The sequence below is a fragment of the Pseudorca crassidens genome, chromosome 7, assembly GCF_039906515.1.
Source record: "Pseudorca crassidens isolate mPseCra1 chromosome 7, mPseCra1.hap1, whole genome shotgun sequence".
NCBI classification, from domain to species: Eukaryota; Metazoa; Chordata; class Mammalia; order Artiodactyla; family Delphinidae; genus Pseudorca; species Pseudorca crassidens.
In genome coordinates, this window is record NC_090302.1 from 74,001,341 (window position 1) to 74,073,429 (window position 72,089).

Here is a 72,089-nt window from a genome sequence, read left to right on the forward strand (position 1 = left end):
ATAGAATACTAACAATCAAATAACTGAAAACCAGTGAAAAAGAGAAGCTCTTAAAAGTAGACAGAGAAATACAGGAAAAAAAAAAAAAGACTGACAATTGTATCCATGCAAAGTAATGGAAACTGGATATATAAAATACGTATTGTTTAAATCTGCTAGGATTGTGATAATCATTATGAAAGAACAGAAAACTAAAACATCTCACTATTTGAAAAAAATCTTATAATAACCAACACAGTAGCAATGAGCACCCTAGCACCCAGACTTCAGACTCTTAATTTCTCACTAAAACAAAATAATGTTCCTTAGAAAAGTTACTGATTAAAACTTTGGGACAGGCAAACTTATGTATGTATGACTATAATTCTTTTACTTATTCTAAACTTGCTTTAAAGATAATTGACAGTTTAAATGAAAACTATTAGCACTGTATCATTTTGTGGGTTATATGTAGTAGTAAAATGTATAGTGAAAGCACAAAAGGGAAAAATGGAGAAAGTGGAGTGTTTTAAAGGTCTTATACGTCAAGTGGTATACTATTATTTGAAAGTGGACTGCAATATATTAAATCCTAAAGCAGCAGTTGAAAAGAATAAAGGAAATAAGTGGAATTATTTTAAAAATAATGCACAAGGCTAAAAAAGAGAAAACAGACATAAAGAATAGATGGGAAAAATAGAACACACAAAAGAGGGTAATAAATTATAATTCAACCATATCAATAATTACATTAAATGTAAATGTTTTAAACATTTCAATTAAGAAGCAGAAAGTGTCAAACTGAACATAAACAAGACCCAACTGTAAATTCTCCACAAGAAAACCCCTATAATCTGAAGACAGTTTGCTGAAAATTAAAGAATGGGAAAAGACATATCACACAAAAATAAAGGTAAAAAAACTGGAATAGCTATATAAATATGAGGTAAAATGTATATCAGAAAAAGAATAAAAAATAAATGTATAAATTCCTCAAGAGGACTTGGCAATTTAAAATAGATGTACATAGACTAAAAGAGCTTCATAATACCTGAAGCAATGACTGAAAGAAATAGGGACAAATCCACAAACATAATTGGTTATTTTAAATACTTTACTCTCTCATTAACTGATAGAACAAGTAGAAAGAAAGTCTGTAACAAGGTAGAATAACACTGCAGCATACTAAACCCAGTTAACATTTACCAGCACACACCACAGCAGAATCGATAACCTTTCTAAGTGCCCATGGAACATTCACCAAGATACACTATAGGCTGCCCAATAAAATGAGTCTTAACTAAGTTAAAATAACTGAAATCACAGAAAGCATATTACCTGTTCAAAATAGAATTCAATTAGAAATGTTATGGAAAAATCTCCAAATGTTTGGAAATTAAACTACAAACTTCTAAATAACATACAGGTTAAAGAAAAAAATCAAAGGAAATTAGAAACTATTTTGAACAAAATGAAAATGCAATGTATCAAAGTTTATGGGATGCAACAAAAGTTGTGCTTCGAGGGAAATATATAGTTTTAGAAACTTACATTTGGCAAAAAATATTCAAATCAGTTATCAAAGTTTTACCATAGGAAGCTAGAAAGAGAAGAGAAAATTAAGCTAAAATAAATTTTAAAAAGGAAATATTAAAAGGTAAAAAAAGAAATAGGAAACAATAACTTATAATACAGCAAGCAGATTGGTGTTTTCCAGGAACTGGGGTTTAGTGGAGGAGAAATTGAGAAAGAAATTGAGAAAGAGAACTCGGGATGAAGAAAATATTCTATATCTTGATTTTGGCTGTGGTTACGTGAGTATACATATTTGTTAAAAATCATTTAACTGCATACATAAAACAGGTTATTTTTATTTTATGTAAGCTATACCTTAACGAAGTTGATTTTTTTTAATTCTTAGATATTTTAGGAAATTGAACAATGACTGAATATTTGAATATTAAGGAGTTCTTATGATTTTATGTAAGATAACATTGTGGTTAATTTTAAAATAAACAGTTCTTATCTATCAGAAACACATATTGATATATTTGTGGATGAAATAATATAACCTCTAGGATTTGTTTCATATGATTGTTAGTAGTGGGGAAGGATTTGAGGTATAGATGAAATGATCTGCCATGAGTTGATATTGTTTAAGCTAAGTGATGGGTATATAAGGTACCCTAACATTTTTCTCTTTAATTTTGAATATGTCTGAAGTGTTCCACAATAAAATGTTTAAAAATATGTCTCTTTAATGCATGCTCATTCTGGTATATTAAACAAAATGAGGCATTTTAGTAAAATTTATCAAATAATTAATGGTTCTTTTTCACTGTATTTCTCCAACCAGCTTGTTCAACCATCACGTTAACAACTCTCGTGCCTTATCTCTATGTCTATTAAGAGTTTATCTGTAGTCTCAATAGTTTTTTTTTTTTTTTCCTTCTGAATAATCTTTCTTAGAGTCAGGGTCTTATAGAAGTGATGGGTCAGTCATACCTTAGACTAAATTCTGGCTCAACAATTTTTAGCTATACAGACCTTGAGAAAGGCACCTGACTTTTCTGAGTTTGAGATCCCTCATCTTTAAAATGACCAGTACTAGCCCCACCAAGTTTTTATGAGGAATAAATGATTTCCCGGCACTGTATCCAAGAACAAGTAGTAGCTATTGCAAGCCTTTTATGATGGTACCTTACAGCGCTAGTTAAAATTATCTAGATCCGTAAAACAAGCAGACTCAGTGTAGCTCTCTCATTTTGCCCCCAAGCCTCTTCTGTCATACCTTAACGTCTTCTTATTAAACTCTGCTTTACCATCAATAATAATTACATGACAAGAATTGTACCCCACTTCCAACCATTTCCAAATTAATATCAACACTGGCAACAAATCAATTATGGGCTCTGAGGTACACTGAAATTTATTCATATATTTGGAATATATATTCCATATTCCGTTCCCCTCCAATCTGTCCTAAAGTAATTGCACTCTTTTCCCAGCTGTTTCAGACCTTTTCTTTTTTTGGCTCCCATACCATTCTTGGGATAGGTAAGCGCAAAGTCAGAGCAATGACAATTGGAACTCCATGACTATTCCATTGAAAGTCAATGGAATTTCAATTTCCTTCAATGGAGAAAGCCAGGAGGAACCAATTATTGTTGCTTTAACATTATGCAATTTTACCTCAGGCACCACTTAGGATCCAAATGAAAACATTTCAATTCCTGCTTATTACCTTCTTCCTGATAAAACACTACTTTCCCCTGGCTCCTGAAAATAGTGCTATATCAAGGGAAACCTCTGTTAAATACCTTTTACCGTCTCGGCCATATTAACAACTATTAACAGAAAAGTGATATACAAGGACAAATATTCCACATATAATGCTGCGTTCTGTTTATCTTGCCGGGCATTTCATGGTGTGTTGCTCTTATTTCCACTGGTGACAACTTATTTGAGGATGAAGTCAGTCCAATTCACTTTCTGTTTGGGACATCAATTCTCAATCTGGAAGAAATCTCATCTCCATGCTGAGTTAGGTTGCATCTGCCACAACCAGAGGATTTCTGGGAGGCTACTGGCACAACTCAAACGTTTCCACTGTGAGGCTTGGCTTTGGGAGGGAGTGCAAATGCTGTTCCCCTAGCAGTCATTCAGGGCTACAAACTGTGAAAGCCAGAGCCACCTAACAAGCTGTGAAAATTTCGGCCACCTGAGGAGCTGTGAAAGACAAAGATGGTGCTAGCTGAGGAGACAGGAGCAGGCAGGAGTCTCCAGAGGAGATGCAAATATCCTAGGCCCTTATCTCAGCCAAAAAAAAACCAGGCGTTTTTGAACTAACAAAGTCAGCAGGGACCGAAACACTTAAGACATGAAAATAAACTCAATCATGTACATAAAATGACTATACAAGTGTAGGATATTCACCATCCTAAGCCATTATGCTATGGGTCTCTTGCATCCCTCAAAAAATTATATAAGGAGAATAAAAAGAAACTTAAGCATCAAACGTATCCAGGGCCTAATAATTGCGTCAGTTTCCAAGCCAGACTCTTGATCCTCCAGCTCAGCATGTGAAAAACCTATTAAAAAAAACCCCAAAACTCTGGGGTAGGCCAGACTGCAAGGAAATGTGCTATGTCTTTTTCCCAGTCCCCTCTCGTGTTAGAGTAGCAACCATGAGTTTTTATGGGTCATTACTTCTCCTTATGTTCTGCAAAATAGACTTCATTCTGCCCATGACACATCTGGCATGCTGCCTTTCCCCCCTAAGCCCTCTGAATACTATTATTTCTCTTGTCCCAGTTGGACATGAAATTGTCATGCAGATACAACTTCATCACTACATCACGTTTCATGCTAGTGTTATCCTCATCCCAGTTTTTAAGAATTTAAAGGGCAATATCAATTATACTTTCAAAGCTGCTTCACATCACTGGAGAAGCTTTGAAAATTAGATTTAAGTTCCTGTTGTCAACTTATCTTGGGGTTATGTTAGGTCACAGAAGCTGGTTTTCAGTCAAGGTATGCTGAGGAGCAGAATAACTTTGAACTTTGTTCTTTGAATTGGCACTGCTCAAAAGACCAAGGGCAGGGGCTTCCCTGGTGGCGCAGTGGTTGCGAGTCCACCTGCCGATGCACGGGACACGGGTTCGTGCCTCGGTCCGGGAAGATCCCACATGCTGCGGAGTGGCTGGGCCCGTGAGCCATGGCCGCTGAGCCTGTGTGTCCGGAGCCTGTGCTCCGCAACGGGAGGCCACAACAGTGAGAGGCCAGCATACTGCAAAAAAGGTCATTGTTTTGACTAATTTTCTGGAAAGGGTCTCTCAAGATTTCTTCTATTCTATAAAGTAGATGTGGCACATATATACAAGGGAATATTACTCAGCCATAAAAAGAAACGAAATTGAGCTATTTGTAATGAAGTGGATAGACCTAGAGTCTGTCATACAGAGTGAAGTAAGTCAGAAAGAGAAAGACAAATACCGTATGCTAACACACATATATATGGAATTTAAGAAAAAAAAATGTCATGAAGAACCTAGGGGTAAGACAGGAATAAAGACACAGACCTACTGGAGAACGGACTTGAGGATATGGGGAGGGGGAAGGGTGAGCTGTGACAAAGCGAGAGAGAGGCATGGACATATATACACTACCAAACGTAAAGTAGATAGCTAGTGGGAAGCAGCTGCATAGCACAGGGATATCAGCTCAGTGCTTTGTGACCGCCTGGAGGGGTGGGATAGGGAGGGTGGGAGGGAAGGAGACGCAAGAGGGAAGAGATATGGGAGCATATGTATATGTATAACTGATTCACTTTGTTATAAAGCAGAAACTAACACACCATTGTAAAGCTATTATACCCCAATAAAGATGTTAAAGAAAAAAGATTTCTTCTATTCTTTTTGTCATCTATAATAGATATTAGTTGTTAAAGTACTTAGGAATTTGGAATCTTGTAAAAATGCTTTTGGAAATTCAGAAAGGCTTTCAACATAGGGTAGAAAGAAATGGAAATTTTGTCCTTGTGATTTTTTTCCCCTTAGGTTCTGAAGGAGATTATCAAAATTAAGAATTATATGCTGAATTCAGACTAGATTCTTATTAAAGGATAGACTTTTACAAAGAGTAAAGCCATGACCTTTACGAAAATATAAAATAAGCATATGTCAAAGCTTTTATTTAACTCAGTTAATGAGGAATCAGTAAGATGTTATAACCAGTTCAAAAGAGGATTCAAAGAACCACACCCGTATAGGCAATCAGGAATGCTAAATGAATTTGCAAAGAGATGATGAAAAACTAGAAAACTGCACTTCCCTGAATACAGTTTATATGCACTGCTATGGACAAGAATCATCTACATCAGTATTAATTTTCTACAACTTAGAGTTGGAAAATGAAAGGCAAAGATAACTTAGAAAGGTGCCCTAGATAATGCCTAGTTTTCTACTAAAGAGAGTGTCTTTCTGGTCCTGCTATTTTTCATAATTTTTCTTGTCATTCAAAACAAAATGCTGAAAAGAGGTAAAGAAGACCTGCCCACCTCTTACTTAGAACTGCTGCTTAAGAAAACCCAGAACCTGCCTTGCACACATCTACATTTCGTATTTTTCTGTTGTTTACTGTGTACAAATTCCAAATGTCAATCTGTAAGAAAGTTACGCACACACTTATAACATGGTAGATTAATTTCCTAGGGTGGCTGCAACAAATTGCCAAAACAATGAAAATTTATTATCTCACAGCTCTGGAGACTAGAAATCTGACATCAAGGCGTCAGAGGGGTTGATTTCTCCTGAGGGCTCTGAAGTTTCTCTCCTAGTTTCTGAGGATCGCCTGTACTCCTTGGCATTCCTTCCTTGTCTCACAGACACATCACTTTGATCTCTACCTGTACAGTCACATGGTGCTTTCCCTTGTGTGTCTGTGTCTTTGTGCAAATTTCTCTATTCCTCTAAAGACACCAGTCATATTGGATTTAGGGCGCGAGCTTATCCTGGATGACTTCATCTTAACTTGTTTACATCTACAAAGACTCTGTTTCCAAGTAAGGTCATATGCATAGGTTCTAAGCAGACGTGAACTTTTGGGGAACACTAAGAGGTATCAAACACAGAGGATGTGAAGAGAACAGTGTTTCTTACCAAGAGATTGCCAAGGAACCCTGAGAGGCAGACCGTTTTTAAAGGCAACAGGCTTAAACAAAAACACTCTAATTAAAGAGCAATTCTTGTTTATGAACAGGTCTGGATCATCTCCAATAAGCAAACCAAACAAGTAAATGTGATACCGGACTTCTGGGCCAATGTTCCAAAAGCAGCCGTCCACTCATTTCTTCAGGATTCAGGAGAACCAGCTTCTAATTCTAGCTTTGCAGCTAATGAGCTGTGTAAACTTGGGCATGTCCTCTGTCTAATTGAGCCTTACTTCCCTCTTTTGTCAAATGAGAAATAGACTAGAATATTTTTAAGTCCCCTTCTACCTCTAATGGGCTGTTATTTATGATCTCTATGTTATAAATGCAAAATGTCCAATTTAGTTATTAGGACATAAGCTAGATTGTCTTTTAAAATTGTTCAAACCTATTTATATCTCCCTATGCTCTCTAAAGTTAGAACAGAATCTTTGGGATCTTTTTTTTTCATTGTTTGTGATAGGATACAAATTGGGGTCTCCTGCTATCCCTTTTTTCTATGTCAGAAATGGGTCACCTGTTCCCACATTTCTTCCATGTGACCTTGTGCCCTTGGCCACAGAGGTGAGACTTTCACTTTCCACAACCCAGGAGGCATCACCATTTCAGTCTCCCTTAGCTGTAAGGGCTGCCCTTTACATAGATGACAGTGACAGTTAAAGGGACTCCCCTGGGAACAGTGCTTGATGCAGGAGTCCTGCAGAGCTGACTGGATCAGAGTGGACACTGGACCAGGCTGGAACAACCAGCACTCTTTCTTGAAAATTTAGAAGTGAGAATAAGATAAGATCACTGTATGCTCTTCTCATAAGCTGAGAAATATCAACTGGAAAGCTACTGAGGGTGTACATAAGCTAGTCAAGAGACAGCAAAATGAGAGAGGAGAGTGAAAGGTTTTTGTTTTGTTTTGTTATTTTAAGTGGAGAGAGAGAGTGAGTGAATATTCTACCTGACATCCTCATGGCCTTTACTTCTTAGGGGACCTAGATGCATCCCTGTATTACTGTCCCAGGACTCTCTTAAGCTGCTTTGAAGTGGTTTCACTACTTGCAATTTAAATAAACTTGGCTAGATACTGTTGATTTAATATATTACCAATGAAGAAATTTCCTTATTTTGTTAGATTAAATTCATTGTCAGTGTCCTTTCTCAATAGAATCAAATATATATATGAATTTAATTATCCACAATAGGTCAATACTGTTTTATCAAAGAGGTTAACAAACATAATGATCTTTTTAACAATGACCAAAACGATTATACTACAGTCAGCTGTTATATGACAGAAGTTTTTTTTAAATGAATGTGAATATGTTCTAGATAGTTCCCGCTACAGGTAACATCACTTTTTTGAAGGATTATTAACATCTTTTGTTTAAACTTGTGGATGCCTAAGTTGCAATAAGCAGACCACACTTTGGAATCTCCTCTGCCCTATATCCCTGAAACAGAAACAGGTAGAGGATTTTGACCTAAGTTTCATGAAAGGATAATTTCCACCCGCCATCCCAAGAGCAATGGCAGGCACAAGGGACATACAAGTAACGCTGCTTCTCCACAGATCCCCAGAAGTAAACAAAAGGATCCATGAAGATCTCCTCCCATGACAACTTAGAAAAGAATAACTAGAGAGTCCGAAGTATATCGTGTAGTCAAGTGGTGAAGTCAGTCTAAGAACATTTAATTGGTTAGAATTCTGCTCTTGACCATGCATTATGGAAACCATTTCATGTGGAGTATGTTGAGTTACCAGGGGGCTCAGGCCTGTGCCTAACTATATTCTCCCACAAGATGAACCATGAACAGAACTCAGTGCTCCCACCCATGTTTCCTCCATGGTTAAGACAAAGTCAAGGGGCTGGGGAAGAGCCACACGCCTGTCTCGGTTTCTCAGATAATAACTTTCCAAGGGGTTTCTTGAAGTGATCAATGAGACAAGATATTAGATAAGCATTTCTGAACCTATGTCATTGAGCCTGTCCCAAGCTCAAAAAATATTCCTAGGGTGAAACTTCAGGCACTCTAAACAAAAAGTATTTCTATGGGAAGTGTTCTGTAAACTCTAAAATATTAAATACATGTAAACAGTGTTATTATCCTGGGTTGCAAGAGTTGAGCATGTAGAGGACAGAAATTCAGAGGACCTTGCATGACCAAGGGGAAATAAACTTAAGTATTAGTTAATATCACAAATAAATATAATTTTGTAAGAGTCTAAGTTTCAATTCCCACAGATACATACTGCATGCCTATTATGCATTCATATAACAATAAACAATAGAAGTTAACATCTATTCAGCACATACTACATGTCAGGTACTCTGTTAGGCACTTTATAGATATTAATTCTTTAAGCATCTCACCAAACCAACTGTTCCCCTCTCAATCATTATAAGCACCAAGATGATATAACCGATCTACCTATAGTTTTTCAAAACCAGACACTGGATTTGGAATACTCCTAAATTATTTTACATCTACATTACCTGTAAATATTGTATTTTGTTTTTCTGCCTATAATGCTTATAAATCTATGACACCATCTAAAAGTCACCCACTACATACTCATTACAAACCCATTCCTGTTTCAGACTACGCCACTTTTAAAGGAATCTGGCCCGAAGAGGATTATATGTTCTTCCTAAAACTTCCTCAAACATTTAAAGTGAAACAAAAACAAAGCTAATACAAAAACGACTCACTTGCTGACCACCCCCCCCCAAAAAAAAAAAAACTCCCAAGAGCTTTCCCCTGATCTGCTCTCTTATCCTCCCCGCCTCGGTCCTATGGCCTTCTCTCTTTTCTGGGCCAGCTTGTTTAGTGTTTTATAACCTGCTCCCCACATGTCAACTCTCTTTGCCATGAAAACACTCCTGGGCTTGAAGTTCTTTTTCTGCTCTGATTGCTTTCTGGAGAGTATTTGCCTTCATTGCTTTTATGGTTGTCCTTTGTTGGAGAGAAAATAAGGTAAAGAGAACTGGGCAGAGGAAAAGGAGAACACATGACAATAAACCCTATACTATAGTATGTTCAGTAGGAACATTTCTGGCAATGCCCCTATCAAGTGACCTCTCTCTTGAACTGAGCACAATTACAAGTGGAACATTTTTATTATTTTTTTAATAGCTGTCTCAAGAGCACTTTGTCCTTTTTAGAACGCTTACTTTTGGGAGGTAAAAATAAAAGTGCATGGGTAAGGATGATATTTAACAACACAGATGAACCTGGAAGGTATTATGCTAATTATGAAATGAGTCGGTCACAGAATGACAAATACTGCATGATTCCATTTATATGAGGTATCTAATATAGTCAAACTTACAGAAGCGGAAAATAGAATGGTGGTTCCCAGGGGCCCGGAGACGGGAGTTGTTCAATGGGTATAAAGTTACAGCTATACAAGATGAGTAAGTTCTGCAGATACACTATACCCCATAGTGCTCATAGGTAACGATGCATGGTATGTGCACTTGATAATTTAAGAGGGTAAATCTCATGTTAAGTGACCTTCCACAAAAACAAAACAAAACAAAAAACAATGGACATAAGGAAATTTTTGGAGGTGGTGGATATTTTTATTACCTGGATTGCCGTTTTGGTATCATCAGTGTATGCATATGTCAAACTCATCAAATTGTATACATTAAATATGTGCAGTTTGTGCTATATCAATTATGCATCAATAAAATGGAAAAAAACGGACTTAATGATATTCAAAAATAAATAAAGATTATGTAAAAACAAGGACATCAGAAAATTTCACACATGTAATTTTAACCACCACATTTGTGAAAACACAGGCTCTGAGGTCTGAGTGTGCAGGGTTATTTTTAGCTCACCTCACTAATAGGCATTGCTATATCCTCATCTCTAAAATGGTGTAACAATAATAATTCTTATTGCATAGGGATGACGTCAAATGTGGAAACAATACAGTTGACCTTGAACTACACAGGGGTTAGAAGCATCGACCCCTGCTCAGTCAAAAATCTGCATATACTTTTATAGTCAGCCTTCCATATCTGCAGTTCCTCTATGTATCTGTGGTTCCACGTGTATCGATCCAACCAACCACCTATTGTGTAATCTGTATTTATTTTTAAAAATCTACATATAAGTGGATCTGCACAGTTCCAACCTGTCTTGTTCAACGGTCAACTGTATTAATGATTGTAATTAATAACTTCATAATGATGAGTATAATGATAATTTACAAACCAACTTTTGTAGCATTGCTATATGCATAATATAGAGCTAAAGTACTTTATATATGATATTTTATTTTTAATTTGTATAATTACCTTTGAGGTAGGAATAGTACATGTTAACTACTTATCAGAATACCTGACCTATAATGAGGTTTCAGTAAAGAATAACTAAAACAATAATTATTACCTTAAATGTTGTGTTACAGTTAGTCAATGTTATAATAAAGCTTACCTTGTTGGAAGCATTTTTACCACAGGCAGAAATTATAGAGAGTGGATACAGATGTATTTTAGAACTGCAGTTAATATATATTGTTTTTGCTCCGAGGGAAAGCCTAAGCGATAGGATTAAGAAAGAGAGGGGATGGGTAGGGCCTCAGTTTGCTGACAGGAGAAATGAAGAGTCAGGTCTGTAACTGGCACAACTACTGCTTTATAATGACAAATATTTAGAAAAGGACCAGAGACGGAGAATTTCTGGGTGACGTTCTAAGTCAGTTTTTCCACCTGCCCCAGCACGACCATTACTGTTGAGTCGTCACCCCTGTCCCCAAGGAAGATCAGATCAAGAGACCACAGATCAGCTCCTCTAACTCATTCATCACCACCTAAATAATCCTACAAAGACAATATCAGATGTCTCTGCAGAGCCAGCTGTTGAGTGATTTCAAAGACACCTCTGTACTGTCCCTGAGTGAGGAAAGAAAAATCTGTTTGCTGATGCCTGAAATTCCTTTGACAAGGTGAGGATGGGGCAGCCTGTAGTCCAGAATTAGAGAGAAGAGGCTAAAAAAGAAAATGCCTGTGTCTGGGGTGGGTAAACGTTTCAGTGAGAGTAAGTTTCAGATAAAATGTACTCAATCAAGTATAAATGAATGGTATTATTCATTTGCCAGCTTTGAGGGAAGAGTGGGGAGAGAGGAGAGCAGGAAGATCTTAGAGTAGCAGCTGTCCTAGGCCAACAAAAGTGAGGAGAAGCTCTTTAAAGGGAGGACCACGTTCACATGAGCTGGATCTGTGTGGTTCTAACTACGCTAGCACCTGCAGAGGCCATACACTGGGCTATCGTGAACTATGTCTGGAAAAACCAACAGAGCAGCCTTAAGAAAGCTACTTGGTGGTTCTTTCATCATTTTATTTTAAGGTATAATTACCTTCTCCAAAGAAATATTAATTGAATTATAGTTGCAGTTTGAACTTGAACAGGTAAATATCAATTTATTCTTGGACTCAGAGTTGGAGAATAACCAAGAGTTTAATATCAACTATGCTTTAATAATCCAGGAAGTTATAACCTACCAAGAAACAAACTTTTTCCTCCTCACAACAGACATTTAAGGGGGGAAAAAAAAAAAAAGGTCCAGGAGGGGAGATGAGTCAGAGGGGACCATTTGGGACACTTTGACACAACAGATCTTAATTTAGGAAGGGAAGAAAGCTAAGAGTTACTCAAATTTTTTCTCAGTATCAGAAAGGTAAGAACCAGATGTTCCCAGAGATTTTATCAAATCTCCCTTCAGGTAAAACACATTCCTACTGATACAGGATTTCCAACTAGTCTCTCTAATAGTCATTTCTAAGCTATTTCATATTCATGCGATGTGGGCTGGGATGTTTGCCATAGAACATGCTTCTTTATTATAAGGGGCTTTACTACTCAGAACGTTTGCTAACAGCCTTGACATTTTTATTTGCACCCTGATGACAGGGAAGTATAATAAATTTCCCCCAAAGGTTGGAGAATTGAGAATTAGATGGCAAAGAGAAGAATGAAAAGCAAGACGCATTGCTGATGAGTTGGTGTATCAGGCAAGGACAAAGTATTTGTAACTGAAAAGGGTAAGGAAGAGGACATAAAGAGAAAGGCATATTGGGAATGGTTGTTGGGCTCTCAAAGCAGAGCAAATGGTTTGTGAGGGCAACTGTCACCATTAACACAGCCTGATGGGAGCTAAGAAGGAGAATTTTCCCTCCATCCTCCTTAAAGTCCATCTAAATAGGAGAAGAACTGAAGTGTTATCTATAATTACAGAGTCTGGGTGGAGAATGAGAGAAACGGAAATAGTCCTTTAAGGCATCACAAGATGGCTTGTCTTCTGACTTTTCCCATTTTAGGGCTTTGTAACCACTAGAATGAACACCAGGCAAGATGGTGAAGTGAGAGTAGTTGGTGATGGGTAAAAGAGCTGGCATTATTGACCATAGGATACACATGAAAATTCACTTTCGTTTATTTTAAAATCTACATCATTATGTAGGACGTGAATTCAAATTCTTACTGTAAGGTAAGTGTAAATGCATTACATGCTGTATTTTCCTTTAATTAGAAGAGCAAACAAACAATAAACATAACACAGAGGCATACTCAAAGGCAGTCACTTTTCCCCAGATGAACTGGTTTATCACTTAATTTATATGTTACATTCACTGAGTAACCTCTCTGGATATCACAAGAGTTCAGAATAATATTCACAACGAAAAGGCAGTGTAGAGACTTGGGAAAAGGAGTGGGACATCTCCAGATTATAAGCCTGTGAAGTTTGTTAGCTCTCAGACTTGGGTACCCAAGCCCTCTGCAGTGGATGAGGAATGGACCACTGGTGACCTCAGTCTCCTTGCTGGGGATACAATTATGGGAAGAAGCAGAGCAGATGTCTTTTGCATGATGAGTCCACTGAGAAAGGGAAGTACGTAACTGCTGAACTTGCTGGAGAGAGTATATTGTTTGTAAGTCTGAAAACAGAAAGAAAACAAAGTCCGCTGGGGCATGTAATGCTCCTCGGGAAGCAAAGAAGAGACTTGGAACTCAGGAACAATGTAAACAGCTCAGGCGAGGGTGGCGGTTCCAGCATGCAGCTTGTCAAGTTAATGTATGGCTGTGTATAATTGGGTGGTTGCTTTTCCTCCAGAAAGATGAAACAGTCAGGCCAAGAGAGATGGGTATCTCGCTATTTCTAATATAAAGATCTTATTTTTAGTGCGGAGGGAAAAAGAATGTGGGGGTGTTGGGCAGAGATTAGGCTTTTGCAGTGTTGAAAAGTTTCCAAAAAAAAAGCAAAAAGAATGGAGAAATGTTTCAGAAAATCAGGAGCCTAATTACTCAAACTTTTAAGGGTTAACTCTTGAATTTCCCTGAAATGGGAGGCATTGTTTCTGTTATATTAAGTTAGGTCGAGATAGTTCTCACAACTACAAATCAGGAGCTTTTCATTTAAATATCAGATATGTGAAGGCTTTATTTTTATTATCCCTTTTAAATCTGCCTTATTCCTGCATTATAATAAACAGTCAAAATAATAGCCATGATTAATCAAAGCAGTTGATTATACAATATTAGACTGATTTCAAATTAAGTCTTACCTCAGTGTCCATCAGAGAGGAAATACTTTTGGTTAAATAAAAACTGTGTAGGAATGGGAATCTGGGTTGTGATATTGGAAGGATCAGCTGGTTATACCGATCTCCAAGGCCCAGATCTTCTTCAGAAAAAGCTTCTGTTAATATGGCTGTAAAAGGAGCATCAGTGACTAGAGCACTGCTGGGCCTACCATTACATGTGTTGTTTGAGACACAGCACCTTGGTTTATATAAAACAAAATTAGTTCTCTGCATTGGGAAAGCTGGGACTTTAGTGGCCCCAGAGGTCAGTTGCCTGAGAGAGTTCCTCAAATTAGGTTCTTTATAAATGTGAAAAGCCTTGCTCAAGGACCAAATACAATGCTCTGGGCATTTTAAAGACAATGACTCTGATCCAGTCCCTGGGATTTACTTGGTGCTAGTGGGGAACTCATTCTCCTACAACATGCTGCCTCTCAGGTTTCTCACCAACGATCCAGACTCTATACCCCCAGCAAAATGAACTGTCAGATTAAGCTAGATGTGAGATAGGAGCTTTCTCTCAATACTGGGGATCTCAATGATTTGGGGGAATCCCTTATTTTATGAATGTTTAAACAGAGGCAACAAGAGATCAAATGAATGCCCCAGGCTCATCTGGTCAGTGAAAGGGCATAGCTAAAACTAGAATCTAGGCTAATATTTGACTTTGAAAAGAAGTTTCTTAACAAAATTGTTTAGATGAGCTCACATGAGGCATAGGGAAAGTGAAGATGATGAGAAAGTAAAGAACATTTTATGTTTGGAATGTACTCTTCTGAATAAAAGAGCTACCTAAACTCTCATACTCAATAGGTACTGCTCCATATCTCTTTTTACTTTGCTCATCTTTGATTACCTTAATAGATGAAGCAATTGAACTAATAAAAAAAAAGACCCCTACTACTAACAAGTCATTTTTCGGATTGAGTATGTTTAACTCCACTTCTATCCAGAAGAACCAACGTAAACGAAGCAGGCTAAGACTGTTTCTGGACTAGAAGCATTAAAATATTCTTGCTACTCTTTCAGAAGGTAACCTGAGACCTGATAAACCTCACTGGCTTTTTTTTTTTTCCTTGAATCGTGACTTGCATAAAGATACTCAACAGAAGAAACACTATGATTCAAGTGATGCTATGGTCCAAGGCTTCCCTAGTATATTTCCATCCCTAGCCATGTCCATCCTTATGGACAATGCACACCCCACAATTCCATCCTGGCTTCTGATCATGAAGAGTAACTTAAAAGGGATGTAGAACAAGTGCCAGTTCTTTCTCTTTGTCCACAGGCCCTGTGATAATTATTTTAAAAATAGAAGCTGCTTTAAGACCTTTTGTTTAATGAATACTAAATTTAGTTTAGTGGGATAGGAAGAAAGGTAGAATAAGGTCTTCTTAAAGCTAGAGGAACAAATGTGAGCTCATCACTTGAGCTGTGGGGTGGCATCTTGAAGAGGTCAAGGCACATTGTCTTTAGCTCAACAGAGAGCAGTCAATCACTGTGATTTCCTGTAGCCCCTAGGATGTCAGGATTAGTTTGTAAGACTTAGCTCCCCAACTTGAACTAGATCGTGGCAAAGGCAGCAACCAGACTCTCAAGTTGCTCAAGTGGCTTCTCACAATCTAGGAAAATCTTCCAGACCGTCACTAAATTGTATTTCCTATTACACAAGGATCTCTTATATTATTCCTCTAATCCTTTGGGAGCCATCTAGACAGCAATAAACTCATTATGCAAGGATTACAAAGAATTTTTCTGATCTGGAATACACCAAACACACGCATTTTTCTTTTCTAGTGTTTTCCTATCACATGAGAGGAGAACAACAAATATAACCTTCCCATTAGTGTCACAGTACAAATCTCTAAAACCAGTCTCTGCAATGATTAAATAAAACAAAACTTAGATGTATTTTTTAAGAGAGAAGACATTCCGAATTCCTATGACTTAGATAGGTTTTGCAAACCTTGAGTAAATTAATTAAGGGACCAAGGTAATTGTTTTGACTGATTTCCTATAGGTATCTAAGCAGAACATACTATTTTGGACTCACTTTTAGTGAAATCAGTTTTAAGCACTAGCTCTCTGGTATTCATTCATTTATTCATTCTTTCATTCATTAACTTAAAAAATTTATTGAACTTCTATGGCATGCACTGGGCTAGTACTGTAGACACACTTGAATAATCCATAATTCAGTGAGTACAAAATTTGGTTTGCTGGGTTAAAAACTCAAGGAACTCAAAAGACAGGAAAATCAATTATAGAGAACAAACAATGTTAGAGTTGTACAAGGCAGGAGTGAGAGATGTAAGATTCAGGAAAAGACTCCAACTAAATAGAACAACTGGAGTAAAAGCAGAAGGCGTATGTTAGAATATTATGCAAGATGAGGTTAGGAATGGCAGGGGAGGGGCATATCATGCTGCATCTCTGACATGTTAAGGAACTTGGACTTAATCCTATAGATAATGATGAATGTTTGAGAAGGCGTCTATGAAGGAGAGAATTGTATTTTATAAAACAAGCATTGGGTTTTAGTAATATTGCTGTGGCCTCTGTGCAAAGGATATTTGGAGGTGGGTATGAATGGAAGCTGAAAGTAGATTTAGGAAATGATTGCCATAATCCAGATGAGGAATGATGGAATCTTGAATTAAGGCAGCTCAAGAGCTGTCTGAGAGTTAATTCAGTAAGACAGATTTGGTAGACATTGCTGAGACAGACTGCAGAACCTGACAATTAATTAAATCCAATGGGAGGAAAATCAGATGACTAACATTTTGATCGTGAGTGACTAGCACAATTATGGTACCATTCACTGAAATACGGCAAGTCCCAAGAAATTTTTAACAGAGAGGAAACAGTGGTGATGATAGGCAGATGGACATATAGGTTGGACAAACTGGTTCAGGTTAGGTAATAGAGAATTTTACATCTTTTCAGGGTGGTTTAAATTTTCATGAAAATATTTCCCGTTTCCCCAGGCAATAATGGTCACATCACTAATCCAGACCAAAAATATGAAAGATGATTTTTTCAATTTCTACTTCCAAATTATTACACATTTTCAAAACTGTTGGTTTACTTTTTTATATGTTTTTATAATACAAACTAAGATTTTTAAAAAACTGAATAGGAGAGAGTTTCAGAGAATATTCCTTAACAGATGGATGAACATGTTATGTCGCTATATAGAAAATGTATACATTAAAAAAACTAATACTTTTATCTCTAATCAGTTTTTATTTCTGTTAACTAGCAATTTTGGTTTAGCCATCCCTGTTGAGAGGCACAGATTTGGAATTGGATGTAAATTATCATGTTAGGCACCAACAATGTGCCAGTATTTTTCACTCCTTCTTCTATTCCTATGTGATTAAAAATAATAATAAGTAACTTCGCCAAAGGTCATGGGTCAGTAAGTAACAGATACAATACACAAACCAAGGCTGGCCTGACTCCAAAGACAAACTTCATAATGCTAGTGAATTGGGGACGTATTTTTGGTTCCGCTATATGTATCTGTACGTGGGGTAATGCTTTTTTCCTCTCTGAATTCCAGCTCTCATCTGTAAAAGGACAACCAGAGTTCATACCCAACAGATCATTTATGAAGTTAAAATGATAATATCTATGAAAACACTTTATAAAGTGCTATAAAATAGCATCTAATGCAGAAAAAATGTTGTATTATATACAGTAACAGTAAAAAAATAAATAAACTTCATTCCGTCTCTTGGTAGTAATCCATGATATATTATTTTTCAAAAAATGTGTCCAGAAGTAATTCCTTAATCAAAGTGTGCCTTGTTCTGTACCATATGAGATTACAATCTGGTAACTGGTCTAGGATTAAGAAGGAGGACATCACAATACCACAGAAATGTAATGTAAGTCACACACGCAAGCCATATATGTCATTTTAGAATTTCTAGTAGCTACATTAAAAAAGTAAAAAGAAATAAGTGAAATTAATTTTAATATTATATTTTGTTTCAAAATATAATTTCAAAATATAATTTTATGTAATCAAATTTATGCATTTATGTATTCAATATAAATTTTATTAACGAGATATTTACAGTATTTTTTTCTAAGTCTTAAAAATTATATGTATATTTTACATTTCTAGCACATCTCAGCTCACACTAGCCACATTTCAACTGCTCAGTGATCTCATGTGACTAGTAGCTGCCATATTGAACAGTGTAGCTCTACAATATTGACAATGGTCTATGAAGTACTCTATCACAAGAACTACACTCAAAAAGAATGCTCTGCTCTACGTATATACACTACCGAATGTAAAACAGTTGGCTGGTGGGAAGTAACAGCATAGCACAGGTGCTTTGCGATGACCTAGAGGGGTGGGATAGGGAGGATGGGATGGAGGCTCAAGAGGGAGGGGATGTGGGGATATGTGAATGCATATAGCTGATTTGCTTTGCTGTGCAACAGAAACGAACATGGTATTGTGAAGCAATTATACTCCAATAAAGATCTATTTAAAAAAATCAAATCAGAGGAAAAAAAGAATGCTCTGTGCTCATAAATAAGACCATTAAGGTATCTCTTATGGAGTTTGCACCAAAAAAAAAAAAAAAAAGAGTGGGACATAGGCAGAAAGGTTAATAGAAGTTAGGAGACACACAGGAAGAAGGTAGGGAGTCAAAATTACAAATAAGCAGAAGCCATCAAGTAGACGAACAAATAGAGAAGCTGTCAGTGACTAGTAACAACAGTAGCACCAAATCTGAACAAAGAAGTTGAATCATGGTTAACAACAGACTACTCAAAACATCAATTGGCCACTAAAGATGCAATATGGTCTAAAGTATCTGTTCAGTTATCCATTAGGCCAGGCAATGTAGCTCATGAAAAAGTGTCCTATCTCCCTTCATCACTGTGTTTCCTTTCAATAAACTTCCATCACCTTTTGTGTGCATTATGTCAAATAGAAAGCAACTTTATTTTGCCTTCTACTATGCCTTTGCATTTATCTATAGAATATTCTTTCCCTGGCCCTGAAAAAAAAAAAATTCAACCAGCTCCCTGACTTCCTTAGTCATTCTATGGTCCTTTAGGTTGCAAATTTACCCACACTTCTGCTCTTGAAACACTCAGTCTCAGGTAATGATCAAAACTCCAAAATCTCTTCTTCCTGCTATATGTAGGAAGCCTGCAGTGAAGAAAATGGGTTTTATTGTCTACCAACCCCAACCATTTCAAACACTTATTCCCCATCTTCCTAACCACAGTTTTGTTTTGCTCTGTACCTCCAGGGTAGAAGCAAAGTAGAGAGAGAGATGGGAAGAAGGACAGGAAATATTTACTAGATGTCTGTAATGATAATTCCCTGGGCGGTCAAGTGGTTAGGACTCTGCACTTCCACTGCAGGGGGCCCAGGTTCGATCCCTGGTTGGGAACTAAGATCTTTCCCACGAGTCAAGCCACGGGGCAGCCAAAAAAAAAAAATACACCTCTGGGATTCAAGTATTTAAAATTGGCTCTTCCTCTCTTATCACCTTTGTGGGTTCTTCAGCACTGTATCTGTCCCCCACCATCCAGAGTTGAGGGTCTTCCCTTAGTTGATGGGTTCCTTTCACATGGGTAAATATAGTTGGTTGCATTTAGATCCTTAGCCAGCGCTCTGACATCCTGTTATTTACTTCTAGCTCCTTTCTGCTGAGGTCTGTTTAACACACCGTGATCACTGGTATTAACCTGAGTTAACTAAATCTATCTGCCCCATATTGTAAATGACTTTACTAATGGAACTAGAATATTGCAAATCTCTTGACTGAAGGGTTAGTGGGCATTACCAAGGTTTGCCTTTACTCCCTTAACTACCTTCTTTTCCCACGTTGACTAACCTCTTCTAACTGACTCTCTAATTATACATGTTAATATAGTAAATCTGTGCATTAGTCAGGGTTCTCCAGAGAAAGAGAACCAGCAAAGATACATACATAGAAATTGGTTCACTCCATTATGGAGGCTGAGAAGTCCCATGGTCTGCCATCGGCAAACTGGAGATCAGGAAAGCTGGGGGGTAGGTGTAATTCAGTCCGAGTTCAAAGGTCTGAGAACCAGGGGAGCCAGTGGAGTAATCTGAGTCGAAGTGCCAGAGGAGATGAGATGAGATGGCTCAGTTCAAGCAGTGAGGCAGGAAACTAGGGGCAAATTCCTCCTTCCTCAGCCTTTTGTTCTATTCAGGCCCTCAATGTGTTAGATGATGACCACTTTGAGAAGGGCAATCTACTTTACTGAGTCCAGCAATTGATGCTAATCTCTACCAGAAACACCCTCACAGACACACCCACAAGCAATATCTAATCTGGGCACCCTATGGCCAGTCAAGTTGACACACAAAATTTACCACCACAACCTGAGCCCTTTTATCTACTGCTATTGCAAACTGCACGCCATTTCTCTGTCCCATTAGGCGCTGATTTTTAGTCTCGAAAGGTAATTTTTTTTTTTTAACATCCTAGTTTCTGAAGGAAGCTTTAATGTATCAAAAACATTAACCTTTAAAAGACACTAAGCTTTAGCTCTGAGGTATTTTAAGCGAATTCCATGACAATATGCTTGTTGTTTTTAAACTCCTATTGAGAAGATTTGCTTGGTAAATTCCTTCCTCCTTGAGTCTACCCTAAAATATGCCGTACTTTCAAGCCCTGGCTCACTGCTCACAAGGGTTTGAATGGCCAATTCAATTTCTACTTGAGGTATCACCCAGAAAACATGTAAATAAATATTGCTGCCTGGGTGTAAAGAAAGGGTTTTTTTAATAAATAAAAGTTCAAACTATGAAAGTTACGAAACAGAGTTTGCAGATTAACTCACAATGTTAGCACTGTGAGTATATATTTCTGTGGCTTAGAGGAAGTTTTTCTAAGTAGGTTTAAATAATTGAGTTCCGTCTCTGCAATCACTAATTGTCACATCTCTGAAAAGGCTAGAACCATTTTAGAAATGCACAGTGGGCTTCAAAGGCATCATCTCTCAACAGGCCTTACGTGCCTGGTGGGAAGCTAACTGGGTCACACTTCAAGCTGAAGAAATCCAACTGCACCTTACAGAGGACACAGAGAACGTATGTGCGTGCAGAAATCAAGATAACTGAACTGATAATTCAGATAAAATACATTCCTGTTAGATGAAGCCAGATAATTTAGGCATGAATAACATTTTAGCATTGAATTTTTGGGATAATTGAGTGTCATGAGTTTCCGTTTAAATTTTTCAGAATAGTATTGTAAAAGAACCTTTACTAACATGAATTGACTTACACTCTTTGAATTAAAGCTGCACTGAAGTTTAAAGGCAGTGTTTAGTCTAATAAATGTATTATTATGATAAAATGTCATTCATGATTTAACTTAACACTAAGCGGCAATTAACAAAAAATAATAGCTGCCATTTAGTGAGAAATGACTACTACGTGCCAAGCAGTGTGCTAACAGCTTTATGTGGGTTATTGTGTACGCATAAATCATCACCATAATGGAAATGTTACAGTGAGATCCCTTCATGTCTCAGAAGAGTCTGCATGGAATGCAGCCCTGAGCTTGGTGCTCATCATTCCATGATGGGCCCATAATGGATCCCATGGAAGACTGGTAAAATGGTGCCTTGGAATCATTCTGGAATTAAGCAACGATTATTCTCCTTGGAATATAGATGAAAAGCCATAATATTATTTGAAAATGCTTTCATTAAAAAGACTAAAAATAGTAGTATTGAGTTTCTCTTATCTGCAGACCAGTAGGCTTTGTTTGCATCTCAGATACATTCACTCTACACGGTCTCTATTCATTACTTTTGCTCTTGTGAGTCTTACAAGCATTTTTAATTGGGGGTTTTAAATCTTTTCCTTGAACCATTGGTGAGGTATATTTTCTGAACACAGTGAATAAAATAGCACGCAGCTCTCATAGCTTTTGAGGTTATTGTCATTCTCCACTTCCCATGTATAATAAATAAATTAGAGAGTATTGGAGCCTTTAAATGAACAAAAGGTTACATAAAATTTTATGATCTCCCTTGCTGATATCCTGCTAGCACCACATTTTGAGTAATACATCATTAGAGAAATCACCCTCTAATGCATGATTGTAATATTATGATGGGAGAGTTATTACTTAGAGGCACCTCCTTAAATATACTGTTGGTCCTGAGAGCCTTAAAAAAAGGTTAAGTGAATTTCTTCTTTCCAGAGTTGATGGAAAAGATCTACGAAAGGCCCCAGGAATTGAGACAAAGTTATTGGCTTTAGGGGACACTTTCCCATTAATTTAGTAAGCCTGAGGGGCATCACAGGGAAGGCCTTGGCTTGTCAAATTATACCATTATTATCTCGCCAAACATTTCAATAAATTTAGTTCAGATTAAAGAGCCAAGAAGTACTTATGAGTAGAAAGAAGAGGTTGGAAGCTTAACTTAATCATACATATATATATATATGTATATATATATATAAACTGAATTTAAATTTGAACACTTCCTCCCCAACTCCTTTTCCACCACCAGTGTAAAGATCTTTACCTTAGACTGTTTAAGTGAAAAGGGTTGTTGCATAATAGATGATAAAGATTTTGAAGTTACTAACTGAACTCAGTCAGTGTAAAAGAGTTATCTACCACTGTAACATAGGCAAACTACCACCTTATTTTTCTTTTCATAAATACACTCTTTGGCAATATAGTCTATGTTTCTATTTGACTCTCCACCCACCCACCCACCCTTTGCTCATACAGACAAAGAAAGGAAGATATTTCCTCCATTTTTTCCTAAGATATTCCTACCTGAACATGGGCACCTCTGCCAGGGAAAGCAGAATTCAGACCTGAGGGCATTTATTCCCATCTAAGCATGTCTCTGCCACAAACAGCAAAGCACGAGGCCTATCTTCATTATCAAATACAAATTTTGCACAGAGAGAAGGTATAACTATTCATCATTTAAAAATGCTCTCACACAAAGAATACATATGAAAGTAGCTTGTTTTAAAAGAATCAGGTTCCTCAGAAGGAGAATCATTTGAAATATGCATCCTAGTAGCTTAAATGTATCACTGGGACTAATGAATTTTTATCCCAGAGCAACTGTAAAAGTCAGTGAACTCAATTCTCCTGACTTAAAACACTCATCAAAAATAAGTTGATAACATTCCTTTTAACAACCCTGCGAGCCTTTGTTATTTACTCCCTACTGATGAGGAAAAGTAAAGACAGAACGGTTAAGATGCCTTAGCTAAAGTCAAATGGCAAAACAGGAAAGGGCAGGGCAAACTAAGGATACCGCCAAATCCCTAATCTGTTTTCTGGTCATCCTTCCAAGAGAGCTCAAAATCCTATTATTCTTTGCCATGAAGATCTGACTAATCTTCAGACTATGCAGTGGTAAGCAAAGATACAAGGTAGGGTCTGAAAGAGACAAAGATAATAGATAATTGTCTGCCTGAAGTGACTTTTATTTGGCTAAAGACTTCAGTGGGACTACAAACCATGCCAAAGACAACTGACAAGCAGCAGGAATGGGAGGCAATTTGATTTCCAGATTAAGATCAGTTAGGGTTGTTCAGCCTTGGCAGACAGAACAGAGATTTTCAATGTAATACATACAAACTACACAACTTTTACTGTTTCCTTTGTTAATATCTTTACTGCCAATAAGACAATGATAAATGACATGCCTTTGAAAGAAATAGTTGGTGCAACTAAGAAAAATGAAAAGGGACAGAGAGAAGAAAAAAGAGGCAGAGTAGGGTAACAGAAGAAAGAACTGAGAACACCTATAGGAGGTTGACTACATGTGCAGAGAGATGAAGAAAGAGGAGTCTCATTCTACATTTTGACATTGTTTTACCAACTTTGACTCTGTAATGTACAAATTTCCCTGTCCTTACATATGCCCTTTCAGCTAAGATTTTGACACTATACATCTGTAACGCCATTAAGAGATGAAAGAGGAAATAAAACTACATTTGCAGTATTTCTTTAAAGGAAGAAGAGTGGAAACAAAGAAAAAAGGAAAGAAATAGGGGAGAAAGGAAAGGTGGGAGGGAGGAAAGGCAGGGAGGGTTAGAAAGTGTTAGAATAATTGTTACCATTTATTGAGGGTCTACTATTTGCTACATATTCTAATAAACATTTTCTAAATCTTATTTCCAATTTTAAAAAAGCCCCATATTAATTCTCAATAATATCTCATGAGAAAGATATTCTCCCCTTCCCTCCTTCCTCCTTCTCCCTCTTTTCTTTTTTTTAATTGAAATATAGTCAATTTACAATATTATTCAGGTATATAACATAGTGATTCGATATTTTTATAGATGATACTCTATTTAAAGTTATCACAAAATAATGGGTATATTTCCCTGTACTGTACAATATAACCCTGTCACTTATTTCTTTTATACATAGTAGTTTGTGTCTCTTAATCCCATACCCCTATCTCTCCTTCCCTCTCCCCACTGGGAACCTCTAGTTTGTTCTCTGTATCTGTGTCCTTCTTTCTCTTTTCTGTCTTTCTTTTCTCTATTTTTGTTGAGGAACAAAAGACACTTTTAAATATCTAGTATGATCATCACATGAACACTTTACCAAGATCTAATTCAAATGCTGGAATAGCAATGCCAGGATAATATTAGGGGTACCTGGCCCATGGATGCATATTGCAAATAAGAATTGAGATTTTATTCATAACTTAGTAAGACAACTTTGTGGAGATGGTTGAAACTTAGGTCAATAAATAACCCTACTTGTCTGAAGAACAAAGTGTTCATGAGCATCTGTCATTACCCTTGTTAAAAAGAGTTACAAGTTACCTAGTTAAAGTAGATGTCTAATACAATGCCTGGCACAGAGTAGTCCCTAACAAAATGCTCACTGAATAAAAGAATTAATAACTATAGTGCAGAAAGACCTATTAAGTGGGACTTTGTGACTTTAGCTGCAACCTGGCCAAACACATGATGTCAAAATGTCCTTCTTAACACTTTTACCAAAATTGTAATGACAAGAGATCCAGAAAAAAACTATGTTAGCAATACTAACTTTTCTGGAAACAGTGAAAAATCAGAAATATTTACCAACTCCCCTATTTTTTATTTCCTGTGATGTGTTTTGGCATATTGAATTACATGCTCACAGGTAGTCTTGTGGAAACACTACCTTTTCTGCTAAACTATCCAATACTTGAAAATATGGAGGCCTGCAGGTAAAGCGAGATTGTTGCACAAGGAATCAGTTGAGATGGCAATCATTCATTGTTATGAATCATCTATGTCCTTAATCAAGTCACTGTACCTACCCTGTGGCCTTAGAACCCCCAAGAAAATGAAGTGTTTGGACTAAAGAATCATAATTTTCCATCAGTTTTCTTCTTTCTTGAAGTATATGGTTGAAAGAGAAACTAATGCTATCCGTGTTTACTTTCTCCTTTATTAACAGATCCCCTAAATTGTGGCAAAGTGAAAATAATACTATATACCTTAGCCTCCTTTGAAGATGGGGATGATGAATTAAATCTGAGTAGTTTCAGGGAAGGATTTCCAGAAATATCATTTTGTCCCTCTGCCCTCTCTCTTATTTCTTGCCTGGAAATATGACTGTAATAGTTGGAGCTCCAGAAGCCATATCATGATTTTGAGAATAGGAATCACAAGCTAAGAAATGATTGAAGAATCCTGGATTCTTAATGGCTTCCTGATATTATCATACCTGTGCTGAACTCATGTTGAGTTTTTAATATTCGTGTTTATTAATTTTATCTTGAATGTGAACATGAGATGCTGTGGATCAGACTGATTCCTTATTAATTACCTTGCAGTAGTTAAGTCCATCGCTCTACCTCCTCCTGCCCAGGCCTTAAGCCCTGGAGTGACCAGGTGAAAGTCAGGTCAAATGTCCAATGCTGATAGTTAGATACTCCATAGAGCAGGAACAGATAATAGATTTTCTCCAGTTATATTCAGGAAACAGACAGCCATTACTGATCCAGAAAGGGGAGGAGAAAAATTTTGCTGATAGGATGATAATCCCTTAGAAATGGGATGGCAAGGGTCCTGAGTTCTTACCGTAACCTTTTTGGAAGGTAAATATATCTTTCCAGGGGCCAGATAAACCACTGGGTATCTTTTGTGACTTTTAAGAGAGAGAGATGTCTCCAAGTTCTGAGCTTCATCTCTTTTTAAAATGGAAATGCCTAAGGAGGTATTGCTCCAGTCTTCCTAACACCTTGGCTCTTAACTTAGGGACGTACTCCAGGCTGGAACCATTTGGTTCTCTCGGATCAGAGCAATTAACTAGATAAATGGCACAAATCTAATTCTTATGGTAAGTAAAGAGTAAGATGTTTCTAAGGAACATGAAAGCAAGCATTTTCTGCCTTCATATTATACCAATACCTGTGACTAGGGAGGCTAGGGCTTTTTACAAGAGTACTGGAAACTACAGAAAACTTTTATTTCTCCAAGCAAACTACATCTAGACTTCTACAAAAAAGAAAAAAAACCTTTATGTGTTTAAGCCACTGTAATCACATTTTTATTACTAGCATCAAAACAAACTCCTAGTTGATTCAACGGTTGACTCTGAAGTATCAAGAATTTAGATGAAACCCAGCTTTCAGCTCATAGGGCAAGTGACCATCATAGTGCTAGAAACATATCGAGCACTGATTACAGGATTGTTGAATGCATGAAGAGATAAATGAATTAATTAACAACCAGTAAAAGCCACCCAAACTATCTATATTACACAGCAAACAATGGTAAAAGCACAGGACACAATATGACTGACCTGTTTGGATTTTCCTTGCAGTTCTGGTTTTATTTCAACCCTAATCCGACACACATGCATTTTTCTTTAGAAACATTCAATATTACTACCCCAGTATTCACCTGACTGATTCAACGGTCCATTTAAATGTAGCTTCTTCAGGAACAAGTTGCAAAGGTATCTTGACTTAAGTTATTTTACTATTCATTACTTTAACACTCTTCATTTAATTTGTTGCAGAACTTATCACATTAAAACTGCCTATATCACAGCTAGTTTGAAAGCTCAGTGAGAATCAAGGACATGTTCATATTACAAGTGACTAAATTCCCAGAATCTAGCTCAGTGCCTGGCTTCTCTACGTATTTATAAAGAAATGACTTTCTCTCTCCCTCTCTCTCTCTCAACATGTTAATCATAATTTTCTAACAATAGTCAGCAAATGGTCGGCCACAACTTTGGAGGCATTTTTCAGAGTGCATTATTTTCTGGCCAGGAATCACTGCCCTATAGCTGTCTACTTTGCAACGTGGCAGCGGACAAAATTACACTCTGCAAAGGAGACAGGAGCAGATGATACAGCCCTAGGCTTGCGAACTGATTTCCTGCTTCAAATATGTTTCCTGATTGAAGATTGCACACCTAGGAGGTGAGATGAGAGAGCTATTTTATAAAAGTGTCCAGCAGATATACTGCAGTAATTCCCACTGTATTCATCATTTACTGAATTGCTCACACACCAGAGGTATAATAATCCAATGTAAATGATCTCATCACCCATCAGTATGAGGGCTCACAAATCCAACTTGGCCTCAAGCTAAAACTTGACATTTCAAGGTTCTCAAATCCACAGTAAGTAAGCAGTATATTGATGACTTCCAAACGTCTCTTCTGAAACAGCCCCAGCTTTTGAGAAATGCAGGTGTTTGGGATCTAGAAACAGAAGTGGCCAGCTGCCCTTGACGTACTTGGGGCACAGTTCCATATTTCCTACCCCTGATTTGGCCCTGAGAGGGGAACATTTTGTGCAAAAGATAATGGAATTGGCACCATTTGCATTCTGCTCATACACATACTAAAGAATGAAATTTAAAAGGCTCATTTTAAAGTACCCCTTCTTGCAGTTTCACTGGCATTGCTGTATGTAGGAAGACATAAGGCATTCTCATGCTTTGAAATCAGAACACCACAAAGATTCACCAGAGATTGTCAGGGACCTTGAGGGTCCATCTACGCATGAACCCACTCCAATAAAGTGTTATTGAACTTGAGTTAAGTCCACTAACCTTTCTCAGTCTGTGTTTCTTGATTATGACAAAAGAGGACCAGGCTAAATTGTTATAAATCTCCTTGTGTAATCTTCTGATTACACAACTCTGAACAAGATTACATTTCGAGTAATTTCATTTAGGGCTAATATTGATCATCCGCCCCCTCAATTAATTCCCTGTAAATTGTGTGGTGTAATGGACAGAACTTGGGCTTGTCAAATATACCTACAATCTAGTTCTTGCTCTGCCACAATACTTCCTAGCTATGTGATCTTGGACAAAACAGTTATTCTCCTTTTCAGATTTTATTTTATTTTTTTACTGTTGAGTCTGTTACCATAACAGGCAGGGTAAACTGTGCTGTACAAACAAAACTGTCAGGTGTTCTTGTATATGCTAGAAGTGACTAATTGCAATCCTAGCTGTGGACTGAAGGGAAAATAAGCTTAACTTGAATCAAATAACAGATTTACTTTTAGGAACCATACTCTGCTATCTCCTTATTATAACTTGGTAAATTATAATTGGGGTGAAGCATGGATATAGAATCTTTGTGTTTGTTACTGAATGCTTTTCTGTCTTTTATATGGTAAATGGGAAAAAAAAAGTATAGATGGTTATTTGTAGAAACATACCTAATTTCAAGGGCATAAAGAATTCGATTCTACTTCTCCATGTGTTTTCTTACTAATATCTAAACTCCTTTTAATGGGTACATTCAATAGTCATATACTTTTACAAGAAATAGAGACTATTCTGGAGGAGGCAGCTCACTGAGAAATTCAAATAAAGGTAGAAATGATTGAGTTCAGTTTTCTTACAAAGAATAAGTTTATATAAGAAAAAGAGAAGAGTCTACATAGGTTTCCTGAAAAGGGAGTGATGCAAGTTTACAATTAGAGACATGACTGAAGATTTAAATTGGAATAGAAAAAGACTGTCTTATTAATTGGCTGAAAATAGTTCAGTCCGTTAATAACCAAGGATGCACTGAGGTTTCTAAAACTATTGCTCATTTTCTAATTAAACCTGAAACTATTCTTGTGAAGTGTCCAGGAGCCAGCAGTAATTATCCCCATTTTGTGAATAAAAGAACACAGTGTCTGAGAGGTGAGGCAGTTTAAGTGTATAATCAAATCAGTAACACTTAAAAGAGCAAATGCAGAAGGTGATGAGTAGAGAGTGCCTTCTTCTTTGCATGTAGATAGCAATAAACAGACAAACTGGCTGGAGTATGGTAGATAGAAAGTTGGATTTAAAACTAGAAAACTTAAAGTTAAGTGTTTTCCAACTCATAAAGACCAGATTTGGGGTCAGTTACTTACATTATCTACACTATCTATGAGTTGGAAATAACAGCCATCACTTTCTAGCATTGTGGAAATGAATAAATGGGAATACGTATGTTTGACGTGATGGAGTAGTGATAGGGAACTCACGGTTCCCCCTTTTCTTGCCAACTCTTCCTGCAATGAGGAATGCTTGTCTGAAGTGATCAATACCAGGAAGTCAATTCAGGCTCAATCTCAGCAGGTGGCACTTCCCAAGGATTTATAAGATTAATGCCCATAAATTTATAAGATTAATTCAGCTTCTAATCAGGATCTGAGCACTCACAGTATGGAGTCTCCCTATTAAAATAAGAAGTTGTCTATACCAAGTATCTTTTTCTCACTATATGAGAACTTCTGGGAGAGTTTAAGCCTCCCAGAGTAACTTGAGTAAATTCTAAGTCAACTGTCTTGACTCTTCCATTTTACAGAAAAAGACAATGAGGCCCAGACATACCCAAATTAACAAAAATAAGAAGGCTAAGACTGAATTCTCTATCTCTTTCCTCTAAGATTACAGCCCTATCACATACATACCACTTGACATTTTGAAAGTCAAATACATTCTTCCAAGTACAGAAAAGGAAGATGGACTTGAACCTCCCTTGGCCACCCAAAAAATAAATGTTCAGGATAGGCTGCCTGAGCCAGCAATATTCCTCCTTGGTAAAAGCTAAACTGTCAAGAAGTCTGAAATATAGAATCTACAGCTCCATCCTCTATAGTATAGAAAATATCATGGAATTGTGCCACGATGCCAACAGAAAGTCTCGCATAAATGGCAAATAATGTAAGTCATACACACAGACTTCTACGCATGGTTCAGTCTAGCTCCTTAGAATTCCGCTTGTGGTTTGAGGTCAAAAGCTTTGAGGAATGATATTCATTTGTCTTGATTTCTTTCTTACGTGCATATCTTTCCTTTGGGGCCCATGTAGAAATGGGTCAATATCAAGAATCAGGTAATCCTTGAACCTAGGGTTAATACCAACTTAAAAGTCCTAAACAGAACAAGCATATACAAAATCCCCCTGTGAAATGTAAAGTGCAATCTAAAATTCACTCCTAAACCCACACCTTCCCTTAAGATTTCTCAGTTCTCTTCATAAGGAAGAAAGTGATACATTTTAATTCCCTTTAACATTTTTCACTGAGCCAAGTGCAATTCCACTACTGGCTGGGTGGATATTCTCAGTTATAACAGCACCAAAGATAGAAGGTTGTGAAACCATGTACACTGTTAATAAACCAAATTATCAAATCTAATGATCTAACTCCAAAAGATTTTCCAAATGACGATATGTTTCACAAGATTAATCAAGTGATCCTTTTGCTGGCAGTTTCTGTTACTCTTTGTCTTCCTCCATTCAATCCATGCCACTTGGGAGAGGGATGATTAAACAGAAGAGCACAGAATGAAAAGGTAAATTCTCAGCCATTAAGCTTCAAAATATGCTTTTGAAATACATGACAGAGACAAATTTTTTAGGGGAAAAAACTCTTAAGTTGTAAGAAACTTGGCTTTGAATAACAAGACCAGAATCCTGACAGTTCAAGAAATGAACCCTATACAAAACAATAGACACAGAAGAATAAGTGATCAGTTTAATTTTTTTTTTTTCCAAAAACCCATACTAAATGAAGACCTGAAATTAGAATTGAGATACAGCCAAAGGCAAGAGAATTAGAACTTGGTATATGCCCCAGGAAAGGAACCTATACCACATTCTTCTAATAACTTCTTCCTCAAACTAATTTCCAGGGTCAGGTATATAATGAGATTCTTAAATGAATTTCAGGATGCAAAAATACAAGGAACTTGTATACCTCACCTTGCACAAATTCCTGGGACTTGTGAAGTAGATAAATATCTTTTGCCAGTATGGCATAAGGACCTATATAAGTTTCCTTAGGGGTGCTGTAATACCACCACAAACTTAGTAACCTGAAATAACAGTAATTTATTACCTCACAGTTTTGGAGGCTAGAAATCCCAAATCAAGGTGTCGGCAGGGCTTTTCTCTCTCTGAGATTCTGAGTAGAATCCTTCACTTCCTCTTTCTAGTGTCTGGTGGTGGCCAGCAATCTTTGATGTGCCCTGACTTTGTAGATACATCATTCCAACAACTGCCTCTGTAGTAATATGGCTGTTGCCTCCCTGTCTGTGTCTTTTTTCACATTGTCTTCTTATAAAGACATCAGTCATATTGGATTAGGGCCCACACTAATGAACTCAACTTAATTAGACCTACAAAGGTCCTATTTCTAAATAAGATCACATTCACAGACAGGAGAGTTTGGGACTTCAACACATCTTTTGTGGGGGGACACAAATCAACCCATAAAGGGCCATAGAATAAAAATTGTTGCCTGATATGTTTAAATGAAAGTTCTTAGACAACTGCAGAGAGCTTTTAGTAGCCCGGAGGGGAACTTGAAACCAACCAATTATTTTCATACCCGCAAAGAGTAATATGGAAGTGGTGAGAAAGAGTCTGGAAATATGGAGGATTCATCATCGGGATAACGTACCGCATTTTATGTGCCCAGACACCATTTTAAGACATGAATTTCTCAACAGTTGGAAGGGTATAGGTAATGAAGCCCATGAGCAGATGGGGTGACATAAATTTAAGAGGCTATCAAGAGGGATAGATGACTAAGAATTACAATGTCCTGCTCTACTTCCATTGACGCCTTGACGCTACTTGAGACCTTCTGAAAGTAGATCTTTGATGTACCCTGGAGATAAACTGGAAAAACCCTGAATTGACTGAAAACCACTGAATTGAATGAATGAATTTACCTCAGATCGACAACAATTAAATATTTTCACACTAGAAGAAATGAGAGGCTCAAGAAAAAATTGTCATGTCTTCAAAGAAAGCAACACATGGCACTCTTCATTTGTGATCTGAGATTTATATGTGTTACCTGTATAATAAAGTGGAAAAACTCTCTGAGATGCACTGGGCAAGAATATAGCAATACAGAAACTGTCTTTCATAGGACATGCTGCCAATGTAAAAATAAAAACCATATTAGAGTGAAACACGGAAACATGGAGAACTGTAATTTTGCAGGAATCCTGTAGACTCTAAAGTATGTAGCATAGAGGTAAGAACTATAATCAAACCTGGTTGCTTTTACTCTGGCAGTATCTATCATTTTTATTTCGGTAAGGAAAGATCATTTGCACTACACTGATCAGGGTATAGTTTCTAAAGGCAGATTCATTGTACACACACAGCTCACACTCCATGATATTGTGAACACTATATAAGTGATTTAAAAAAAAAAAGATACCATGTTTGTAAGTGGATTTATTTACCTGAAACATGAAGTAGATAAAACCACAATAGGTTTGCTGATATGGAGACTAGAAAATAAGAGAAATAGCTTTATATATAATAAATTTATGTGCAAGTCTCAGCTCTTACTGATTGATTTGGGGCAAGTCACTTAATATTCACAAACCTTGGTGTCCTGAGGTGCCAAATGGCCATAATAATAGTACTAACCTCAGTCAGGAGGTTTAAATGAGATAACACGCGTGTAGCACTCATCCCAGTGACAGGCACATAGTAGGCATCTAATAAGTGTTTGTTATTCTTTTCATTCATTGTTTTTGCTCATCCAAATTAAGTGCTGTCTTTAAAATGACAACTGAAATAAGAGAGTTGTATTTTTGTCTCAGTTTTAGAATTGTCTAATTATATAATCTTGGATTTCTCAACTGAACTTCCAATCCTGCATATGTAACATGACTAGATTGGCTACTGGATGGCCTATAATGCCATGTCCGAGTCTGAAATTATATTGTTATAGGCATAGACAGTTGATGAGACACAGCTGCCTTAGAACTGTACCATTTTCTAGCTCTACAAGACTTTAACAATTATCTCATATCCAACCAAACCCAAGAATAGGTAAAGAAATAAGGACCTGACCAGCCAAGTGACTTACAAAGGACTTCCTACTATTCATTCACATTTTCCACAATCCTTGACTCACTGGCCTTGATACCTACTTCTAAACATGGAGTATTATCCTTCTTTGTTATTAAAAGCAAAATTAGAGTTTCAAGCTAATCATTTAGTTACCACTTCTAGTTCTGTCAGGATGTCACAGTTTCCCTGTAAGCTCAAATTCAGCAATTAATGACTGCCACTGTTGTTTCTTCATTTCCTTTTTAGACACACAGAGTGCAAGACTCCCAGTCAACCTGTACTCTGAAGTCATCATTGTCTTCTTACACAAACTTTCTTTTCTGTTCCTACTGAATCAATACGGCCATTATCACACTTCTGTTGTCTGTCCATATCCATCTTTTTCTAAGTTTCAGCAACGTGAAGCCAGGGCCCGTGATTTATTTATACTTACGCCAGTATTTAGTATAATGTCTGGAGAATAGTTATTAATAACTATTTATAGTATCACTTAATAAATGAATGAGCCAGTGAATTTTATTAGGTTGAATCATATAAAATTGACATTTTGTAGTTAAAAAATGAACAAAGATAAAAATCTTCAACTTACAGAGCAAATGCCAATTATAGACCTAATTTCTAACTCTTCATTTAACTGGGACAGATTTCAATATTGATGAAAGTATGTTATTTAATTCTCAGCTTTCCTTTTTTCTTCCACGTAAGCCCTGATTTCTACTTTAATCCTATTCTAGGACTATGCGTCAATTAAGTTTTGTTCTTTTATTCAGTGAATCAGTCATTTGAAAAATATTTATTGAGCATATTTGAAACAGGGACTGTTCTAGGCTCTAGGGATACAATTTTGAACAAAACCAAACATGGTTCATGTTCTAATGTAGGTTTTAGCCTACTTAGATAGACAGACATTAATAAAATAATCACAATTACATATAGAATTGTACACGAGAAAAAGGAATATTGTGTTAGGAGAATGCATAATAAAAGAATCAATCATACAATTGAGAGGGCCAGTTATGGCTTCCCTGGGAAAGTGACTCTTAAGTTGAAAATTTAAGGATAAATTGAATAAATCTAGATACTACTTCACTAGATACTACTTCAAGTTTAGCTCCATACAATCTTTTTTTTTTTTCTTTTTTGCGGTATGCGGGCCTCTCACTGTTGTGGCCTCTCCCGTTGCGGAACACAGGCTCTGGACGCGCAGGCCCAGCGGCCATGGCTCACAGGCCCAGCCGCTCCGCGGCATGTGGGATCCTCCCGGACCGGGGCACGAACCCGTGTCCCCTGCATCGGCAGGCGGACTCTCAACTACTGTGCCACCAGGGGAGCCCCATACAATCAATTTTTGACAGTGAACAATGTATACAAAGTAATGGGAAAGAAAATAGTACATGTGAGAAAGTGAGAGAAAGTCAGTAGGACTGAAGGATCTCTGATAAGAAAGGTATGCAGAGACCAGAATATCTGGGGTCTTCTAAGCCATAGTTAATCTTAAGAGTGATGGGAAGGTTTTAAAAGTTTTATAGCAAGTGGATGTCTTAATTATATGTGCATTTTTATTATATCACTCTGTCTGCAGTATATATGATAGTCGAGAGTAAGCAATGTGAAAATCCAGTTAACTGGACTACTGTAATAGTTACTGTGAAAAATGAAGTGGCATTAACTACGATGATAGTAACGGTAGTGATGGAGATTGGTGAATGGCAGTGGTGGTGATAGACTTGAGAAGTATTTAGGTTACACATTTGACAGAAGATAACAATGGATTAACTCTGGACATTAAGGATAAGAAAGAAGTCAGATGTGACTGGAAAATGTTATTTGGAAAATATAAAATCAGTTTTGGACATGAAAAGTTTGAGTTTCATTTCAGACATCTAAATGGAAATGTTGAGTATGCAGTTGGATAACCATATCAGAAAATGAGAGTTAAGGTCTGAGATAGATACAGATATAGATATATAGATGTATGTGGGGCTGGGGGTCATTATGAAGTACATGACAACTGAAGAATATATTGTGCATGAGATGGGCAAAGCACCAGTGAGAACAGGACCTTGAAGAATTCAACATGTGGTGACAGGCAAAAGGAAAGTGAAAAGGAAAGGAAAATAAATGAGAAGCACTCACAGATAAACGTGAAAGAATAGAGGAGTCTGATGCCTTACAAGCTTAAAGAAAACTAAGTTTTCAGAGGGTAGAGTGGTCATTTATGTCAAATTTTGCAGTGAGATCAAATTAGATGAGGATTATAAAAGTTATTGAGTACGGTTCATTTAGGTCATGTGTCAGCATAGAGAGAGTTATTTTAATTTAGTCAATCTAATAAATTGGGTTATGGATGAAGTAAGTTATGAGAAAATAGAGATTTTACGTATAGATAATTCACTGAGGAAATTTCATGGGGAAACAGGGAAGAGAAAGATGGGTGAAATTTGAAGAAATGTATGGTATAGAGAGAAGAAAGTTTTTTGATAGAATAAACCTTATTTAAAAATAGATAGAGATAGATCAATAGATTGAGCTTCAGTACAGAATTTTATTTAACAATCCAATTGAAAAGGAGAAAGAGGACAGGGGTCAAACAATAACATAAGATTTTTGAGAATTCATTAAAGAATATGGTGGGAACGACAAGTGAAGTGATTGAGGAAAACTTCTTATATAACAAGATAAAAAACAGTAATATATACATGACAAAATGCTGACTACTGTAATAATAATGATAAGATGATGGTGATGATGATGATGATTGCTATTGTTTAGTGCTTACTATGTGCCAGTCACTATTCCAATCACTTTACACATTAGATGGGGATATAGGTAGCCTGTAGGCTTGATAACAAAAGGTTGAAAGCATTTCCTTCTGATGGCTTTATTATTCCTTATACAGTAAGAAGGGAGGTCATATGCTAATAGTGGTGGGATAGTGCGCTTGACTAGGAGAGGTTGCCAGAAATCTGAGAAGCATGACAAAGTTTAAAACAGTCATAAAAATGAGAACGACTTGAAAACAGAAATATAGTGGAACTGTGAGGCAATGTTTTGGACCTACCTGAAGTTGGTGATCACGAATTTATAGTGATATCAATCTGCTTTGTGGTGTCACTTTCTCTAATATTGCTCAGTAGCTCAGATTTAAAAGAAAAAGGGAACCCTGGTACAGTGTTCATAGAAATGTAAACTGGTGCAGTCACTATAAAAATAGTATGGAGTTGCCTCAAAAAATTAAAAATAGAACTACCATATGATTCAGCTATTCTACTTCTGGGTGTTTGTTTCCAAAGAAGACAAAAACACTAATTTGAAAAGATATATACACGCCTATGTTCACTGCAGCATTATTTACAATAGTCAAGATATCAAAACAACATAAGTGTCCATCAATGGATGAATGCACAAAAAACATGTGATATAGGACTGAGCCAGAGGAGATTAAGATGGCAGAGTAGGAGGACGCAGCCCTACCTCCCACCACTAACATATCAAAAATACAGGGCTTCCCTGGTGGCACAGTGGTTGAGAGTCCGCCTGCCGATGCAGGGGACACGGGTTCGTGCCCTGGTCCGGGAAGATCCCACATGCCGCGGAGCGGCTGGGCCCGTGAGCCATGGCCACTGAGCCTGTGCGTCCGGAGCCTGTGCACCGCAACGGGAGAGGCCACGACAGTGAGAGGTCCGCGTACAGCAAAAAAAAAAAAAAAAAAAAAAAAGTACAGCTACATGTGGAGAAATTCTCTCAGAAAACACACTGGACACAGGCTGAAAGTCTCCTATACAACCAAGACTGTAAGAAAGACCCACAATGAGTTGGATAGGAGGGAAGAGAAGTGACCAGCTCAGACCTGACCCTCAGGGCTTCTGCTCCAGTGACTTGGGACCTGACCCCATCCCAAATAGTGGGGTGTAGGCCACTGAGCAAAGGAGAAGCCCTGGCTCATAGCTGGCTCTGGCTCTACCCAATCTACCTCCAGTCCTACCTAACACCATGGTGATAGGTGCCAGCCCACCCTGGGGGGGACATGACTCAGGATCACTTCAGATCCAGCCTTCCCACCAAAGCCACTGGACACACACAGATTGTATAGGAACACTCCCACACAAGGACACCCCTTCAAGACTGGGATAAGTAACTGTTTGACCTAATTTCATAGAGACAGAGGAAGGTAAACAAAATGAGAAGACAGAGAAATTGGTTTCAAACAAAAGAACAAGAAAAAAACCTTGGGAAAAAAACACTGAAAAATTTATCTGGTAAATTATGTAACTGAAATAAAAAACACATTAGAAGGAATGTACAGCAGACTAGGTGATATAGAAGAATGCATAAATGATCTGAAAGACAGAATAAGAGAAATCACCCAATCAGAAATGCAAAAAGAAAAACAAATTTAAGAAATAAGAACAGTTTAAGGGACCTCTGGGACAACATCAAACATACCAACATTCACATTCAGGAGCCCCAGAAGGAAAAGAGAGAAAAATGTCAAAAATGTATTTGATGAACTTACGTCAGAAAACTTCCCAAAACTGTGGAAGGAAATAGATATCCAAGTACAGGAAGCACAAGGCCCAAACAAAGTCAACCCAAAGAAGCCTACACTAAGATGTATCTTAGTTAAAATGGCGAAAGTTAAAGGTAAAAAAATAATTCTGAAAGCGGCAAGAGAAAAAGCAGTAAAATCTATTTACATCGATGGACAGATCATCCAGACAGAAAATCAATAAGGAAATAGTAGGCATAAATGACACATTAGACCAATTGGACTTAATAGATATCTACAGGATATTCCATCCAAAAACAGCAGAATGCACATTCTTTTCAAGTGCACGTGGAATGATATCCAGGATAGACCACATGCTAGGTCACAAAACAAGTCTCAACAAATTTAAGAGAACAGAAATTTCATCAAGGATTTTTTCCACCCACAATTGTATGAAACTAGAAATCAATTACAGGAAGACAAAGGGAAAAACACAAATACGGAGAGAGTAAACAACATGTTATGAAAAAAACAATGGGTCAATGAAGAAATCAAAGAGGAAATCAGAAAACACCTCAATACAAATGAAAATTAAAACATAACTTTACAAAATCTATGGGACATATCAGAAGGAATTCTGAGAGAGAAGTTTATAGTGAAACAGGCCTACCTCAAGAAACAAGAAAAATCACAAACATAAAAGCTTTTGTACAGCAAAGGAAACCATTAACAAAATGAAAAGGAAATCTACCAAGCAGGAGAAGATATTTACAAATAATATGCCTGATATGGAGTTAATATTCAAAATGTACAAAAAACACATATAACTCAATGTCTTAAAAACAAACAACCAAATTAAAAAATGAGAAGATTGGAATAGACATTTTTTTGCAAAGAAGATATATAGATGTCCAACAGGCACATGAAAAGATTTTCAACATCACTAATCATCAGACAAATGCGAATCAAAACAACAATGAGATATCACCTCATGCCTATCAGAATGGCTATCACCAAAAAATTTACAAATAACAAGTGTTAGTGAGGATGTGGATAAAAGGGAACCCTAGTACACTGTTGGTGGGAATGTAAATTGTGGCAACCACTATGAAAAATATTATGGTTCCTCAAAAAACTAAAACTAGAACTACCATATGATCCAGCAATTCTGCTCCTGGGTATATACATGAATAAAATGAAAGCACAAATTTCAAAAGATATATAAGCACTCTAATGTTCATACCATCATTATTTAAAATAGCTAAAATATGGAAGCAGTCTAAGTGTCCATCAACAGATGATTGAGTAAAGAAGACACACACGGAGTATTACTCAGGCATCAAAAAAATGAAATTCTGTCATTTTCAAAAACATGGATGGACTTATAGGGCATTATGCTTATTGAAATAAGTCAGCCACAGAAAGGCAAATACTCTACATTATCAGTTATATGTGGAATCTTAAAAGTAAAACAAACGAATGAATATAACAAACAGAAATAGACTCACAGATATAGAGAACAAACTAGTGGTTACCAGTGGGGAGAGGGAAGGTGTACGGGCATGAAGGGACTGAGAGGTACAAACTACTATGTATAAAAAAATTAGCTACGAGGATATACTGTACAGCACAGGGAAACAGCCAATATTTTACAATAACTTTAAATGGAGTATAGTCTATAAAAATACTGAACCACTATGTTGTATACCTGAAAACAATATAATATTGTAAATCAACCATACTACAATTAAAAAAATAAATTTTAAAAAAGTAAGCAAATATCTCTCTTCAAAAGTCTGTAACGGAGTATAGTAGGAAATGAGAGTATTTCAGCTTTTCTCCCACAGTTGATGAAACAAGAAAAGAAGAGAAGGTCTTCTACATGTACTTTGCAGGTAGAAGAAACAACTTGGGTTTTACAAAAGCACAAATCAAGAGGTCCAACATTTGGTCTGATTTTATGGACAACAGGAAGCAAATCCTGGAGTGCCTTGATCAATGACTTAAAAGTTTCTTTTTACAAAGGACCAAATTTTTCACTTAGCAGGCATAATGCAGTATTAAAATGCAAATATTCCTCCGAAGATAACTCTAGGACTTAATTGTCTACCAATATTTAATGCATAAATATACATATGCTATTTGGATGGATTCCAACATGACACTTAAATCTTTCTACAATGTACCCAGTATTGTCCTCATACAGACATTGCTTTAAATCATTAATATCAGATTCATTCTTGAAGCCAGGTTTTAGGGAGGATTTGGGAAAAGGAAAAAACAAAATGACACAAGAAACACGAAAGTATTTACAGAGTGTTTGGATAAGATGAAGAGTAAGAACAGCATACAAAAGGGAAATTAGGAATTTTTTTCTTATTGCCCTCTTTTGCTCTCACTACTGGACCCAATTTAAGGAATTTTAGACTATATTTCAGAAGAATGGAGCAATATTAACTCTTTTAATCTGCTTGGGTGTTGTTTAGTAAATTAAGACCAAAATTACCAAATAGGATGCTATCTCATTACCTCACTAAGGCATAGGTGTCTATTAAAATATACGAGTAAAAGAGTTAAAATAGTTTGAACACCATAGTTACATGCGAAAAACCCGTGTAGAAAATCCCCCCAACACCAGTATGATTATTATGTAAGATTTTATACACATAGAATCAAACCTGTAATTACTCTGTAACTTCACACCGCCCTCAAACCAGTGCTTTAAATTTTTCTTAATTTCTGAAATACCCATTACCACTTCTAGCCTTCTCACTTACCTTTTATTTGTGAAGAACATTTACTCTGAGTCTTACCCTCATATATTTCTTGGTGCTTTTGGGGAAATCAATGTTCAGTACCATTTCAATTACTATAGCACAATATTTAAAGAGGATGAAATTATGCATTGCTGTCGTTTCATGAGTCTTACTAGAATGGCTGTAAGTTTGGGGTCTTTCAATAATTCCCATGGTGTTCCATCTATGGGAAGAATGTGATTCAGGTTTAAGACTTGATTATAGCCCCATAAGATAAATTTACTTTACTTTATTGCTCTTCACTGGATGACTGGTAAGCTCAGACATGCCAATTCCCCTTCTTGAATATGAACAATGAATGTGTATGTGTGTTTGACTACTCAGAAAAAAAGATAATAGTTCTCCAAATTGCCTTTAAAGTCCCTGGGGTATTATATTTCTATTTGAGAATACTTGAAAAGATTGGAAATCATCATGTTTGAATAACTGTTTCTTAATTATGTTACCAATTAAAATATTAGCAGACTTTTTTGAGTTAAACTAATATTTTCTCTATTAAATGCACACTAAAAGTATTCTATATTTACTCTGTTGTTATGATAATGCAATCATTTTATTAATTGCATGACAGTCTAGAGGATATGTAGACATGTTTCTGATTAATCGTCAACATTTTCACATTTCTCCCAAAGCATTTTAACATAATATGATTATGACTGTTTTTTGGACCTCATTACACAGAAAAGTTCCTTCTTCATTTTTTCTTTCCTCAAGTAATGGCTTTCTTTTTTTACAGTGGTTTTAATAATGATCAGTAATTTACTGGACACCAATAACTAGTAACTACACCAAACATATTAGCCCTAATTAGCCCTAAAAACCAGAAATAAGTTGTTTTAGATGATAAAGCCAGCGTTAATATTGATCACCATGCTGATTAGTCCTAGTAGTAAAAGTAGACAGTTTGATCAACAGCAATTAGTTTTGGCTTTTTACCCCCTGTAATCACCCAGATTCATTTCAGCATAGTGTTAAAATCAATGTATTTTCTATGCTTTAGATTGTCAATTATTTCTTTCATCACCCAAATGAATCCTGGCCTCTGGCCTATACATTTATAGCAGTCCAAGCACTACTGACTTCATCTTATAATAATCTACTGGTTTGGTTAGTTTAGGAATTAAGCAATGTAAGGGCAAAGGTCTCATAAAAATATCACTGAATTAATTCCAAAGCTTTAGGAGTTCCCCAAGTCTAAGCCCTCTTCAACGAATCAGCTGTCACAATGCATAACAACCATGATCATCAAAATCATAATGTAACTCTGATTCTACTCCAAATAAACTGTAATCAAATATTCTAAATTCAGTATATAGCTGACCATTGAACAACATGAGGTTTGGGGCGCTGACTCTTGAACAGTGGAAAATCCGCCTATTATTTATAGCCAGCCCTCAGTATCTGCGGTTCCACATCCTCAAATTCAACCAACCGCAGACTGTATAGTACCGTAGAATTTACTTTTGAAAAAAAGTAAATATGTAAGTGGACCAGCACTGTTCAAACCCACGTTGTTGAAGGGTCAGTTCATAAACTGAAAGAGGTTAAAACTCTCCTTTTTGTCTTTTCTCAGTAGACAGTGAACACAAATTTATATACAGTTATGATATTACCATTTCACATAAAAACTTTCATACTTAATAGGCATGTATATCTTATGTATTTACATCAGTAAAATAAAACAGTTGTCAGTTTCCTCCTGCTTGGACCCTTTGATTACTTCTGCCTGAAAAGCCTTCACCCATACTGTCAACCTGGAAAATATCTCCTTGTTTGTCAAGAATCAGCTCATCCATCACATTTTCTGGGGCATGATCCTGAAGTAACAAGTTTGGACCAGCAAGTGCTGTAGGTAATATGTACAAGGTATTCAAAGGTTGGTGAAACTCCAGTCTTGCTCCTAAGAAGATCACCTCACACTGGCTGAGTTTGGGTGAGCTTCAGCAAGTTACTTATATTGTCCATACTTCAGTATCCTCAATTTAGAAGGTGAATAAAATACTACCTATTGTAGAGGATTGTTTTCGACACCACTTAAGAATATACGTAAATCGTTTCAAAGAAGGCCTAATACATAATGGGTGTTCAATAAATGTTTGGTATTAATAATATAATCATAAAATCAATGCATAAATATCTTTAAGGGAAAATATTAAATGTACAAAAAGAAAAGTACAAAGGAATTACAATGAGGATTCAAACATGAGAAAAGACTGTACTAATCAGTAATCAGTAAAGGTTCTATCGCTGCATATAATGTGAGCTACCTGTAATTAGCATTAGTTAATATTAAAAGACCCTATTTCCCTCTTGAATACATTTCTCAAAGTATCTTCGTCAGCTCTTTTACTGAAGCATCCTGGGGTAGGCCAAGTCACTGGCCAGCAACATTTGCTATTCTTTGTAAAATAAGTTATCACATTCATCATTGCAATAAAGAACTATGTCTATTCCAGCACCATTATCTTCCCTCAGCAGCTGATTAAAATGTATTCTATTTTGTCATTCATGAATTTTTCTACATATTAGTGGTCAATTGTGGCAAAGACTGTTGCAAGTAACAAATAATTTATTATCAAACTATGTGTATAGATGAAACCAAAGTCAGACATTTTCTTGAAGCTGCTTGGATTGAATGACTCACCAGGGTTCAAAGTTTACACCCATTTATTCTTAAGGGTTACTCTGTGAAGAAAAATCCAGGCAATATTTTGCAAATCTACTCTAAGATATGTTCACTTTTTGAAAGATAAATTATTTCCCCCATATTTTCTATTATTATCCAGATAGCACTTGGGGAGGGAAGCTTTTAAATAATGATAAAACTAACACTTTAGGGCTTCCCTGGTGGCGTAGTGGTTGGGAGTCCGCCTGCCGATGCAGGGGACGCGGGTTCGTGCCCCGGCCCGGGAGGATCCCACATGCCGCGGATCGGCTGGGACCGTGAGCCATGGCCGCTGGGCCTGCGCGTCCGGAGCCTGTGCTCTGCGACGGGAGAGGCCACAGCAGTGAGAGGCCCGCCTACCGCAAAAAAAAAACTAACACTTTATGATCTATACTTGTGAATTCTTTACCATAGCCCAGTGCAATGCATGCTTTAGGCCCTGAAAGTTTTCTGTTCTGTCCCTGATTCTGATCTTTGCATCCATTTAAATCTTTTTCCAGACTTCACTGAATTAAGGTATTTAAACAGGACTGATGTTAAGTACTAAATGAGAAAAGTACTATAAAGTTAAGGAGCCCAGTCAAATGAGTTTGAAAAATAAAGATAGATGGCAACTATTAGAGAGTCTTCTGCACTTGAACCACACTGTTCATCCTTATGTTTTGTTTGATAACTGGCTCATTTTCAGACGTACATATGCTTTGGGAGGTAAATATAATATGCTAAACATGCTGTATATACTTGGACTATGGACTTATATTGGTTCTAGGCCTTCTCAGCAAAAAAAGCCAGAGTGTGTATGCACCCCACCCCCTGCCCACCAACACACAGGTGAGAATAAACTGATACAGACTTGGAACAATACATTATGTTAGATCTTACATACAGTTTTCCATACTGAGAATTCTCTCTTCTAGGTTAAAAAGTACAATATAATTAAATTTTTGTGATTATTCATTTGATGTATCTATCCCCTGTTGTGTGTTGAATTTGTCTCCCAAAAGATGTTGAAGTCCTAACTTCCAGTACCTATGAATGTGACTTTATTCTGAAATAAGTCTTTGCAGATGATCAAGTTAAGATGAGATCATCAGGGTGGGCCTAATCCAATATGACTGTGTCCTTAAAAAAAAACTGAAATTTAGATACAGAGATAGACACACAAAGAAGGAAGATGATGTGAAGCCACAAGGAGAACCCTACCTACAAGTCAATGAATGCCCGAGGCTACCAGAGTCAGAAAACACAGTCTCCTTCACAGCCCTCAGAAGAAACCTACCATGCTGACATCTTGATTTCAGACTTCTAGTCTCCAGAAATGTGAGACAATAAATTTTTGTCATTTAAGACACCCAGTTTGTGGTACTTTGTTATGGCAGCTCTAGAAAACTAATACATCCCACAATACAAAAAACCACAACGGATTTGAAATTTCTATATTAAGATGACTATCACCCTTATGATTCCTGAAATGGTTACAATTTTTGTACACACTATGCCTATTCTACCCCCACTTCATAATGGCTCATGATTTCTACATCATAACAAACACATAACCATACATACTATACTCTCTCCCGATTTTCATTCAGTCTTAGTTTTATAATTATATGTTTGATATTCATGACCTATACTTAAGTATTTGTCTATCATTTTAGTTGTCTGAAGCTTATTATCTAGTAGATTCTTTAGGAAGAGATTATTAGGAAAATATTTCTTAATTCATTTGATTTAGATAATTCTTTGATCCCCTTGCACTTAAAAACAGGTTTTGCTGGATATGAAATCCTTGGTTCAAATTTTCTTTCCTTGAACCTCATTTCTTCTGGCATAAAGTGTTGCTGTCGACAAGCCTGAATGTTATCTAACTTTTTTCCTTCATAAGTTACTTTCTCTTTTTGCCCAGGTGTCCAAAGGATTTTTTTTTCTATGACTTTAAACTCCATTTATTTTACTGGTTATTTACTAGGACATCTCTTGATGTCGATCATTCTGGGTCAATATTCTCAAGTATGTGGCATGCTTTTTTCTAACATGTGTGTGTGTGTATATTTATACATATTTATATGTTTTGGGAAAATATTCATAAAGGAAACTATTTAGTTTTGGTTATAGTTCCTTGCTTTAGAGTTCTTCTAATATTCCTATTATGTTTATGATGGACCTTCTCAGACTATCTTCAATATTTGTCAAAAAATAAATCAATTGACCTTATACGTGTGAGTCTACTTGAAGTCTATCTGCTCTTGTATCCTTGATCCAATACAAACTGTCTTGATTTTTGTATCTTTACAGTAAGCTTTAAAATCAGTTATGGCAAGTTGGCAACTTTGTTCCCCTTTTTCAGAGGTATTTTGGGTGTTTTAGTTATCTTACTTTTCCAACACATTTCCAAATAAGCTCATCTGTATCTATAAAAAAGCCTCCTCGGATATTTATTGCAATTGTGTTGAATTTGAAGAACAATCTGGAGCTGAATGACACTTTTAACAATTTTGACTCATGAATATGATAACTCTTCAGTTATTTAGACATTCTTCGATTTCTCTGAGCAAAATTTTGTAGTTTTCAGGTCTTGTAAATAATTTGCTAAATTTATTCCTAATTACTTTAGTTTTTATTCTACTGGAATTGATCTCTTAAAATTTTAACTCCAACTATTGCTAGCATAAAGAAATCTAACTGAATTTTCTGTATTGACCTGTATCCTGTGATCTTGATAAATTAACTTTTTAATTATTTAATTTCCAACAAAGGAAACCATAAGCAAAACAAAAAAGCAACCTAAGTGTCTATCAATAGATGGATGGATAAAGAAGATGTGGTATATACACACGATGGACTATTACTCAGCCATAAAAAAGAATTATGGATGGACCTAGAGATTATCATATTAAGTGAAGAAAGCCAGACAGAGAAAGACAAATATTATATGATATCACTTATATGTGGAATCTAAAAAAATTAGACAAATGAACTTATTTACAAAACAGAAATATACTCATATACATAGAAAACAAATTTATTGTTACCAAAGGGGGAAGGTGGGGGAGGGATAGATTACAAGTTTGGGAAAATATACATACTACCATATATAAAATAGATAACCAACAAGGACCTACTGTACAGCATGGGGAAATATACTCAATATCTTGTAATAACCTATAATGGAAGAGAATATAAAAAAGAATATATTTATATATATGTATAACTAACTTTGCTGTATATCTGAAACAACATTGTAAATCAACTATATTTCAATAAAAAATCAAGAAGATTCAGTGTAAATATATACAATGGAATATTACTCAACCATATAAAAGAATGATATCTTGCTACTTGGGACAACATGGATGGACCTACAGCATATTATGCTAAGTGAAATAAGACAGAGAAAGATGAATACTGTGTGATTTCACTTATATGTGCAATCTAGAAAACAAAACAAATGAACAAACATAACAAAACAGAAACAGAATCATAGGTACAGTGAACTAACAGGTGGTTGCCAGTGGGGAGAGGAGGTGGAAGTATGAGTGAAATAGGTCAGGAAAATTAAGAGGTACGAACTTCCAGTTGTAAAATAAGTGAATCACAGAGATGAAAATGTACAGTATGGGAAATACAGTCATTAATAATGTAATATCTTTGTATGGTGAGAGATGGCAAATTAGACTTATCATGGTGATTATTTTGTAACACAGACATACTGAATCACTATATTGTACATCAGGAACTAACACAGTGTTGCAGGTCAATTATCCTGCAAACAAACAAACAAACAAAGTCACAGAAAAAGAGATCAGATTTGTAGGTACAAGGGGTTGTGGGGAAGGGGGTATTAGATGAAGGTAATTAAAAGGAACGGATTTTCAGTTTAAGATAAATAAGTACTAGGGATGTAATGTACAACATGATTAATATAACTAACATTGCTGTATGTTAGATATGAAAGCTGTTAAGAGAGTAAATCCTAAAAGTTCTCATCACAAGGAAAAAATACTTTGTTTTTCTTTTATTTTGTATCTGTATGAGATGATGGCACGCGGGCTTCAGTAGTTGTGGCTCGCGGGCTGTAGAGCGCAGGCTCAGTAGTTGTGGCGCATGGGCTTCCGCCGCTCCGCAGCATGTGGGATCTTCCCGGACCAGGGCTCGAACCCATGTCCCCTGCATCGGCAGGCGGATTTCCAAGCACTGTGCCACCAGGGAAGTGACGCACTCCACAATTGATTCCTTTTTCCTTCCTCCAGCCAGTAAGAGGAAGGGATTCTTCTCTGATATTTACTATGGGAATTTGGTCAGGCTCTTAGAGATCAATCTCACAATATTCTGGGGTCCCCAGGACTGGGTTCCCCTGAAGTTTTTCACTCTCAGAGTTGTCCGCACAGAGACTCCAGCAATTCGTCAATTACAGTGCAGGTTTTCCTACCCTAGCACTGGTTCTCTGGGTAGTTAGTGCTCATGCGTCTCTGTCCGGTAAGCCATGGCTACCTGTATTCACCTGTCGGACCCTAATCTTCACGATAGCAACTTGCCCTGTGATCTCTCCTCTCATAGATCCAGGAAGAGTTGATTTTTTCAGTCTGTTCAGCTTTACACTTGTTATTCGGACAGAGTGGCACTTCCAAATTCCATACATGTGGAACTAGAAACTGGAAGTCGGTTTTCAGGAATCAGAGACACCAGGATGCTTCAGCCCCTTTAAATCTCACCAGTGTCCTATGCAATCACTCATTATGGATGAGCAAATCTCATTCTTTTACTTTCGGACCCAAAATTCACCTACTACGATTTCCATTGAATTATCTATTACCTATTTTTCAGATCTCCTGTTCTCAAGTCCTGCACAGATTCTAATATCATCACCTAGGTCACGGAACTATCTTCAGCTGTTTGTAATGTGTAATACGGCGTGGGGATAGCATGTCACATACTTTGGTTGCAATGTTGTCCATGCGTTGTTAGTCTTAATATTTTTACACGGGAATTTGGAGAGATTTAAAATCTGTGTTGTTACTGCCACCACATCCCCAGAGTCCTCCAAACAAATACACTTTTGAGAGTGAAAGGTGATGGTATTATAAATTAGTCTGTGCCAAAAGGCAGAAGAGCTGCTCTAGTCAAACTGAAATGTTTGCCCATTCTACCTATAATCTATGGATAAAATAAATAATCCTTAGCTCAGTACACAATGTCGTTAAAGATTTGTACCTACTTCCTTCTTCATTACATTGCCTTCACTCATTCATACACACTCTATTCATTAGAATGACCTACGTGCAGTTTCTCTAATAAGCAGTTTCTTTTCTGAATTGCACCAAATTAATTGAAAGATTAACAGAGATATTTCAGCATGATCCACTATCTCTGAGAGATCCTGTACTAGTCCTAAGATGCTTAGGAAGGCTTTCTGACTGTCGCTTTTTCCAAGTTTCAGTGCTAATCATGGAACTGAATCTTAAGTATTGGTGAAGGTGGGAGAAGTGTTACAGCGTTAATTCATTGTCACTTGCTTTTGCTGGGCTTAAGACACCAAACTTCAGCCTCTCCAAATTATGTCATGGCGTGTATCTTCAGACCAAAAGCTGAGCTCATGTGACTTCATGATTTCAGGAGTGGAAATAAACTTGTTTCTGTATCTTTAACCATTTAGTGTGGGTTAGCTAAATTTGTTATTCATCATATTTAGATGTTTAAAAGTAGAGGCTTATTTATTAGGAAATTCAATGGGAAAGTAGAAAGTAATAGCATCCATCACTCATATTATCTAATCCCCTACTTTAGTTCCAAAAGCAAGATACGTTTATACTGTGGGAGACTCCACTGGCAAAGGATATTAGTGACTTCTCTTGGACAATATCTTGCCCAAGAGAACAACAGCTTAGCCTCTCTACCTCTTGTAGCTTGGTGAAGGGGATAAGTCCAAGGAGTTGACCAACAGGGCATGAATTAAAACATAGGACATACTTCCTTCAAGCCAAGTCTATGATTATTGCTCAGTTGCTTCATACAGCTTTTGTTGTGTTTCTGTCTTCATAAAGAGGCTATTCTTACCATTGATCCTTCTTATCTAAAGACTGTGCATAAGTCATAATTCATTTAAAGTTAGTTTATCCACTCCTAAGACTAGTTTATTATTTAAAAATATCTAAATCTTATTTAGTGAAGTAGAGTTAGTAAGATCTGAAGCAAAATAAGGAAGCATTTACTAAAGAGAATGAGAGTTTACCTGCTTCCTTTATTTAAAGGGAACATTCTAAGTCTCAACATTTTAACATTTTGATGATTATTTTATTTCCCATGGCAAAATAATAAAAATATTATTTACAAAATCCATCTATACTCTCATGTATATACATCAATATTTTCTGTAAATTCCATTCCATTTAAGATCCTTTAACCACTTTCCATCTACTCCTTCAAAATTTTTAATAACAGTTTCTTTCTCATCCACCATGATTCTGCTAATTTTCAGTGTTCTGTTTGTCCTTAGCACTTTGTACATACATCTGTCAACCCTTGTGATAAAGTGGTTTGATCAGATTTTTTCTTGTTCTCCCAACTAGGCTCTCACTTCCTTGTGGACACAGGCTATACCTACTCATCTTTAGATTTTCCAAGTATAGCACAGTTGTCAGACATATAGGCAGAATTCAATACACAAGCACTCATTTTATGAACATTGCTAAATTGTACATATATATACAAATAGTACATTATATCAACCAGGATCTATTCAGGGGAACTGAAGCCTTAGCAGACATTTCAGCAGAAAGAAATTTAATATAGAAATTTGGTCCCATAGGTGCTGAAAAGCTAAAAGAGCATAAAAGAAACACTGAGTAAAACCAAAGATAGTAATTGCAGAAAGTAACTATCATCTACATTGCTTGGGAAACAAAAAGGAAGAGGTGAAATTGCTGACATTTAGAAGCTCAAAGAACAAACTCTAGAGACAACTCCTGCTTAGACCTCTGAGGTGGAGGTACTACCTTTGGGAGGGTATGCTAGGGTTATCTCTCGGAGCCCTGAAAGAGCCTGAAGATAACTACTTCTGCCAAAGCATTGCTGACAAGAGGAAAAGAACAGGGAGAAGGTCCTTCTGCCCTTCTCCTGCCTTTCAATCTCTATCTGGTGTCTCCTATTGACCAAACCTACCACAAGCCATTTGGCAAGAAGTCTAAGAAATGTAGTTTGTAGGGTCCCAGCATCACAAATCAGGGTCTAGAAATGCAGGTGTGGATTTTAAGACAATAGGAAAGCAATTGGTATACCTGATTTGGTCAGAATTTGAGTTTTTTTGAACACAGTTTAGGTGCAAGGGAAGGAAAAAGAACTCTGATTTTTCAAATATCTACCAAGCACCAGATACCATTTTAAGTTCTAAAATATGAATCATTCAACAAGTAATTATTGGGCACATACTATTTCCAGCCACTGCAAAGACCCTTCAAGTGCAATGGTGAAAAGATAGGCATTATCCATTCTTTCATGGAATTCAAAGACTTGAAAGAAAAATAGGCAAATAACTGTGTGATTATGATAACATGTGCACCTATCTAACTTAAGTCATGTAGCCACCTTGAAAGAGTCAGAAAAGGAAACGAAGGATAAAGAAGTCATTCAATTTTTCCAGGGTCGTAGATACCAAGTGGCACAGACAAGATCTGAATCTAGAGCCGTAGGCCTCTGAGACTCACGTCTTTCCTCAGGACACCGCTCTTCTTGCCAGGTGAGAGAAGTATGGAGTGGCAGCTTATCTGTTGCTACTGCCAAGTTCTGCAAGCTCACATAAGGAAAAACTAAGCAATAAGTTATTTGATTTAACTTTTTTTAGCTTCCTCCAAAATGGAAAATAAGTACCTTATGTGGATATCCATGCCAAGGGAAAACTCATTTTCATTAGTCTTATCAAAGTTCTTACATTCTACATCTGTACAGCCACATTAGATTCTGCTTTCTTGCACTTGTGGCTAACTACACAATTATCCTGTTGATCAGTGGTTTAGGAAGAACTTTTTATTTTATCCTTTCATATGATTCCCTGAAAAAACATGGTGCCAGAATTTCAACTTCACCAAGAAGCATTGCTAGGGGCTACGAATATTCTCTTGTGTGCTCTATCCATGAATTTGAGGGTTCTGTTTGCTTTTGTCATTTGAAAACCTCATCTCTTTCTGGTGAATGCCTAGTAGATGTACGAACTAAGTCTCTCGGAAAAGAAAGCAGAGTTCATTAGGGCTGAAAGGAATCTTTAATGATTCAAACCATTTTATTTACTCATAAAGAAACTGTGACACTGGAGAAGCTGATTTATCTCAGCCTCCTATTATAAGTCTGTTAGGGGAGAAAAATCTATGATGTCTTGGGAGTGTGACTACAGATACAAGCCCTTTCCACAATATCATATAAGTTAAATATATTCAGTTCTTTGCAACAGAAAAACAATTGAATGAGCTAGTGCAAAACATTTAATAATGCTTAGAGACTTCAGTAATGAGATAAAGTTTAGAAATTACTTGGGACCTAGGAAGTAACGGCCAGGGATCTCACTACTTAAAGGGGATGACCTGAACCAGAGAATTTGAGTTGGAAATAGAAAGTCAAGGTTAATCTTTTAAACTGGAGAATTCAACTGGGTTGAGATTACAGGATAACATTTTGGCAGTTTTGGGAAAGCCGTGGAAATGTAAGCAGCCTCTTGACCTTAGAGCCTCCTTATATTTTAACCCCTAACCTTTACACTAAATTCCAAGACCCTTAGGCTTCTGCATATTTTCCAAGATCTTTGCTCAGCCTTGCTTACCACACTGATTCTTTTCTTAGTTTAAGGGAAGGGAAATGGTGAGTATGTGATTAAAGGATAAAGACCTTTTCTCCATCAGTCTTATGACTAGGCCACATGACCAAGATAGCATCAGAAAAGGAAAAGAGCGGAGCCAGCTAGTTTGCACACAGTGGAAAAATGATGAAGACTCTGACCCTTTCCCCAAATGATTAGCTGCTGTTATGTTCCCCCTTTTTCCCTTAAAGACTGTCATGGTGGAGCAGAATCTTTAGAGCTGGTTCTTGGACATGAGTCCACCTTCTCCCCAGGTTGCCAGCCTCCTAAATAAAGCAATCTTCTTTTCCAACCAACATTTGTCTCTTGAGTACTAGCTTTCAAGCCATGAGCAGCCAAACCTGAGTTTGGTAACAGAAGCAAAGGAAATTCACACCAGCATCTTGGTATGGAAGTCTGGTACATGAAAAAGAGGCTGAGAATGTTGTGAAGAGATGGATGTGGTCAGAGTAGAATCTTTTGATGGGTTCTGTATATCTTGATGTGAGATCTTCATGAAAAGAGATAAGATGAAGTTTTGCTCCTAGAAGTTACTTTAACTATTCAGTGCTATATCAACCAGTAGCATGAAGTTGCTTAATATTTCTTCTTTGCATTTCCAAGTCGTGTTTGAGTAGACATGGAATAAAATTCTTCCGTTACGGAGATGATAGTTATCTGGCATAAACAAACACATACTAAGCTTATGTCATAAATAAGTTATAATAGGCTAAAAATGGACCAAAGAAGGAAGCAGAAGCCCACTGCGAGTCCTCTTTCTGAGTAGAGTGATGATCTCTACAAGGGGAGTCCATCTGTTCTACTGATGTTCTGAATTAAGCCATACTTAAAGAGTATCTTTCCTTGCTCTTGTTTTTAATTAGAGAGAGCTAAGTTTCAATCCCAGATCCTACATTAAACTAAGGTGACTTTAAGGAAGTTACCTAATTTCTCTGAGTCTTTCTCTCTTTCTCTTTACAATTGAAATATTTGATTAAGGTTTTCAAAGATTTCCTATGATATTTATTGAGAAATTTGAGATGAAATCCCTAAATCAGTGGCTGGAATAGTATAGAAATTTGACACACCAACACTGCTGAAGAAGTTTGTTTTGGTCTGACTCAAAAGATAATAAGTATGCAGGTATTTTGCTTTCTAATGTTCAACATAGTTCAATCTTTTAGTATACCATCTATTCTCTTGTTTACACAAAAACTGGGAGAAATCATAAGTAGCTCTCATTATGAAAAGAACAGATGAAAAAGTATTATCAGAAAAGGAAGGAGATAAGATGAAGACTGCAGTGGAGATTCACCATGGTAATACTTTGCACATCAATTAGCTTTGATTTGTTCCTTATTGCTTCCCTAAGGGTATAGTTCTTATCTGATGCATGAAGTCAAACCAAAGAAAGGGCATTTTCTTTTTCTTTCTCTTTTTTTGGAAACCTTGGGAAGTCATTTTATTGGGGAAAAGCTTAAATTATAGGTGGTGTATTTCCTCTACAATGAAAAGAAAGGGCATTTTCATGACTCACGTCATGAGAATTTATAAATGAGAGAGAGGAAAAAAAAAAAAATACAGTTCTCCAGTGATAGATTTACTTTCCTCCCAAGAGAAGAAAATGAATTGAGTTTTATCCATTCATTCTTTTATATAATATTTTGAAGCACTACTATGTATTCTGGAGATCTAACAAAAGCCAAAAATAAAATAGACACATACCTGACTTATGAAGCTTATAGTCTAGTGTAGAGAAATAAATTAATCAAATGAAATCACACAAATATATAAACTGTAATGAGTCCTACTAGGAAAAAGTATAGTAAATGTTGACAGAATACATCTGGAGAATCTGAGTAAGTCCAAAGATCAAAATGACTCCCATGAGGAAAAGACAAATTGGCCAACATGTGAGACATGGAGAGGGGTTAACTAGGTCAAAGGGTGGGGAGAGAACTCCTGTATTGGGGGCTTAAGTTAACAGAGAACATGGGACATGTGAGGAATCACATGAGACCACTGAGCTGGAACACAGAAAAAGAAGAGCGCAGAAGCAAAATACAATCCAGGGAATGAAGAAAGAAGCCAGATAATTTAAAGCATGGAGGTCCTGGCAAAGATTTTGTTTCTTACATTAATTCTTGAAGGGCTTTACATAGGAGAGACATTATTGAAATTGCATTTTTAAATGCTAACTCTGACTACTCCTAAACAATTAACTGGAGGGAGAGAGAAGTCATTGCCTGGAGAAGAATGGTGAGGCTCTTGTAGTTGGCTCAGTAAAGAGATGTGGTAGCTTAAACTAGGCTGATAATGAAACTGGAAAGAAGTAAATGGATTCAAGCGTTATAAAACAGGTTTATTTGCTTAAATTTGTTGGTGGACTAGATATGGGGAACAAGAGATGGTGAGGACAGCTAAGCATTGACAGGGGTCAGAAGAAGGAAGAAAGAAAAAGTAACCCTAGGTATGATAGTACCACTGTAAGTTGACATCACACTCTGACTTCCTTCCACATGTCCTGGTTCTTCCAAGAAATCCTTACTGAGAGGGAGTAAAAGAAAGTACACGTAAACAAGCAAGGCACGGCCCTAGTAGACTGCCCTTCAGCGTTTTCTTCCACTAGATGGAAAGGTCATATGTGTGGAAAATTTGATGCTGTGGACAATTTTGTGAGTATGTGGATGCAGTTTATGGTAGCTTGCCTCCACGATTTCCCCCAAAGACCCTCACTCCCTTTTATAACATGGTCATATAGTCCCTCCCACACTCACAGAGGGCTGGCACCCATGTGACCAACAGAATATGGTGGAAGTGATGTGTTTCTTCAACTAATATTTATTGAACATACAGTATGTACCAGGCACTCTTAAAAGCCCTTAGGAATCAATAGTGAAATACTCAGTGAGTCAGTAAGGGTAGAAGAAGAAACAGTAACATTTCATATTTTATTATGTGACAATTATAATGAAGGTATACATTGCTGAGGAAAACTGTAAAATTCTATGTGATCTTTAATACAAATAATATTTGTAGTCCACATCCAGCATAATGCTCTGAACTTAGTAGGTACTGTAAATGTTGTATTGGATTGATTTAACAATAGAGACTTTTCTATATTTATAACTTAATCAAAATAGGATTAAAAACAGGATGATTCTGTTCTACGTTGAATACTTGGCTTTGCATACTGCACTTCATTCACTTATGGCCTACGAAGCCATAACTATTTCACACCTAAATAGAATAAATGCAAGCCAGCCTGTACCTCTTATCTCAGGTTGATGACAGCACATTAGAACAGCAGTTAGTTTGGAACTAGTCAAGTATTTGTTCATATTTGAGCACAGATCACCCCTATCAGGCATTATGTTTGTTTTCCAAGGACTATTATTTGTTGACATGAACTTTTCTGAAAAAGGACAAGAATGATGATGGCAATTAGCATCGAGTAGGGGAATCAATAAAGGTATCTCTCTCTCTCTCTCTCTCTTTCTCACACACACACACACACACACACACACACACACACACACACACACACGGCTTTTAAAATCTCACTAAAAGATTGCATTAACAAATAAACCATAAATATTCTACATAGGTAAATCTGAGCAAGCTACAAAGCTACAGTAATCAAGACAGTATGGTACTGGCACAAAAACAGAAATATCGATCAATGGAACAGGATAGAAAGCCCAGAGATAAACCCACACACACGGTCACCTTATCTTTGATAAAGGAGGCAATAATATACAGTGGAGAAAAGACAGCCTCTTCAATAAGTGGTGCTGGGAAAACTGCACAGGTACATGTAAAAGTATGAGATTAGATCACTCCCTAACACCATACACAAAAATAAGCTCAAAATGGATTAAAGACCTAAATGTAAGTCCAGAAACTATCAAACTCTTAGAGGAAAACATAGGCAGAACGCTCTATGACATAAATCACAGCAAGATCCTTTTTGACCCACCTCCTAGAGAAAGGGAAATAAAACCAAAAATAAACAAATGGGTCCTAATGAAACTCAAAAGCTTATGCACAGCAAAGGAAACCATAAACAAGACCAAAAGACAACCCTCAGAATGGGAGAATATATTTGCAAATGAAGCAACTGACAAAGGATTAATCTCCAAAATATACAAGCAGCTCATGCAGCTCAATATCAGATAAACAAACAAGCCAATCCAAAAATGGGCAGAAGACCTAAATAGACATTTCTCCAAAGAAGATATACAGACTGCCAACAAACACATGAAAGAATGCTCAACATCATTAATCATTAGAGAAATGCAAATCAAAACTACAATGAGATATCATCTCACACCGGTCAGAATAGCCATCATCAAAAAATCTAGAAACAATAAACGCTGGAGAGGGTGTGGAGAAAAGGGAACCCTCTTGCACTGTTGGTGGGAATGTAAATTGATACAGCCACAGTATGGAGGTTCCTTAAAAAACTACAAATAGAACTACCGTACGACCCAGCAATCCCACTACTGGGCACATACCCTGAGAAAACCGTAATTCACAAAGAGTCATGTACCAAAATGTTCATCGCAGCTTTATTTACAGTAGCCAGGACATGGAAGCAACCTAAGTGTCCATAAACAAATGAATGGATAAAGAAGATGTGGCACATATATACAATGGAATATTACTCAGCCATAAAAAGAAACGAAATTGAGTTATTTGTAGTGAGGCGGATGGACCTAGAGTCTGTCATACAGAGTGAAGTAAGTCAGAAAGAGAAAAACAAATACCGTATGCTAACACGTATATATGGAATCTAAGGAAAAAAAAAAAAAAAGGTCATGAAGTACCTAGGGGTAAGATGGGAATAAAGACACAGACCTACTAGAGAATGGACTTGAGGATATGGGGATGGGGAAGGGTAAGCTGTGACAAAGTCAGAGAGTGGCATGGACATATATACACTACCAAACGTAAAATAGATAGCTAGTGGGAAGCAGCCACATAGCACAGCGAGATCAGCTCGGTGCTTTGTGACCACCTAGAGGGGTGGGATAGGGAGGGTGGGAGGGAGCGAGACGCAAGAGGGAAGAGATATGGGAACATATGTATATGTATAACTGATTCACTTTGTTATAAAGCAGAAACTAACACACCATTGTAAAGCAATTATACGCCAATAAAGATGTTAAAAAAAAAAAAAAAGGAATTCCAGCCATGACAGCAGTAATTTGCTAGCAGTTTAATTTCCACATTACATGTATGTATTTCTATCTATGTATGTATGTATGTATTTAAACTATAGGTTTACCGTTGTTATTAAAGAACGTTTGTAACCCTAAAAAAAACAATAATAATCTGAGCAAGTTAAACTGATTTCCTTAAATATATATCAAACTTAAAAGGCTGATGGAATATGCTGGACCCAATTTTACCAGTCAGTTCTAGCTTGGGAAATTAAACACATTTTGTACACAAAATACGCTTCATAGGATAAACCATAAGAAGGACAAGAAACCTAGAGTAGCAATGACTTGCAAAATTTTAAGTGGCTGGAAAAATAATGGAAGCAAAATTAATCTGTCCTTATTTTTAAGCAGTTAATAATGATCTGCATGAAGAGGTAGACAGGAATGTTTTAAATTAGGCATCAAATGGACAGTGAATTGAATGAGAATAAGGTGATATTAACAAATAATGGAAAGGTACCACTGGCTAATATATGGAATAACAACTCATCATGGAATCATAGACGTGAACCCTTTGTGTATGTGCAGGTAACCATGCCATACATGCTGCAATCTCTAGAGGGAGTGCGCAGACTGTGAGGAAGAATCCAGCAGAAAAAGTTAGCCAAAACATAATTTTTTAAGGCATTTTAAGTTAGAAAACAGCAGAATCTTGATACTGGTGAGGGTCCTGAGAACATCTCAAACATTCAAAAAGCGCCTAACTTTCTCATAAAATGCAGTAGAACAAGGCTTCTCTGGAGTTCATGTGTAAAGAGCGAATGCCACTCTGAGATGCAAAGAGTAGCCACATTCCCTCCTTCATTCACTAAGGACACACGCTCTAAATCTAGGGCCCATGACTCTAATTAGTGACTCAGTGAAGTGACAAATTATATATAACCATATGTCATGCACCTTTGGGGTCATATACAAATAGTTTTACGAGTGAATCTTCAAAGTCACATTACAATTTTCTGGTGTGCTTATTAAAATGCAAATTTCTAGGTTCAGGGACTCTATATTTTAACAAGCACCCTATATTATTTGGCTACAAGTATCCTTCAGCCTACACAAGAGGTTAATATTAAGTGTGCCATTTTAAGGGGATACACTATATCTTGATCCAAGACAGCAAACAGAAAGATACGGTACCTCCAAGGATAACAGATTAGCAATTAAATTACATGTGAGCCGAAAACAAAAATAACATGTTGTATAATCAAGGCATTCCTGAAGGTTTTGGTGTAAATATAAGACAAGAAAAAGGACAGACCGACGGCCTCTCAAGTTTCTTTCTATGTCAGGATTTTTGTAATGGTAGCGATTATCCTGTAAGACAGTTCAAATTCTGTTGTTTTACCCTTTCAACTGAAAAGCAAAAATGCTTCATAGTGTAATATAAGAAACCATCCTTTTTTAGCTGAAGAACAAGTAATAATTATAGTTCTACAGATTGAGTGGTAGGATTTCATCAATTACAAAAACCAAACAGCCTGACTTGTGATGACAGAGCGCATAAACAAATCAACATACAGTTTTTGTTGTATGGACTATTCTTTAAAAGATGTATCGAGTAGGTACTTAGATAAATGTCTTTTATTTTGTGGCTCCTCCAGTGGAACTGTTTCTGCTGTTAAAGAATATAAGCTTCACCAGCATTGCCTCCTGCATTGCCTACCTTGCTTCTCAATAGCAGAGAGAAATCTGCTGTAACTTTGGGACTCAGTGGAAAATGAAGAAGCTATAAGTACACTGGAGTAGATTATAACAATGTATAATCTCAATAATTCTGCAGTATATGTGATTAAATCACAGTTACAACTGAGCAAAAGAAACCAAAGTAGGGAGAAATAAAATAAGGCCGAAATCTCTTAATATAAGATTGAGAAGACTCGCAGCTCAAAGCATACAATTTAATTGAAGAAAAGCAGTGTATTCTTTTAACACAACCTCACTTTGCTCATACCACTGTTTTAGGGAATGCTTTGATTGCAGCACTATGTTAGCTAGGGCTGTTTTATCTTTCACCTTATAGAAATGACCCACCATAGCGATTCCCATTAGGCTGTTTGTCTAAAGATAGTACCAGCTGGAGGTGAAGCATTTCAAACCTGCTACTTCAGCTCATAGTAAGGTTGACCTGTGAGTGAGGTCTTTCTCACGGCTCTTCCCACAGAGCAGGCAGACTGAGTACCAGCCAAACAGCCAGAATCAGAACAGAATCCCAAGGCACTAATGCTAGCCTAAGTTATGCTGCTTATGTACTCCTGGAGTAGCAGGAGATGGAGGGACATGTCCAAGTCATCTAGGGAGAGGTCAAAGTTTCAAACACCAAGTGCCGAGGTCAAAGGCAGAATCTGAAGTGTAAGAAAGTGAAGATATTGGGTACTTTCTTTAACAGACTGACTTTATCATTTCACTCTATCACCCCTTAGGAATTATAGGTATCAGTTAGAGGTCGAAGAACAAACTAAATTTTCTGAGTCCAGTTTAAAGACAACTTGTTAGCTATAGTATTCTCCCAGGGTTGGAAAGAAGCTTGATCATAAGGTCATTCACTAATCAGTCGTCTACACTCTAGAAAGCAGAGTCTTCACTGCTTTCCCAGAGCATCTTTTAGAATTAAAAATGATGTCTGAGGTTAACCTGGCATACCATCTTCAGTGACTCATACATTTTTTTTTAAAGTTGAAATACCAGGGTGTTCTAGCTGACTCAACGTAGGATCAAGATATTTAGTGGGAATCGAATGGAAAATCTGCTCTGAGATTCCTTAATGAACTTAATGAAAGGAACATAGATAGTAAAATCAGAATTTAGTCAGTTACTCTTGCTGTGACAAGGCTTACACTTAAAACCACACCACTTTATTCTCCATGCTTTCTGATTCTCATTCAAAAGTATTATGCAAAATAGAAAATAATAAAACATAACAAGGTTAAGATACTAGTCTATGCATGATTAAGAGATCAAACTGTAAAAAAAGAGACAGCTATGGTCAAGCACAGAAATTTATCCAAATATCAAATAACATTAAAAAAATCAAACAAAGCCTTTCATCTGAATTTTTAGAATTCCTTAAAGCAGTAATTGTCCTGTATCAGAAACCGAGAAGTCTCATAAAGGAATAATTTTAAGTAGCCAGCATTGCATATAAAGCTCCTGTCAACCTTAAGATTATAGATCAAAAACTAGAGGCAGGGGGAGGTTTTCCAGGTATTTCAGGAGACTATGGAGTTTCATGGAAAAAGCACTGTTCTCTAGAGCTCTGGACTGTTTTTTAGTTGTTTCAGCTCAGGTAAGCTCCTCTGAGCTTCAGGGTTTTTTTCATCCAAAAGGCAGAAATTATAAGAACCACTAACATATTTTTAGACCAATGTCGTGAAGGTGTAAGAGAAAAGTAAGGTATATAAAAGTGCTATAAAACTGAAAAGCACTGCACGAATATAAGCTGTTATTACTTACCTGAGGAGACAGTCATATTTTCTGTGTCCTGCAGAACTCCTGCTGTTATTATCAAACAGTCTGGCTCCGATGACATCTTTGTTCTTCTAGTCATCACCTTCTTATCCTTTGACCACTTTATCCTTAGTCTGTCCACACAAGCAAATGTCATCCTCATTGGCACGCCTTCACAAACTAGTTAGGCTTCACAAGCCAAAATATACCAGCAGGTGATTCTATGAGAGGCTTATGTTTCTCTTGGAAAGTGATCTTGTCTCTGGTGGCTTCTGAGATACTGTGTCTTGTTGCTGGCTGGACTCCATGGTACACAGGAAACCTAAAGGTTGAGTTGGATCCTTCTCTGCCCCTCGATCAGTTCCACAGTCACAGACGTCTCTTCTGACCCCTAGCCAGCCATCTCAAAGTGATTGCCCAGAATCAAAAGATATTCCACAGAGAGGCGTTGAAAAATTCAGTTTCTGTGAGGAAAAAACAATATTAGAGAATCAATTTTCTATGTCAATAATAACTCCAACTTCTTGAGCACCTTCGGTGGGCCAGTCACTGTGATATTACACATGAGGCAGGATAATAATTTCAAGTATTACTTTAGGTGTTTCTTTCCCTGCATTTTGCCCCTTTTAATGCTCACTTCTTCCAATCTTCATTCAAGGGATGAGGACAGAATTTTTCTTTGCTTTCTTCAAAAAGTTTGGGGAAGAGTGACTTGTATTCTGAATTTCCTCACCCACTAAACAAATAATGCTGGATGCTCCTGAGAGACACATGGGAAAAGGGTATTTGTACATATAGACTAAACATCTAGGAGAAGCAGGGTACTCTCCATACCTTTGTCAGTAAAACATTTTCTTTGGCTTGAGTAAGAAGCAAAGGAAGAGAGAAAACTCCATGGATCCTGAGAGCAAAGAACACCTATTCCCTGGTTTTCAGCAACAAAAGACACAGGGCTAGAGGAAAGGGCACCTGGGATATGGGCCTCTAGAGAATGTCACCAAATACTCTACACTCAAGCTGGGCAATGAAGAGAGAATTAGAGAGCCCCGGGGTCTGAAAGGGCCACGCACACTGAGGCACTGGACGTCTCCAAGGCCACCTGGGTTAACCTATGACCTCAGACAACAGCTAACTCTCCCACCAAGACCAAAGAGCCAAAAATCTTACCACTGTATGATATTCTTAAACAGTGGATATTGCTCCCTAAAGAAAGGGAGAATAAAATTTCAGGTACAAATGGAATTGAGTTATCTTTGTATCTCTACTAGCCCAACAGAAGAAGGGTTCAGAGTCAGAAATTACCAGTTAAAGAAAATGAAGAAAGCTTGTTTTCTTCCACCCCTGGATTTATGGGTCTAGATTAATTCACACTACATATTTCATGCCTCAATGAATCCCTATTACAGCATTATACATTAGGAATTACTCTTTCCCTTGCTATACATGAGAAAACCTAGATAGAGAATTTTAAGTAGCTTCTCAAGATAGCACAGCTGGTTTATGATGGTGCTGGGCTTTAGCCCTAAGGCTTTCTGACTCCAAAGCCATCTCATCTTCTATTCTATAGTACCTGTACCATGAGGTTGGGCAGCCTGGGCAAAATTCAGTTTTGGCCAAGTACACTACTGATTCTTCTTAAAGGAAATATGAACCCGGAAGGTACTCTTGCTCCCTCATATTAGTACAAAGTGAAAAGAGATTTGGGGGGTTTTGGTCACAAAAGTAAACACTACTAATCAATATAGCTCAAAAACATTTGCACTTGCCTTTTATAGCTGCAATTACAATTTTGAAACACTAACTAGATTTTTCATAGGCATTTTACATCCTAATTTCTCCACATGTGTGGGCCTGGGGGTGGTTCAGAAAGGACAAAACTCATGAGGGATGAAGCTCCGTCTGCAGTCATCAAGTAATTTTCTGAAGATTAGAGACTTGGCTGGTCTAAAGAAAACTTTGGCAAGACCCAGGAGCAGAGGAGGCAGCTGGGAATAGTTCATGGCTACTCCCAGGAGTTCCACCTGCATCAGAAGGAGGCTGGCACCAATGCTGCTGAAAGAGCTGCCAGTGGAGATTGGCACTTATGTACTGAGACCAAGGGGGAAACAAGTTGCAAGACAGTGTGCCAGCTGGAAAACTAGTGCCCTGCAAAAGGATGGAGATGAGCTCTCATGGAGGGTACTGAATAATAATTTCTAACATGTGCAAGGAAGGTTGATATGTGGACACGGGGGACTGGAAACAGATGCAGGGCAATAAGGCAATCAAGCAAAATGGAAGGCTAGAAGGAATGAAGAGAAACATGTCAGCCTTGATTGATTTAAAAAAACTTAGTCAGTTAGCATAGTCCAGAAAGGGAGCCTGGTTTCGTTCATTTGGTATCAATCATATTAAATCATCGGGTAAGAAAAGGAAAGATGGAGAAATAAGATCATTATGTAAGGAAGGGAAAGACAGTACACAAATACATGTTAACAAGCTGACTGATCTGATTTTAATCCAAGACCTGACACTTTAAAATGTACTCCCCAGCGCTAGCATCACCCCTCAGCTCCACCTCAGATCATCAGGCATTAGATTCTCATAAGGAGCGTGCAACCTAGATCCCTCGCATGCGCAGTTCACGGTAGAGTTCACGCTCCTATGAGAACCTAATGCCGCCGCTGATCTGACAGGAGGCGGAGCTCAGGTGGTAATGCAAGCGATGGAGAGCAGCTGTAAATACAGATGAAGCTTTGCTTGCCGGCGCTCCTTCACCTCCTGCTGTGTGGCCCACTTCCTAACAGGCCACAGACGGCTACCCGTCCATGGCCTGGGGGTTGGGGACCCCTGGTTTAAAGATTAGAGTTGCACTGATCAAAAATGAAATACTTGGAGAGAAGTCTGAAAGGTAGAAATTAAGAGTTCAGTTTGAGATGGGTGAAGTTTCAGCTGTAGAAACGTCAAGTAAACAGTTGGCTGTACAATTGTGCAGTTCAGGAAGGAGTTTTGAGACTGGAGATACACATTTGGGAGTTACTGGCATTTGAAATCGTTGGAATAGACGGATTCACTTATGAGGAAAACAAAGTAAAGGTCTGAGAACTTTCAGGGCACTCCAGCATTTAGTACTTGGAAAGATGAAAAGGAAAGAGCAAAGGAGACTGAGAGGGATTCCCTGTGAGGTAGAAGGAAAACCAGGAGAATGTGGCATCCTGGAAACCAAGGGTCTGTTGCTGCTGCTGGGTTAGTAGCATGAGAACTGAGAATGGAGTGCTGGCTTCAGCAATACAGCCAGTGCCTGACAACCTTGACATGAGCAGTCTTGGGGAGTAATGGGGATGAATGCTAAAATGAAGCAGTTTCAAGAAAGCCTGGAAGGAAAGGAAATGGAGTATAGACAACTCTTTCAAGGGATTTTGCCAAAAGAGGGATTAGAGAAATGGGGCTGTCTTTGGAGAGTGATGTGAATCATGGGGATAGATTTTGTAAGTGGGATCCCACTTTATCAAAAGGGATAAGCTTGCTTACAGAAAGAGAAAGAAAACTGATGGGGGGCAATTGCAAGAGTGAAGTCCTTGAGCAGAAGAGCAACCACGGGACACCTTATCCAACAGAAGGAACAGACCATGGAAAGCAGCTGGGGGTGAGGAGGTTTATTTTCACTGCAACAGGAAAAAAGAGAGAGTGTTTGGGTGCAGATGCATGAACATTGGTAGATGTGGGTGTGTGAGCATACAGAAAGTTTCCTCCAATTCCTTGATTGAATTCTTAGCATCATTCACAGTGCCTGGCATGTGGCAGGTGTTCAGAAAATTTACTAAATGGATGGATGTACATTATTAAGTCTGATTCCAAAGAGTTTCCTAAGAATAATGATCTGAGCAGGAGCTCGCCTGGCTTTTAGCTTAAACCTGCACTATAAAACAGAAGACAGTGAGAGGAAAAGAGAGAAGCTTTCCAAATAAGCGTTAAAGATTTACTTCATAACCTCCACCCCTCGCCTTTCCTTCTAAAACAAAGATGTGGATAGAAAGGTATGGGATGTTGTACTTTTATTATAGAAGTAATTGGATATCTGTGACTCCTCTTACCCTCTCATAATATCTGCCGGATATAACTCTTGGCTTTCTCATTTTGGCTACATTCCCAGAACTGTATGTAAAGTGTTTTCCTGAAATATTGAAAAGGAGCCTACATTTTAAGTTCATCATCTCTTTGCCTGAAAAGTGGCTTATTCGCTTCCTGGTGAAATTGCATTTTGTGCGGGCTTTTCTCTTCCTTGACTATTAAAGTTAAAACTAGGAAACAGTAAGTTTCATACAAGCCAAGCATGTTGTGGTGGACAATAAAGAGATAGGAACATCAATAAGGAAAAGAAAATAAAGATGACAAGAATGTGTTTTTAATGTGAATTAATGGGAAGAGAGGGGATCCAATGTTCAATGAGATTCTACCAGGTGCTATGCTGTCTACATATATTATTTATATTTAGTCATCTCATACACATGCACACACACCTGGAAGGTAGGTATTATTCATGTTACAAAAAATGGAACAGAAGTTTGAGGTTTAAAAAACCAGTATTTCCACTTTTTAGGTAGATTATTATATACCAGATCTATTGCTAAGTACTTCAAATGCATCATCTGCTTCCATTTTTAAATAACCTTCAAAGGCAAATATTTTTACTCCATCTTAGAAGATGAGAAAACTGGAGCATTAAGAGGTTTAATGATAGGCTGAAGTTAACACAACTACAGGGGCTCAATCCTAGTTGTTGGAGACATACTCTTCCTGTCACACAATGTGGTTCCCCAAGGGAAGTTGAGCTGCCAGCGAACTGAACAATACATGAAGAGAAAGCAAAACATAATTGCTGAAAAAATTTTGATAAATAGCATCAATGACCCAATGGTTTCGCTGATTATACTCACAAGCTACGTCACAACTGGTTACATCTAGTTGCATTCCTCCGAAAATGAAGAGGAAGTTTCCTTTTATTTCCAAATCTCTCTCAATGCATTCTGACTTGAACGTTAGAAAAAATGTACGAGTCTTAACACTCAGTGCAAGATGGCAAAGGTCTTGTTTTTTTGATCCTTTAAGAAGTAGCGGGCTTCCCTGGTGGCGCAGTGGTTGGGAGTCCGCCTGCCGATGCAGGGGACACCCCGGTCCGGGAGGATACCACATGCCACGGAGCGGCTGGGCCCGTGAGCCATGGCCGCTGAGCCTGCGCGTCCGGAGCCTGTCTGTGCTCCGCAGCGGGAGAGGCCAAAACAGTGAGAGGCCCGCGTACCACTAAAAAAAAAAAAAAAAAATGTAGCTGGCTAGATTACAATGGAATATAAAGAAAGAAAACATTATATACCATGTGGAAATGTATTTATGCATGTACGTGTAACTTTTTAAAGAGTAATTTCTCCTCAGGCAACCTGGGAGACATAGTAATTGAGAACACAGTCTTTAAAATCAGAACTGAGTTTCCAGGCTGCCCTCACCAGTGCCTGGGTATGAGATCTGCCCACGTTCCTTAGCCTAAGCCTCATGATCTCATCAGTGAGAAAGGGCTGATGCTATTACCTACCTCACAGAATCACTGAGAAGAGCACTGAAATAATCCCGTTAGCACAGTGGCTAACATAGAAAATGTGCTCCATAAATTCTTTCTGTCCCAAATGCCATTTGGAAATACAGAGTAAGGCACTAATGGTCACTTTAGACCCGGTGACAAGCATGGGGATTGACCTCCAACAGAGTGCTGGTTTTTAAAGAGGTTCTCAGGATTAAGTCTGATGCAGATACATCACCGCATAGGCTGCATGATTAAACTGCACCTCCGATTTAATTGCATCTCAGGTGCCAGGCGCTTGTTACAGTTCCTCTCTCCGCCGCAAGGAAAGTCTTATGTTTTATAAGTACAACAAAGTGGAAAGAAGATGAAGAAGTTTAAATATAGCAAAGACCTTAGTACCTCAGTACATGTGAACAGGGTCCATATACTCTTCCAAGACTATATTATAAAATTATAATGCACCAACAATTTTATAAAATCATTTGACAAGCTAGAGAACTTGAAAGAAAAGAACGTTTAAAATTTTAAAACCAGCTTGGTTTTAGTTTTCCTAACAAGTCCAAAAGGAGTCCTAGCCAACTCCCTAGGTCCTATGCAATTACCACAACTATTCATTTAGGAGAGGAATTCATGCCAATTCTTAGAAAGAAATGGTATTTTCTCTTTCCAAATATGATATCATTACTATACACACCTTCTGCTGAGGACAGAATCCTGGGGGAAAATATACCTTTATTCTCTCAGAGCTTTATCTCCAATATCATAGTATCTCCACAAATATAAATGTTCAATTTTTCATGCTTCTATTCAAAGTCACCTCCTCCATAAAATCTTCCCTGATGCCTCATCCACGTGTAAACTGGTTCTGCTTTTCTAAACTCATCTATAGTATTTCATTATTTTTGACTGATTCTAATCTTTATCTCTACCTCTACCTCTGTCACTTTTACCACAGAAGATTCTAAAGCGCAAGGGCTATCTTTTTATGCATCTAAATTCTACACAGATCTTAACACAGGCTCCTAGACATGCATAAACTCTTCCCCACCTAAGTATTAAGCATTTGATGTGTTCTAGACACTAACATAATAATCAGTTATGTTGTATTGAGTGCTTTCCTTTTGCCACAAATCTCAAGACTCAAATCACAAATCTCTTTATCAAGGTTTTAGGGACATTATCTCCTTCAGTTCTTAAAACTACCCTGAGTAGGTGGCAATATGACACACATTTTATAAGTTAGGAAGCTGAGGCTTAGAGATTGTGGACCATGGACCTGAGATCCTATAATGGTAATGTCTTACTCAGTTCTTCTTACTCCGGAGCTCATGCTGTTGACCACTATATTCACCACCACCACTGCAGGCACTCAGTAAATACCCGCTCTATGAATCAACAGATAAAATTCAGGGACTATGTTTTGTTTTCCTGTTCTCCAACTCTAAGATGAGAAATAGGCAAGTGATCATATTTTTTAAAAAGACTAAGAAAGTCCTTACATAAAAAGAGCAAACAATGACCAAAACGTAAATATTTTTTTATCCTTTGAATAAGCCAGTGATGCAAACATAATACATCTTGGGTACTGCTGAGAGCATTCAAGTGTATTCTCAGTGACCTGTAACCCGCCAGTTACTTAGACTTAGCGCGTTATGAAAGCTTTGGCCTTGCATTTATAAAGTGAAGGGAGAATTCTGGCACTTCCTTTGGGTAGTAGGACCAGTTCCTCAAGCAATTAAGCTTTACTTTCTGTTAATAATACTATAGTGTGTACTTGAAGTCTGCAGACAGAGTGGATCTTAAAAGTTCTCAACAACACACAAAAGGGGTGGTGACCATGTGGGGCAATGGATTTGTTAACTAGCTTGATTGTGGCAACCATTTCACAATGTATACATACCAAATCATTGTGTTGTACACCTTAAATATGTAAAATAAAAATAACCTTCACTTTCTGCTCTACTCCAAAAGAGGGGAAAGCAACAGTTTTAAACCTTTCCTAATAATTACAAATTCTTACATTTGATCCATATTATGAACAAGTGACATTTCTTACTAGTAGTGTAGAATAAATATTAGATCCAGCTTGAAAAATAAAGCGGGGGAAAAAGCACGGATAGAGGTAAACCTTGAGGAGAAAGTCAGTTGTGAAGAAGAGGGTATGGTTGCCTGGTAACTATATTCATCCAAGCTTCTCTCCAAGTACAGTATGCTCTGAATTATTTTTCCATCCAGGGTGCTACAGTGGGAATTCAATGGGGCAATATGTGGTTCCTGGAAAAATGGATTAAATAGGGAAAACAAACAATATGTTTCTATTAACACTAGCTGAGCTTCTCTTATCTTGAGAATCAGGATTCATATTCTGCAAGCAGTATGTGAAAAGCCTACGCTTTTTGTAGAAAAGAAATGGAAAGCAAGAAGGCTATTCTTGAAAGAACAAAATACACATGTTAACCTCCTAATAATGATACACTAAGGGTTAAAATATGCACACAAAATTTCAAAGTTTGAGTCCTAGCCTTCTCTAAAAACCCTTGGAGCCAGACATGATCAAAGACCCTGGTAACCATAGTTGCTTGATGGGTGAAGTGGCTCTGAAATCAGACTGCCTGGCTTCTAATCCAAGCTCCGAATTCACTAGCTGCACATCCTTCGTGTGACTTAGCCTCAGTTTCCCGAATTAGAGTTCTGGGAGCACAATATCCGATACAGAGAAAGTACTCCAAATGCTAGCTATTATTAGTGTTTTGCTTATTTTAAGTGATTAAAAGTTTCTAAAACTTTACTAATAAAAATTAAAATTGCATAAAGAAAATGAAGAACTGAAGATATTGCTATTCAGGTCAAGTCAAGCAAAAGCAGTTGTTTATGGTGGGGGAGAAGTGTGTTGAAGTTTTTGATTTTTGTGCTTTAGTTTCATTTTCTTTTTAGAGCACTTGAATATATCAAAAGAAGGGGCAGTTTATAACAATTCTCACTGCCTCATGAGTAAAAAAAAGGACCACCACAGGGGCATGCCAGAAGGTGAGAAAACAAAATTCCAGTCCAGAAACAACTGTCTACAAGATGTGTTTCCTAAAAAGTTCAGTGCACATCAGTTCTTTTTTAGATGCCCTATGAGAGCTCATTGCTTATAGGTGATTACGCTAATAAGGCTATTTTTGGTCATTGTTTGCAAAAACCACAGTCCTCCTCAAGTTACCAAGGAAAAACAAACTGCTTATGGAAAAATGCTTATTAAAAAAAACTAAAGAATCCTAGCTCTAGGAGAATAGGATTTGGGCAGCTCCAGAGACCACAACTCTCCTTCTCTCTGACCATCTTCTTTCTCCTCCCCTGAGCCTCTACCTTCTCCGTTCTTCTGTTCTTGTCCTCCTCTCTCTCTTTCTCCCACTCACTTTTCAATAACCTATGGTCAAGGACATTGGGTTACACAGCCCATTTCCCACTCAACAAAGATGGTTGGCAGGGGACAGCGTCCAAGAAGGACTTCAAATGAGACAGGAATCCTAAAGCATTCCACTCTTTTCCTGGCAAGCACTCTTGTCCCTGTAAATACATCAAAAGTAACCTCTGTGGGCTTCCCTGGTGGCACAGTGGTTGAGAGTCCGCCTGCCGATGCAGGGGACACGGCTTCGTGCCCCGGTCAGGGAAGATCCCACATGCCGCGGAGCAGCTGCGCCCGTGAGCCATGGTCGCTGAGGCTGCGTGTCCGGAGCCTTTTGCTCCGCAACGGGAGAGGCCACAACAGTGAGAGGCCCGCGTACCGCAAAAAAAAAAAAAAAAAGTAGCCTCTGTGTAGCAGTTACCCATCTATCATATATACAACTACCACCAAGCCCAATTTTTAAAAACATATGTCTTCCAAACAATCTGAAATCTATAGAATTTAATTTTTATTAAATCTTACTCACATTTATAACTTCTAATCAGAGCTTCTGACTAAATAATGAGGTTTGTGAGGTTGTTAATATGACTCAAAGCAAAGGAACTTGGTCCTTTTGTTAGCATGTTTAACTTTATCTCAGGTAAATGTGCTCATTTTTTTTAAGTTTTTAAATATATTGAAGAGGTTATGTAGTACTAAAATCTACCCCAAATACTGTCTTCAGAGACTGAAGTCTCAAAAATGATAAATCCCCAAATTCATACAACAATGGGATGCTTTTTTAGGATAAGGACAAGATAACAAATGGTTTTACGCCAAGTAAAAGCATTGATATAGGCTATACTGATCTGTATTTCATCTCAAAATGAAAAGGCCAAAAGAATCACACTAGGAAAAAGCTATGAAGTTTCCTGAGATAGAATGTTGTGAAGGCACTCTATAATTGATGAAAATGTCTCTTGGATGTGACTGTTTATATGTGATTGGTGTACCAAAACTAGACAGGCAGGAAAAATAAGCCCTCATTTCATGAAAGATAGGTGGACACTTTCCAATCATTTTCTGAGGTTAAACTCAGGGTCTATACAGCATCAGAATCTTCAGTTAATTTTGTTTTTTCTGAAATATCCCTTGTGGCACTATATGTGGGAATAGCCCACGGCTTTTTTACTCCTGAGATTTCAATCCAGAAACTGAAGGATTTTCTAAATTTTCCACCTGACCATAGACTCTAAAACTAATTATTGTGAACGCGCAAACAGAACAATACTGCCATTCATCCAACAAACAGTGAATACCCCAAACACTGTGGTGTTTAAATGTGTTCAGTCTCTAAGATCTGGGGTTTTGTTTGTTACTACATCATAACCTAAATTATCCAGACTTCTGTGGATGCTATGTGGGGCATACAGAAAGCATGCCTAATCCAAGTGTTGGGGACAGGAAATGGTTCCTTGTATATTGCATAAGCGTGCACAATTTATTTCCCTGTCACCTGCTCAGCTGTAAACCATGAGAACATAGCACTTTGCACAGTGTATCTGCCCAGTAAATGCTGGTTTAATTTGGATGGGTCAAAAATCAAACTGTTGCTCTAGAAATTCAACTTCAGTGCTCTTCGGCAGTGCCTGTTAACCGGAACTTGGTTCTGGACAAACTCTGGCTCTATTATACCATATAATTGGGGAAATTTACATGTGTTTCTTAATTTCAATGGGCATCAGATCCTTCATCAGCTCAACTGGAATAAGTATATGAAAATATTTATCATAACTTTTGTTCAAAATAGGTAATCAACAAAATGCTATTTTTCTCCCAGAATCACTGTCCTCTGCCTCTTTCACATTGCAGTGTTGATAAACTCTAAATTAGATATGGAACCCAAGATATTAATTTGCTTCTACAATGCTGGAACGCAAGACTGTTTGAAACATTGAAAACCTGACTTTTCATAAAATTAATATACATCAAATGTCTTTCCCCTTTAAATAAAATACCACTGACACATTATTGGTAAAATGAAAATATTTGGTTGCACATTTGACTGCAAAGGTACTTTTAAATTTT